This window comes from Lutra lutra, chromosome 17, assembly GCF_902655055.1.
Source record: "Lutra lutra chromosome 17, mLutLut1.2, whole genome shotgun sequence".
Taxonomy (NCBI): Eukaryota; Metazoa; Chordata; class Mammalia; order Carnivora; family Mustelidae; genus Lutra; species Lutra lutra.
The window spans coordinates 33,879,107-33,951,195 of NC_062294.1; positions in this window are offsets into that span (position 1 = coordinate 33,879,107).

Sequence of the window (72,089 nt, forward strand, 5' to 3'; positions counted from 1 at the left end):
TCTCATGGATTCTGGAAGAGGTAGTCACTGGGCAAGGAGGAGACAGCTGAATAGAAGGCCAGCAGTAAAAATGCAGGTTTTAATCCAGATGTTGGCCCTGATGTGTTACAAAATCTCATGCAAACTACTTCCCTTTTCTCCAGCCTCAACTTCTCCACATTCACAATGGAAAAAAAAATAAAAAAATCCTGTCTGGCTCAACTCTCCCAGGACACCAAGAATGAATGCCATAACAGACAGAAAAGTGTTTTAGATAGAAAATGCCATAAAAGTAATTCAAGGTGTTATTATTTTAAGGTGCAAAATCAGAACTTATAAAACCAGGCATAAAAATGTCCTGGTGAATATATTTTCATTCTAGAGAAAATTAATGGCTACATCTTGGGCTTGAATTTTCTACAGCGTCAGTCCCAGAATGTTGGAATTGAAAGTGCCCTCAGCGATATTTAGTTCCACCTCTTCAGATGAAGAGTCTAAGGCCCAGAGAGGGAAGGGACTTGTTCAGGGTCACACAGCAGGTTAGGGACTCATTTGGGCCTGGAAGCCTATAGTTGTTACACCTTTTCCTTGATTCCATTCTTACTTTTCATGGGATGCTGAGAGTGGCAGGGCTAAAACATATGAACCACCTCTAAATGGTACCTGAGACTTGTAAAGCCCATTTCAGCATCTGAGTGTATCAGGCTCTGATGGAGATCTCTGACTTGCAGGCCCAGTGGACTCTCAGATGAAATTCCTACCACAGTTGCTGACCTCAGCTCTTCAGCACTACAAGTCTGCTTGACCTGGAAGCTCTACTACAGGTCACGTCTCCTCCACTGGGCTGGATCTTGTACAGTGTGGCTTGGTCTGGTTTGAGTGCAGAGGTAATTGCAATATATTGAGGTTTGGTATTGTAATAAAAATAGGGGCCATTACAGCTAGCATTTATGTCATTAGTATTTAGTGGTGGTGTGTTGCAGCTTTTTTAGTGCTCGTAAAACTGTCGCTGCTTGCAGATATGTCACGGTGCTGATATAAATTTAAAGGGTTGGAAATCCATAAGTCATAAAAACTAGATAGTAAATAGCAACAGAACAGGGTGGACAAGAACGTTGCATTAGGCATGCAAATGCTTATGGATTTGCATGTCTAGTGCTTGCATTAGCATAATGAGAAGCACATTTACATTACAGATGGACTTGATTAACTAGGCCCTTGTAAATAAAGTCCACTCAGCCTAAATAGAGAGTGTTCAGGCCCCAGAGAAGGGATGGTTATAGGAGCTAAAGGGCAAGTAGAGTCATTTCTTGCATCTCTTCTGGCAATGACTATTAAGATATTCAGAATCACTGATAATGCCCAGATGGGAAAGCATTTGGACTCATTTGAGGTAATAATAACAGCCAACATGCACTGAGTACTTACTGTGTACTGACCACTATTTACATATTTTACATGTATTAGCTCACTTAATGCTCACAATAGCCTTATTATTATAATACCCATTTTGCAGATGGAGAAGATCTGGAGAGGATCAGGGAATTTATTGGAGTCCAACGATTAGTAATTGGCAGAATCAGGATACAAACCCAGGCAGTCTAGCTTAAAGCCTGTGCTCTTAACCACTACACTAGCTGTCTTGTATCCTCTCAATTTATACAGTCTTGCAGCTAATACTGTTGAAGCATCTGCTACATACCAGACACCGGGATACTGCTAAAGATAACAACAACAAGATAAAGGCTTGCTCTCTTCCTCAAAAGCCCCTGTAGTCTAGTTCTAGAAATTGAGAAGAAAGCAAAAATTCCTACATTGTGCTCAGGAGCTTGTAGAAGGACAGTTACCCTCCAGGAAAGCTGGGTCAAAAAAGGCTGCTCAGAGGAGATACCTTTTAGACTGAGACTCAAAGTATGTGTAGGAGTGAGGAATGGAGGATTAGAGGACTTGCTTAGGGAACTCTAAGCACAGGGTCTTGGAAATGGGGTGTATTCTCAGACCCTAAGTCATTTCACGCAAGAATGTAGGGAACATATTAATGCAAGGCAGAAGAAGCAGGGGCTGGTCATGAGAATTTGTGGGATTGGAGGGGCCAATCAGCCATCTGGGCTTACAACCCTCTCTGAATAGAAACCTCTCTCCAGATTTGGCACTAGGTCTTATATCTCAAATACCAACTCCCTATTTGATTCCTCAATTCATGATCTAAGTCTTATTCCAAAGTCTTATGCCTTTTCCATCATGTCATAGATTCATATACTCCCAGAGTGGTTAGGACATCTTGGCCATTAAGATCAGCCTTTTCATGATACATGAATCCCACCACAAGCTCCTCATAACTGGTGGGTTGTTTAGCTTCTGCCTGAAGATTTCCATCTGCAATTGGGCAGCAGGGGAATTTGAGCTGGTTCATTTTGGGAAGCCCACTTGAATGAGAGGTCCAAGGAAGTACCCAATATTTTACAGTGTTTTTATTAAAATTTATCTGATCTATGAGCTCTTCTTGCAGTGACAGCGTCTAAAACTAAATATACTACTCATTCCAGGTACATTTGAATGGAAGCCTCCATAAATGATTTTTATGAAGGCAGATAACTTGAGGAATTCCTGAGAGCTGAGAATGCTCTTTGAATCATTCTGGGGAATCAAGATAGGACACATTCTATTTTGTACCACCAGATAACATTCAAAATAGATTACTTTAGGCTGAGTCTTCCAGGGGGATCTGTGGTACCGGTCATTTTCTCCATGACTTGGAATCTTTTAATTATCTTGATGATGACTCTGGGGTCTTCAGAGAGTAGGCAGAATTTGTCGTCTTGAAGTAGGCAGGCAGAGAGAGAGGGAAGCAGGCTCCCCACTGAGCAGAGAGCCCAATGTGAGGCTTGATCCCAGGACCCTGGGATCATGACCTAAGCTGAAGGCAGAGGCTTAACCCTCTGAGCCACCCAGGCGCCCCAGGGCGGGCAAGTTTCTGATAGCTGGACTTACCCAGAGTTGGTGGGATACCGTCTCCTTTGACCTGCCTCTGTCCTCCATGGTGGGTCCTCAACACAGCTACAAACCTGGGTCTGTGTAGTGTTGAACCTGAAGTAGAACTAAGGGCTGAGGGTATGGTTTCCTAGGTTCCCTGTTTCTTCAAGTTGTTTGACATGTGGTCCAGTTCATGGATGTACAGTTTGTGACAGTTTAACCATGTGCCAAGTGACATTGTACCAGTGTATATATATATATATATATGTAAATGTCTTTTCCTGGGGGTATATACATTATTACATAGCTCTGTGTGTACATTCATGTCTTGTTCTGCGTGAGTGTATATGTGTGCATGTTTGTATGTCTATTTCTTTCTCTGCAGATTTGTTTTAGTGTGTATAGGTGCTTATGTCTATGAACATGTATATATGTGCATATATACAAACCTATGTGTATTGGTGCATCTACACATTTGAAAATGCTAGGACGTGTTAGGTAGGTGCTTGAGGCAAAGCTAAGAGCTCACATTGTAACTTCTTCTCTGGAATTTTAGAGCCTCTAGGGACAAAATCCCCCATAGGAGGCAGCAGCTTGAGTTGACAGCTGGGCTATAAATCCCTTTTATGTTGCCTAAGGCCACTGTCTGAGATACTGTCCCTGGCCTGGTAGTCTAAGAGATGTCAGGATCTGCAAGAAAGTGTGGTAAGACCTAAGGGGACTATACCCACAGGACAGGGGAATCAGGTTTCTTCTCCCTGCACCTCCCTTCCTTACTTACCATGAAATAGAAACACAGGGGCAGAGGAGAAATAATGGTGATAGCAAACCGTCATTGAGTTAAATTTTACATATATGAACTCACTTGACTCATGACGGCTCTATGAAGATTATTAGTCTCAATTTCCAGATGAAGACATAAAAGCGCAATGAGTTTAAACAACTTATCAGGATTGGGTGTCACGTAGCATGGCTCCAAATGCAGAGAATGGCTCTTAGGCATTAAGTGCTGGGATGAACTATGCAGGGCAGAGACTTCTTGTTTCCAGTGACCAGAGGCCATTCCTGGACAAAAGGCAAACAAACTGACATTTTTTCTTTGCAATACTTCCTTTCCTTCTTCATTCTTCTCTTTGCTCTGAAAATGTCCACACCTCATGCTTCAATGGCCAGAGCTTCCCACTGAAGTGCCATGCTAGAACTTGTCCTCCCAGAGCCACCTCACTACCCAGTTTCTTGACCTCATCAAGATTGCTTGTCTTGGCAGTCGTACTCTCACTGACCTGTTCTCTGCTTTTCAAGGCATTTCCATATTGAGCTAACCAATCGGTGCTAAGATAATTATGGCTACTAACGAAATTAAATGTCTCACTTCCCCCAGACAGAATGCACTGAAATGCGCTGAATGTGCACTTCAAGTTCACGAAATCCAGTGTCATCTCTTAAGCTCACAGATGAGAAGGGACATATCCAAGGAAACAACAACTAGTAAGATGGTGTCTTGGCCTTGAATTCAATTCTTGTGGCTTCAAACCCAACACTTTGTTCACTTTACCAAATTCTGGGATTACAGTTCATCCCAAGGAAAAGTGATGATGGTGGGAACTGCAGAATCGCAATTAGTCAAGGGTGGAGATACTCTGGTTATACCATAGTCTGGTTATACTATTAGTCAATAAGTAAAGCTGGCTTTCTCAAAGTGCTGGAATGGGAGCCCTCTTGAATGGATTCAACATGATAACTTGCCTACATTCTCCTGGATACTTGTCTAATATCATAAAAATCTCAACCTGAAACGTGACTTCTTGCACAAATTCAAGGTGACTACAAGTGTCAGTCACCCAAGTATCAGCATTCTTTAAAGAATAAGATACAGGAAAGGAGGATAAAGAATAATTTTTATTGCGATATTCAGGCTCGATATAGGTGCAGAAACCAATATCTAGAAAAGTCCAGCCAGAGGGCAAGCTTGGAAAAGTCCAGCCAGAGGGCAAGCTTGGAAAAGTCCAGCCAGAGGGCAAGCTTGGAAAAGTCCAGCCAGAGGGCAAGCTTGGAAAAGTCCAGCCAGAGGGCAAGCTTGGAAAAGTCTAGCCAGAGGGCAAGTCTGATAGAGAGAAAGTAAACAGCAGGTAGGATTTAACTATTGTATATAGGATATAACTATTATATATAACTATTGTGGCAGTTCCCACCTGCTACTCTGAAGCTCCTCAGTAACAATTCCTGTAATGTTTTAAATAAACATGGACATCCAAATTACCTGGTTACAAGATCCTTGATTCATTTTTCGAGTGGAGCCTCTTAGAATACAAGGCAGAAGTGTCAAGAATCTACAAATTTCAATCTTGGGAGAGGAAACTGAGGGCCTCTTCCAATGATGGGTTCTCTGCTTCTCCTGAACTAAGGTCTCATGGTCCCTACCAGGATTTAAGGGGGCTCAAGGACACCAGATGTCCTATTGTACAATTGGTCTCAACTGGAGAGGGTTTTCTCCTCTCCAAGAAACTCATGAGCTGCTTAAAATGAGTTTCCAAATATGTGTTCAGACTGGATTTACGTCTGGGTTTCTGCATATTAAATGCTGATTATTAAAAACATTTGCATGGTGCTTTAACAACGATAGATTATGTATCTGTTACCTAAGTCTCAGTGAAGGCTTTATTAATTCATTATTATTTTATCAACATACAATAAACTGTTCTATTAAATCTAAACTAGACAGATATTTGGGGAGGGATCATCTAAAAGGACCTCAGCCGAGACTATCCCCAGGGAAGGACTTAATGAAGTTTCAAACAGTTAATAACCCTCAGTTCATAAATAAACCATGGGTATTTAAAGACCTGCAAAATACTAAAATAAGATGTTGCAACTTAACAAGGGAAGTATGAGAGAATACCCTTGGAATTCCCCTCCTTGAAAGTCACAAATATAACCTCTACTTTTTGATAATATTTATTGGCTGCCTGGGAATATGTAGCTCTCCTGGGATGTAAAGATTTACTCTGTCCTTGGTCCCAAATTCACTAAGAAAATGGGTAGATGCAGCATTGAACAATATTCCCCTTCTCTCAAATAATCCACTTTTAGCTTTAAAAAATACTTTGGTCTGAGAGGTGAGAGAAGGAAAAGAGATTCTGTCCTAATACAAGAGATGATAATTCCTTGACAATCCTATATGGTAGATTGAAAGCCAGATTTCATGCCTGCATGCTTTGTAGAGAGGACCAGTTACACCATTTTCAAGGACCAGTGAAAAATGAAATTCAGGGCTCTATTTTCAAAAAAATAATTAAGAATTTAAAGATGAAAATAGCAGAACATTAACCCAAGCGTAGGGGTCCTTCTAAGTGTGGGGCCCAGTGTGACTACATAGGTTGAATGACATGAAGCTGGCCTTATGTGGATGGCTTCTTGAACAGGGTAGATGGAGGTATAAGAAGCAAAGACTCCAAGTTTTAGTGTTCCACTGGAACATGGGAAGTGAAGAATTTTAGAGGGACCACTGTAAGGAGGAGGAGGCTATAGGGATAAGTTAGAGGCGGGTCATAAGAGGTTTAAGTGTTGGGGTAAAGGAGGAAGGAAGCTATGGAAAGTTTTAGAGTAGAGAGGGATGACCTCAGAAGTTCAAGTTCACTGAGGGTCAAAGGCCAAGGGCTGACTCAGCTGGGAAGATTTCCTTGCATTGCAGAGCATTTCTTCCAAACTTATTTGTTTTGGAGGCACTGCTCAGAGCCAACACTTGGCATTTAATCTCCTTAACTTATGGTTCCTTGGGTGGTGAGCACTACAGTAGGACTTAACCCTTCTTAAAGTGAATTTCCCTGAAAGAAGAGTGTGAGACATAGAGTTGTGTGTAAGTTGTTTAATTGTGGGTTGATCCAAGTAAGTAGGGTGAGGAAGCAGGGAGACAGAGAAGAAAAGCCAGTAAAAGATGTATTAATGAGTGATTTACCCAGTGGACAACTGGGGTTCAATTTCACTGGGCACCCTCAGAGTAATGGCGCAGAATGCATCATGGAATTGTCACTCTGACAAACAGGAAAGTGAAACATTTGTTCACTGATTCTCACACCACATAGGTTGAGGATGCCCTTTGTAGTTATCTAGCATGCACTTTGGGGCTATGTGTGTTGGTGGCTGAGGACCTTCATGGCTTTAGATAACATTTGGGAATAGAAAGAAATAGAAAGATGCTGAAACACAGTTGAGGTAGGATGCTGGTTGTGTGCTCAGAGATGCCCGCACAGATTCATGGAACGCAGGTGGGTCTAGGGCGTGTGGCACAGAATACATTATACTTTTAACAGGTGCCTTAGGCCACTGAAAAGTGTCTGGAAGTCTTTATGGCCCCACCTACTCAAAAATCAGTCTCTGGGGGCCCATGGATGAGTTTTGGGGGCCAGTTGGTTGTCCTTTCCTATGCCCATTACACAGACAGAGTATGTATCCTAGATGGGCACAATTTAAAACATAGGTAGACCAGAAATCTTTCCTGGAGAATAAATGATTCTCTCTTGTCTTTGGATGCCTGGAATTCCACCTCTGATTTCTCTGTGAGAGGATTACTTCTTACCAAAACCTTCAGAGGGATTGCATCACAGGAATGCTGGACTTCTGGTATCATGGGGTGAAAGAGAGGCCCATGAGTTTTCCAGTTACTAGCTCTGAGGCCAAAAATTATAACTTTAAGAGAATGAGCTCTGGAGAGGGGCAGGCCTGGATTTCAATCCTGGTCCTGTTACTTGTCAGCTGTGGAATTTGGGGCAAGTCACTATTCATCTATGAAGCTATTAATTAACTTAGTAGTTACTGAGCATTTCTTCTTTTTCAGGCATGGAACAAGTCCACTTGGATTTTCCAGGCTAGAGGAGGAAATAGACAATAAAAGATAGGAAAATAATGGATAAAAATGAATTGTTGTAAGTCTGTAAAGATGAAACATGTGAAATGATAGAGCATGTTGGGAATGGGAAAGTTGAATAAACTATGAAGATAAGGTAATAAGGCAGAGTTTCTTAAAGGAATAAAAGGAGACATCCATGGAAAAAGCAGAGGTAAGAGCTTTCCAGGCAGATAGAACAACGTGTCATGACCCGAGGTCATGGGTTGCATATTTGCAGAACCAAGAGGAATCCAGGTTGACAAGGCCATAATAAATGAGGGTAAGATAGTTATGGGATAAAATTGCAGAGGGAGTGAGAGGTTGGTTCATGTTGGGCATTATAGCTCAAGGAAAAGACTTTAGGTTTTAAATTACAGATAAAGGGAAGCCATAGAAGTATTTTAAGCAGATGAGTGATGTGATCAAATTTTTGGTTTAGAAAAGATCTCTCTTGACATAGTGAAGTAACTAATTTGGTGGAAAGCCAAGGGTAGCCATGCAGAGACCAGTTAAGAGGATTTCATGGTATTTAAGAGATAGTAATCATAGTGTGGGTAGAAGGAAGTGGGTAGAGTTGAGGAATATTTGGGAAATAGAGTCAACTAGAGTTGGTGATGGGTTGGGTATCAGGAAAAGACAAGAAGTTTCAGTAATGATTCCTTGGAGAAACTATGGTGTCATTTATTGAGGTGGGTAAAACAGATAAGTAACTATCTGAATATGCCTGTGGGAGATCAAACAGTTGGAAAGGTTGAGTTTGGGATGTCTGTAAGGTTCACAGGTTGAGATGACAATTTGGTATTGGCTCTTTGGTTCTAGACTTTGGTGAAGGCACTTTGGAGACTAAACTTGAGAGTCATAGAGATGACTCTATGCATAGAGATGACAAGAAGCATAGAGATGCTTTTTGAATGCTTGGGGGAAAGATGTGATCTATAAACTGGGGAAAGAAGATCTATCTGCAGAGCTAGACATTGCTCAAGAGTCACAAATTCCGTCTCTCCTCTTCCATGCCTGCTTTCCTTCCATCATGGAAACTAGTGGGTTGCCCCCTGGGGGTTTTCACAAAGGCAGGAGTGAGAGACCCAGACTCAGAGTAATGGAACAGCACAATCTTGGCTCAGCCTTAATTAGAAGCTAGTCTCATGTAAGCCTCTTACATCTGAGCAACACGATGCACTGGGTTGTGTTGGAAGACTCATAAACAAGATGGAAATGGTCCTTTGACACTGAACTCATTCCCAAGGTAAAAGCCACATTGATTCATCTTTTTTTCAATGCTGTGAGGTGGAGAGGAGAGGCGGGCCCTGATGTCAGGAATCCAAGTCCTACACACAAAACGACTGCAAGCCCATTTGAAGTTGCAAATGACAAAAGACCTTGGTTGCTAGGAAGAAGGCAGTGGAGAGGCTCACATAGGCTGTTTGCCAGGGTGGATTAAACACACATTGAAATATGAATCATTGGAGGCCTTTTAAAGACTGTCGCTTGACATATAGAAATCACATTTCTCTTCCAGTGGAAAATGGCAGCAGGCATCAATTGTGAGGGGAGGCCACGTGAATGGCAGGCCTTGTGCAGTGCTTTGTTCTGTGTGGAACATTTCTATTGCACAATGACAGTTTCTGCACAATGTCGGCAAATGTACATGGGCAAAACCACACACACACACACACACACACAGTGGTTATTCAACTGTAGATATTTTAGAGTCTCCTTTGAATTCTTATTAAGAGAGAGTATTTACATGGCCTTAACTGCCTTTGTCTAGCTCTGCAAAGAGTTTCTAGAACTAAAGAGTTTCAAGCAATCATGTCATCAACCTCAATCATAATATTCCTTTATGTTGAGTTAAGAATTCCAGTTCTGGTTTCAAATAGACTGGACTCCAAATTTTGGACCTGCCACTGTGATTGTGAATGAGTTACTCCATCCTTCTAGGCATGGCATTGTACATTTTTAAAATATATACAATCAAAATGATAATATAGTATCAGAATGTACAGGGTTATTGGGAGTAGAAAAATGTTTAATACCCAGAGAGCACTTAGCACAGAGCCTGGGATATGATAGGTACTCTGTAAGTATTCTCTGTTACTTGTATACCAGACCCTGACTTGCAGATGAGATAATGGTGTTCACTAAGGTTAAGTGAATTACCAAAGGTCACACAGGTCTTTTGGTGTTAGAAACTGAATATTTGTGTTCCCCACAACTAAATTCATATGTTGAAGTCCTAACACCCCAAGGGTTAGTACTTGGAGATAGGGCCTTTGTGTGGTAAGATTAGATTAGAGCATGAGGGTGGGGTCCTCATGGTGGGATTGGTGGTTTTATAAGCAGAGGAAGGGAGCAAAGGCTCTCTTTCTCTCTCTCTCAACCTGAGCACAATATTGAAGAAAGTTCATGTGAGGACAGAGCAGGAAGGTGGCCATCTGTAAGCCAGGAAGAGAGTCTTCACCACAAACTGAATCAGCAGCACTTTGATCTTGGACTTTCCAGTATCTAGAACTGTGAGAAATAAATCTCTATTGTTTAAACCACTCTGTCTGTGGTATTTTGTTATGGTGGTCTAATCAGATGAAGATGCATGATAAATCCCAACTGGGACTCGTATTCTGGCCCCAAATCTAGGTAGGAATCTCAGACAAGGTCTAGAAATGGGCTCAAAGCACCCGTATGCAGAAATGCAATCAGGAAACAGGACTATGTTTTGCCTTATTCTGGTCTTTCTCCTTGGTTTCCATTGAGTTCTGCACAGTGAGACGTATGGTGTCCTGACCCAATGTCAAAGTGCCCAGATTATTAAGCTTGGGGCATTTTACTCACTCAGCATTCATTCATTTCACATTTATTTTTTCATTTGTTTATTCTTTTAGCCCATTTTAATAGATTTATTTATTTATTTTTGAGGGAGAGAGAGAAAGAGGAAAGGCAGAGGGAGAGGGAGAGAATCTCAAGCAGATTCTCTCCTGAGTGTGGAGCCTGACACAGAGCTCGAGCTTACAACCCTGAGATGACCGGAGCTGAAATCAAAAGTCAGTTGCTTAACTGACTGAGACATCCCCTTTTAGCACATTCTTAATTCAACCTTAAATCACTCAGGATTTATTGAGTACCAACTCTGTGCAGAAGCTTTGTAAAATAAGTGAAATGTAATCTCCTTGTAAACTCTGCGGTTCGGATGGCTTTGGAAATCCTGGATGTTCAGGGCATGAGGCATTTCCTCTCTATCTGTTCTCCTTCCAAATCTCCTTGCACCATAAACATACCAGATGGCATCATGGATGCAACTTGCTCCCTTCCCAGCATCTGGCTCCAGCCTGCAGCCTCTGGAGTGTGACTCTACCTGTGCCTGCCCTTCTTATTTATTTATTTATTTATATTTATTTATTTATTTATTTATGATTATTTATTTATTTATTTATCTGACAGACAGAGATCACAAGTAGGCAGAGAGGCAGGCAGAGAGAGAGGAGGAAGAAGCCTCCCTGCTGAGCAGAAAGGCCGATGTGGGGCTCAGTCCCAGGACCCTGGGATCACAACCTGAGCGGAAGGCAGAGGCTTTAACCCACTGAGACACCCAGATGCCCTGTGCCTGCCCTTCTTACCCAGCCTTGCTCAGAGCACTGTATTTGTTTCCTATTGCTGCTGTAACAAATTATCACAAACTCAGTGGCTTCAAACAACACAAATTTATTATTTTTCAGTTCTATGCTAAAGTATGACAAGGGTCTCACTGTGCTACATTCACAGGGAGATACTGTAAATTCGCAGTGAGATACTATAATACAATCTTGTATTCCTTCCTCGAGTCTCCAGTAAAGAATGTGCTTCCTTGCCTTTTCCAGTTCCTAGAGGCCACTCACATGCTTTAGCTCATAGCCCCCTCTGCCATCTCCAAAGCCAGCCACATTGCCTCTCTCTGACTCTTCCGGTGTCACATCATCAGGAAGGTTCTCTGCTTTTCAGAATTCATGTAACTGGATTGGTCCACTTTGATAAGGGGATAATCTCCTCTTTTCAAGGTCCTTAACCTTAACCCCATCTGCAAAGTCTGTCTTGCCATGTAAGGTAACATATTCACAGGTACCAGGGTTAGGGCAGGGGCATCTTTGGGGGCACATTATTCTGCCTACCACATGCCTCAGCAGATCTCTGTGTAGGGCAAGCACCACCTGATGGGTTCAGAGCATCTCCCAGGCTCTGGCAGGCCTGCAGGAGGGTTTTATGTCCCAAGCTAAGAAGAGCAATAAGGGGAAGTTCAGGTTCAGCGCAATGGATGGAGGCTCTCCAGTCAATCAAATTATAGTTCAATCAGTTCACTTTAATCACTCCTCTGGAGAGAAGTAAAACTCTGCATTAAGGAATACACAGCAATTTTATTGATGACAAGTTTAATTGTTTCATTTTTCCTTACTGTCTCCAACACAGCCGACTTTTAATCAGTGGGAGCTGAAGTTCTAATGAAGTAAAGTCCACTTCTCCGCAGTTCACAACTAGCTGGAAATAATTGGGCTGAGACTCCCATCCAGACACTGCAGAGCCGCTGGCATTTTCCTGAAAACTGGGCTTAATTGCTTTGCTGATGTTGTTAAGTAGTCCTGAGGGGCTGGAAGTAGTAATGCTGCCCACATATGCTGGGAAACAATACCCCAAAATGTCTTAAAAGGGTCCTCAAAGTCTGTCCAACTGGTAGCGAGGAAGAAAAAATGAACTGGAGTGTTTTTTCTGCAGGCAGGGACCTGGGGGAGTGTGTGGGAGCTGTAATGTAGACTGCTGCAATTTCATAAAGATCAACAGCGACTGCCTTTTTCCTTCCTCTGAAAGCTAAGCAGGATTCCGAGTGTGTGTGTGTGTGTGTGTGTGTGTGTGTGTGTGTGTGTGTATGCACATTCCTGCATCTGGGTTTGGGTGGTGTGGTTTCAAGGAGAGATGGACATTTTAGGAGCAGGCAGCTACCTCTGCCCTCTGAAGGTGAACTTGTAATGGCAGACCTGGAAGATTCTAGTGGATATTGTCTCAGCTCTGAGAAGCAGCAGGGAGATTGACTGGTCTGGAGAAATTTTAGGATCACAGAATCAAGGCTTGGAAGAGGCAGGGAGACTCCCTCCTTATCCTTGTCAAAGCCCCACTATTTTACTTTACTTGATGGGATGATGACATCCCATGACATCCTTGACAGCAGTAGCTGCTAGGTTTTCTTCACTTCCTATGTGGACAGAGATTTGGGCTATGCTCTCTTTTATTCCTCATAAAAACCAGTAAATCAGGTACTATTATTATCTCCTATGTACAAATAAAGAAATCAAAGCACAGAGAGGTCAGATGGTTTGCCCAATGCTGTAGAGTGGTAGGATTGGAACCCAGATCTGCAGGACACTAGAACCAATTCTCTTAGCCCTTATAGCACATTTTTAGCCATGACAACAACATTAAAATAGATAATTTTTATTGAACATTACATGTTCTTGACCTAGTACTAGGAACTTTCTGTATATTATCTCATTTAATCCCCAAAGCAACCCTAGAAGACATGTTCCCACTTGGAAAGTAAGAATAAGAGACTTGAGGTCTGGAGTGAAGTATACTATCAAAGGCCATTCAGATGGGATTCAGGTGTAGGTCTGTCTGCTTTAAGAAGTTGTGCTTTTATAGACAGCACTCTGCTCGAGAAAAGGATCTAAGTACTGAATGGAGATGATATTAGTGTTCTCTCAATCATTAATTCCATGGTTCTGGATCTGGATGAGATGGGTGAGGACAGGGCATCTCTTTAAACATCTGAGGAAAGAGAGGGGGGAGGGGTAGAAAGTCTCAGAGTCCTCACCTAACAACTGTGGTTTGAAAACTCAGGTTCAATTGCTACCTCTGATACTAGCTTTGGGAAAATAATTTAAGTTTGGTAAGCTTCCATCATATTATCTGAAATTGTCAAGATTGTGAAGTTTTTGTGAAGATTCAATGAGATCACATATTTATTCTTTTATTCCAGAAATTTCTATTGAGTTTTCTTTTTCTTTTTTTTTTTAAAGATTTTATTTATTTATTTATTTGACAGACAGAGATCACAAGCAGGCAGAAAGACAGGCAGAGAGAGAGGAGGAAGCAGGCTCCCTGCTGAGCAGAGAGCCCAATGCGGGGCTCCATCCCAGGACCCTGAGATCATGACCTGAGCCGAAGACAGCGGCTTAACCCACTGAGCCACCCAGGCGCCCCTCTATTGAGTTTTCTACTCCATGCCAGGAACAGTTGCAGTGTTAGGAATGCAACAAAGAACAAGGCTTGAAAAGTCCTCACTTTGGAGGAACTTAATTTCTCATTGAGAAGTCAGATAATGAATAAGTAAGCAAGTTAACAAACAAGAAAATTTTAGCTTGAGATAAATTCTACAAAGAAAAAAAAAATCTACAAAAAGTATATAGCAAAGGGAACTCCTAAGAGCAGTGGGGAGTATGGGTGGTCAAGAAAGGCCTCTGTAGGGAAGATACAAGACCTGAATGGTTTGCAAGCATCAACCATGAAGGTGTCTTGGAGAATAACATCTTAGGCAAAGGAGACAAAATATGCAAAGATCAGAGGCAGGAGTAAGCTTACTAGAAGAAGGAAAGAAGGCCAGCACGGCTGGATAGCAATAAATGAGAGGGAAAGAGGTAGAATATGACCTTGAGAAATAAGGAATGAGTAGAACATGCAGGACCTGAAGGAATAGGCATTGGAATTTGGATTTAGTTGTAATTTCAGGTGAAATACACTCTAGTGCTCCTAGCAGTAGAGAGACAACCCTAGGAGTCGAAAGACAACCTCTCATTTACTTTTGTAAAAGGCATCTCAGTTGACCTAAAGAGGCGAGAGGAGATCAGTTAGGAAGCTCCAACTGTAGAAAATCCTGTTGTAGGACAACAAACAAGAGGTTATTATAATAATTATCATTCCAGAAAGAAGTTAGCACTTGGGGAGATACATGGTTAAATGTATCAGTAGCAGGAGGAAAAAATGTCCGGTCACATAAAATGTAAGATGAACATTCTAAGAGACAGGTATTCATGAATCATTATGCTTCTTAATGAATTGAAAAGTGTGAAAAACAGAAAGAAAAGGAGCCCAGATGATAATGACAAAACACAAGTGATTGATCAGCCAGTTTGTTTATGGCAATTATGACTGTGTGATTGCAGAGTCATTTCAACAATAAATAACTGAAAGGGCCCTTGAACGGGTGGATCTAGGAGATGGCAAATATCATCAGAAACTTGTCCTTAAATTCCCACTACCCAGGCAGGATCTCTGCATATGCCGACACACTTTCCAAACAACAAGGCTGATGTCTCAGAGTCAGAAAGAGTAGATACGTAAACTTGTGAAGAAGGTTATGGGAGGTGTGTGTGTGTGTGTGTGTGTGTGTGTGTGTGTGAGAGAGAGAGAGAGAGAGAGAGAGAGAGAGAGAGACACCTCTTACCTGATCTCAAGTCATGCTGGTATTTTTATTTGAATTTTCTTTTTCTGCTGCTGTTAGATAACAAAGGGTAAATTAAAATACAATAAAAATTACAGAAGGAACAAGTGAAAAGAAGAACGATATTCTCCTGGCATTTATTTCAAGGCTGCAAAATGTAGAGTCTTGACAGCATCGAGAGAGATTTTTCTCCTTTAAACTAGGTGTTGGAAAATGTGCTTCATTTAAGCAAATCAATATCTTTAATTTCAGCCTGTTGCTCTGGATTTAGTGCCCGATTTCCAAGGAAACGTGGAAAAAGTCAAGCCTGGTAACTTTCTGTAGATTCCATGAAAAGTAGAAGACCAAGGGTGTCACAGTGGCTATTTTTAGAAACAATTTAACTTCTACTTCCTGGACTTCCTGTTAAGGCATAGTGCATTGAAGGAAAATAAGGTAAAGAAAGGGATAAGAAATTCTGAGAGTGGGAGGGGTAATGATAAATATGACTGGAAAAGGTCTCACCAAAAAGGTGATATTTGAATAAAGACATGCAGAGGAGGTGAGCCAGGTAGAAATCTGAGGGAAGAGGACCTCAGGCAAAGAGGGGAAAAGAAAAGACTATGTGATTGGAGCAGGCTTAAAGGTTCAGGGTCAGGAGCTAGGTGTGGCTGGAGTAGAGGAAGAGAGGTACAAGTGGCTGGATCATATGAGGCTTAATGATTCATTTGAAGAAATTTAGCCTTCATGCTGAGTGAAATGGGAAGTTCCCAGAGGGGTTGGAGCAGAAAAAGTGACATGACCTACCTCACATATTAACAAAATTTCTCTGATGCTCTGTTGAAAATTTCCCCAAGGGGAATGAGCTGGAATCAGGGAGAGCAGAGGGAACATGGTAGGATAGACCAGGATTTGAACCAGTATGAATGGCAAGAAGTATAAGATCTGCTTGTTTTGTTAAGTACAACCAACAAAATTTGCTGATGAGCTGGATATGGATGTGGGAGCATTAGGCATGAGAAACCAGAGATCAGAAATCTAGTTGGGACATGCAAGGGGAGATGTTGCAAAAGTAGTTTGATGGGTATGTCTAAAGCTCAGGACAGAGGTCCAGGCTGGAGACACAAATTTGGGGGTTGTCAACATTTAGATGAATGTTATGAGACAGCATGAACTCCGTAAAGGGATGAGGATATACATTAAAGAGAAGAACATTAAAACTGGGTCTAGGGGCCTCTACAGTTTGAATTTCTTTGCCTTAATTATGGGAGAATTAAGGCAATTGTAGGAGATGAAGGAGTGATCGAAGGAAGAAACTGCTAATCCAAGCTCCCATATTGGATTTTATTTCTGCAAATGTTTTCCTTTTATCATGCGGTAAGGCCAGGGATTAGTCCATCCATCCATCCATCCATCCATCCATCCATCCATCCATCATAATTTTCTCTTTCATGGTATATGTGAAAGAGCATTCAGCATTTTACAAAACTGGGATTCTCAAATGAGCTTTTTCTCTAGTTACTCACCTAGACACCCAAATTCCTTGGTTTTAGTCTCCCCATTAATCAACTGAGAGGATTGCTTAAAATTTCAAGTTTTAGACATTGTCTAAGAACATGCCTTCTCTAATGTTCTATGATTTTTAGGCTGATCAAAAAATTTGAGAGTCCTTTTATTAGTGATCTAATATGAATCCAACTGGATAAATATCTCAAGAAATGCTGTTTGCTTCTTATTACTTTATTTCTGGCTGTGCATGAAAGAGCACACATACAAAATAATATGAATCCTCTGAGTCCATTGTGTCGAGGTTCCCAAGTCCATTTTCATCCAGATTCCTTGAACTTCTTTCTAGCTCTGAGGATGACTTTGCTGTATTGAGGTGCTGACACGCAGATGTTGAAAGGTTTGCTGAACAGGCAGTTTGGGGAGCAGAGTGTCACATTGTCCAGGGGAAGAGCACAGGCAGTTCTCATTGGGACCACTTGCTGATGGACGTTCGCCAGTTGGCTCATCTGTTCTTGTGATATTGTTATTTTAGAGACAAGAAAAGGCCAACAGGTTTAAAAAATATGTATCTCAGAAGTTGTCTTTGTCATCAGTCAAGTTGCGACAGCCCTTATTCATATGCATGATAGAATACTAACTTGTTTCTAAGTTCAACTTCCTAGTGTCTCTTTTGGACAACACAAGCTGGTTCTTCCACAGATGTAGACCAAAGACCCTTATCCCTGCCCTGAACCAAATATCTGACCATGTTTAAGGCTTAGAACTCAGATTTGGGAGTTTTTCTTGGGATCTTCTTACCATTCTGGGTTTACTCAGTAATGAGAATTGTAAATCTTTACATGAACTGCTCTCTGTCCTTTAAGACATCTGCTCATTGCTAGTACAAATTGTTAACGTAGATGACCACACCCAACATCTGGATATATCAATCTTAACATGGGTCACCTTGGTGGCTCCAGTTATAGGTAATGTGTTTGAAGCTTTGGCATGGACCACAGAAGGCGTGCCTAAACATTGGCCATTGACTTCCAGGCAGATACTGGGCCTCTGGCCATGAACATCTTTATTTATGATCTTCCTTTCAACTCTCTCGGGCAAAGCAGTTGTCATAATAGAGTAGGTGCAATTTATTTTGGTCTTGGCAAAGCAATGCTCCTCCCTTCCCCGAGCTTTCATCTTCTTCCTCCCTCTTTCTTTGACATTATTTATCAAATGATCCAAAAGTAATTTTTAATACCTTTACATCACACTGGAACTAAGTTCTGCTGGATTATTAATGATTAAATATCTTCTAGTCATCCACCCGCACAGTCTGTAACAAATTATCCCAAAAAGGAGATTAATTCCATTACAATTTTGAATAAGAAAATGACAGGAGAATGCCTTGCAGTCTTCAGACTAGAACTATTGCTCCAAAAACCTCTCATATATCTGGAAAATTGTTGGTTTTATGAAAGAACTTGAATCTGTCCTTCAAAGGTCATTTAGCAGGTATTTATTGAGGACTTGTGGGTTATTAGGCCAGTGTGGGGTGCTTAAAAACCTAGTTAATCCTCAGAACCACATGAGGAACTTTGTAGAGATGTTTACCTCAGATTTACTGAATCAGTGTTTTCACAAGTGGAGCCCAGAAATAGGCATTTTTGGAAGGCTTTCCAGGTAATTCTGATGCAGCCAATCTACAGAACTATTTTGGAGTCTCAGCTATGGAGGATGTAAGAGGAAGTGGCAGACTTCTTGCCCAAAGAGGGTTTATAATCTCACAGGGTTCTGGGATTTGCCTAGGATACGTTATCAAATAATGAAAGCCATTTATGGTTTAGGATCAAAGAATTGGCTTCTCAGTGAGATAATGAAAGTGCTTTGTAAACTGTGAGTCAATATTAGAAACAGTTTAAAAGGGAAAAAAGACTTGGGATGGTTTCATTAGGACATAGGTGAAGAATGAAATTGCCCATTAAACAGAAGTGGGTGATAAGTAGATAAACTTTAGATTATCCAGGAACATGAGTCATGTAGATTCTGATTGATTGATCTATCATCTATCTATCTATATTTCTATCGATCTATCATCTATCTCTATCATTTTTCTATTGATCTTTATGTCAATCTAATCTAATGATTTTGGCTTTGGTTATTAAGTTGGGTTTAATTTTATTACTAATGGCCTTTTTTGCACACATGAGGTGAACAAGGCTCAGGCATCCTGGGTTTGAGTCCTAGCTCTGTTTTACCTGCTTTCTGGCTTTGAATAAGAATTCCCACACCTCTAGGTTTCAGTTTTCCCATCTGTGAAAGAGGAGATTCAATTTGATGACCTCTCAGGTCACTTCCTACTCTAACATTCCATGAAAACATGAGTCCACTTCCCTGCCTTAACAACAGTCTGGTGACCTTAGTGGAATCTTTCTTTCACACCAAAGGGTACAATAAGACCTTAATTCTCATCTTGAATATTAGCTCCCATTCATCAAGAATTGAGGTGGGAAGAATATGTGATAATTGACTGAATGTTAATTGAACACTGAACAAATTGTGTAAGCTTATTTATTCTAAAAAGACCAAAATGTTAGCTCTGAGCTGTGGTTTTTATCTGCATCTTTCTCTTAAGTGGATAGAGGAGCAAAAATACTAGTATCTTGAGTCATTATAGTGAATGGATGTTAGACTTAATTTGCAAGGTATTCCACTCATTATTTTTTTTAAAGATTTTATTTATTTACTTATTTGGAGGGAGGGACAAAGGGAGGGGGGAGGGAGTCTTAAGCAGTCTCTGTGCAAGCATGGAGCTGGCACAGAACTCAATTTCATGATTCTGAGATCACAACCTGAGCCAAAACCAAGAGTAGAACTCTTAAACTGACTGCACCACCAAGGCACCCCTATTCTATTCATTATTTTCCAGAGTAATGGAGAGAGCAGTGTCATTTACAAATATAGGCTTATTAAGTTCCTATGCTAATAGGCAGGTCCTATGCTAATTCAAATCCATTTGTGTACACCAAATTGGAATGCTTTGGAAATTTCATTTGCTGCAATCTTGCTTTTGTCATTATGTCAAGTAGACAAGTGGTAAGAACTCAGCTGGTTCCCTGAGCCACCTAGTCTAATGGCATTGGGTTAGTGGTATTCAGGAGGCTTCAGGATGGGTGTTGGCTCATTTTCTTTAGTGTCTTCTGTGTGGGCCAGGCCCCACAGCCCATTTATGCCTTTTGTCCAATTCTCCATACACTAGAATAGAAGGGATTCATTTTGCTTAGCAAAATCCAGCTACTCCTTATCACTTAAAATCTGTACCTTTTAAGAAAATTTCCATGGCTCATTTCATCCTCTTTGTCTCTGATCCAGCTGTGTCTTCTGCTATTTACTGAGCACTTGCTGGATACCCAGCACCGTGTGCTAAGCACTCATCTCTGTAATATCACCTTACCTCTGATGGAAACAATAGGATGTTATTCAGATTTTTCAGAAAAGGAGATTTAGAGACACTAGTCCACTTGCCCAGGATCCCATAGCTGTTAGGAGGTGGAAATGAGATAGAAACTCAGGTCATTGTGGGTTTTGGCCACTTTGCTCTCCTGCCATCTCTTAATGGGCCTCCACTTGCCCAATAACTTCATGCATCTTGAGCTTGTGTTGAGCCTGACCCACAGAAACTTGGGTTTCTGACCCACAGAAGTTTGGCATATGTGAAAGCCCCCACTCATATTTGTCTGTCCTACAGTTACGAGTCAGTGTTGGCCAGTCCCTTTCTTAGCAGACACTTGCAGAGTTAAATGAAAGTGGTACATTGCGTTGTTGCCCACTGCCTCCTGTCTTTGAGGGCTGGGAGGGGAATTATTAGAAGTCTACTGAGAGCCATGCCCTATCTCTCTCCTACCAGCATTACTGGGGAATTGGCCCCAAGCATCCATTGATAAGAAGCCTCAGAAACCAAGGCACCGTCTCCTGAACACAGAGAAATTAAAGATCTGCCCTTAATAGGAGGCAAATTATCGCTGTCTTTGTGTGCAATAAAGAGAGTGGGTGGAGAAAAGAGTGATCATTTCTTTGAGTATGAAATAAGACATCAGAGCTTCCTGAAAAATTATCTCCCCCCCTATAGAATTAATCTAATCATCTAAAGAAAATTTTACTTATTGGGGACCAATTATTCTAATGATTCAATAATGTCTCTTTTTCTCTTTTTCTTTTTCCAGATGAAAGAAAGACAACCCTATTATGGAAAGGAAATTAGCTGCAGATATTAGAAGGCTGAGTACAGGTTCTTTGAGCCATGAGCTTTCTAGGAGATATTTATGATTTGATCATATGCAAATGTGAGGCGTTAGTGAACAGGCCGCTTTAAAGATCACTGCTATCCCAGCAACTGCAAAAATGTTGAAGAAGAACACTTTAAACATTTTGCATTTCATATTAAGTTACTGCTAATTTTTTTGAAATCTGGAGAAGTTCATTTCCCAGAAATCAGACACAATATTGCAAGAACACAAGGGTATCATTTCCAGCACTATTTATATAAATTTAAGGATTCAATACAAAAGCAAATTAGAAATTACCTTCTTAGAGCTTGTTTGATTGTGTTCACAAAGGAGCAACCACCTCCAACCTGCTAGGTTTTTGCTTGTTTTGTGTTTGCCATAGAAACAAATGCTAGACCAAGTGTGCATCAGCATCTTGAAAAATGCACTGGGACTTTATTTTGCATTCAAGACAAATGATGTCTCTTTTGTTTTGCATTTAAAATAGGAACGTTGCATCAATAACCCCAGCCTAACCTCACCCAGTACCTGCACAGGGAGAGGGGAAGGCCAGCATAATTGAGTATGTGGCTTCACCTCTAAACAAGGCACAAGGGCAAATGTAGTTTTACCCTTGTGAGGAGTTTCTGGAAGGAGACAGTACTTTTTCCTTCCAGCATAACTGCATTCCTTGGTTGAATTCTGTGGCTTCATGATGCAGGCCAACAATTCAAAAAGTGGACTTAAATTCATGGTGACAGCAGAGAGGCTGTCAGTAACCACAGAGAATCTTGACCTGGTTCAGTGAGGCTGAGGACATTTTACCTGCATGGCATCTGGTCACACAGATCATCTCTTTGTACCTTGTGATAGCAGTGTCTGCTGAGAAGGGAAATAGCTTGGTATCCCCGCCAGCAAGCGAAGAACCTGGGACCCAGAGAAGGGAAGAGACTTGCCTGCAGTTAACACAGCCTGTGTTGAGTCATGTGTGTGTGTGTGTGTGTGCGGGGGGTGCTTTCTGAATTAGTGCCAGGCCATGTTGCTAGAGCCTCCACACTTTCACTCCAATTTGCCTGGTGGGTATGGTAATAGTTTACTTTTACCTTTCTTTGCTTGGAGTGTGGTTTTCATTCTTCCTACCAAACTCAATGACCCGAATCTCTAGAGTATTCTAGGTGGAACCTGATTTGGTGGGGTCAAGGGGTGTTGGTTGGGAGTTATGGTGGATAGTTATGGTGGATTATGGCTTTGTGATCAGCCAGAGCTAGCGTTGCCTCTTGTGTGACCTTAGGTAAGATATGTAACTTCTCAGATCTTGGTACTTTCGTCATTGAAATGGAAATGATAGCACATATCTCAGATGAAATAGAGAGATATACATTAAGTATATAGTAGTCAACTAGTTCCATACTGTGATTTTCTTCAATGGCTTAATCCTATGGGGCTTGGATGAAGACACAATTGTAAGTATGACAAAGGAAACTTTTGGGGTGCAGTTGGATACTCACATCCCCTCTCATGCATGTCTACTTCTTTCCATCTCACCTGAGGCATAGAAACAGAATTTCACAATGGGGGAGTTTGGTGGTGGTCTTTGTTTCACCCAGCTTCATTTTATGTAGGGGCTCCTTGAGGCTCAGAGACAGGAAGGGAAACACAGAACATAAGAGAAGGGAGAAAAGGGAAGGGGGCAGAGTAGAAATATGATGTATGCAATGAGGCCCAGAGCCAGAGGGCACAGAGTTGGTCCTGCACAGCGGCACTGGGATGAAGGGTGGGGAGTGCCTGTCTCTTCCAGGGCCATGAGTTCCTAGACAGTGAATGTCTTGTTAGTTGGCACAAAGGTGCCACATAAAGTGGCACAGCCCTGCAGAGTACTCTTCTCAGAGTCAGAAAATTTGGGTTGGGGTCTAGGCTTTGCTGAAGTGAGTAATATCCCTTCTTTGGTACTCAGTTTTCTTTTTTGCAGAGTCTGGTTTCCTCACAGTTCACAGGGCTGTTAGAGAATCAGATGGATTCTCTGGGCAGAATATGTACATGGCGTGCACCTGAATGTTTATAGCAGCCATGTCCACAATAGCCAAACTATGGAAAGAACCTAGATGTCCATCAACAGATGAATGGATAAAGAAGATGTGGTGTATATATACAGTGGAATACTATGCAGCCATCAAAATTGAAATCTTGCCATTTGCAACGATGTGGATGGAACTAGAGGGTATTATGCTGAGTGAAATAAGTCAATCAGAGAAAGACAACTATCATATGATCTCTCTGATATGAGGAATTTGAGAGGCAAGGCAGAGGGTCATGGGGGGCAGGGAGGGAAGAAATGAAACAAGATGGGACTGGGGAGGGAGACTCTTAATCTCAGGAAACAAACTTAGGGTTGCTGGAGGATAGGGGGATAGGTATAGGGTGGCTGGGTTATGCACAGTGAGGGGAGTATGCACTATGATGAGTGCTGTCAATTGTGTAAGACTGATGAATCATAGACCTGTGCCCCTGGGGCAAATAATACATTACATGTTAATAAAAAATAAATTAATAATAAAAAAGAGTATAGGTGCATAGTACAGGGATGCCTGGGTGGCTCAGTCGGTTAGGTATCTGCTTTTGGATTGGGTCATGATCTCAGTGTCCTGGGATTGAGTCCTGCATTGGGCTCCTTGTTTGGTGGAGAGCTTGCTTCTCTCTCCCTCTCCCTCTGCTGCTCCCCCCTGCTTGTTCTCTCTCTCTCTCTCTGACAAATAAATAAATAAAATCTTAAAAAAAAGAAAAAAGAAAAGATACATGGTACATTGTGAAATGCTCAGGCTGTCTACAGCCGGTCTTGGAGTTTCCTCTGCATCTGGACTTCATTCCATCTTGCTTGAAGCCTAACCAGGTAAGGCTGTTGTTCTGGCCTGCCTCAGTGATTCTGAGGTTGCGTTGCTTAGGTCTGTGCTATGCACATTTGGTGATTCCATTAGTGAGGACTCTTTGGTTGCAAGTGACAGAAAACCAACTCAAATGGACCTGAGTCGGGGGGGAGGGGGAAACAGCTATTTATTCACAAAACTGAGAAGTTTGAGGCTTAATCCTGGGTTAATCTCATCTCTCAGCTTTACTTTCACTTTTTTACTTCGTTCTCAAGCATGCTATTCCCCTGTGGTGGTGGAGACATGTGCCCGGTAGCCTCAGGCCTGCGTTCTACCGGCATGGCAACCTGTTTGAGAAGAAGAGAGCCTCTTTCCCAGTAGTTCAAACTAAAGTCCCAAGATTGAATCCTATTGGACCACTATAGGTACCCCCTGCCTTTTGAAAGTTTGCATTATGCGACTTTGCTTTTTACAAAACACCTACCACACACCAAAAGAAATCGAGAGGAGTTTTGCTTTTACAAGAAAAGGTGAAAAGTGAAACCAGTGTTCAATATTTGTTTTCCAGTAAGCCATTACAGAGACAGCACAAACCCCAAGCAGCAAAGAGCTACACCACCAAGCTCCTTCCCTGGGAACTATACTCAACGTCCAGCTGCCACAGCTTTGAGCTGTGTCTGTGAGCATCTGTGTTTTTGTTTTTTTTTAAAGATTTTATTTATTTATTTGACAGAGAGAGATCACAAGTAGGCAGAGAGGCAGGCAGAGAGAGAGGGAAGCAGGCTCCTCGCAGAGCAGAGAGCCCGATGTGGGGCTCGATCCCAGGACCCTGAGATCATAACCTGAGCCGAAGGCAGAGGCTTTAACCCACTGAGCCACCCAGGCGCCCCAAGCATCTGTGTTTTATCTTGGTTTATTTTGTGTAGCCATTACCAAGATGTGTCCTAAGGTTTCAGAAAAGCCTAAGAGATATTATTTGGGGGTCTGGGAAGGTTCAAAAAGTTTTCCATATAAATTTATGGTAATTTTGTTTGTTTTTGTTTGTTTGTTTGTTTGTTTTGCTTTATCTCGTTTTCGCTTACGAAATGTTTCATAGGAACACTCCACCTTTGGACCGTGGGGGAAACCTGTATTGGTCACCTGTCTTGTCTGAACCAATCACCGTGGCCTAGAAAATGGAATATGCTTTCTGACTAGAGATGAGTGATGGTTATTTCTCTGAAGCAGATTTTAGGGTCATCTGCCCCTATACCACATGTACTGGGTAATGTATGTGTGAAAGAGAAACACAGAGAGAACACACACAGACATACACAGAGACACACACAGACACACACACACACACACACACACACACACACACACACAGAGGAGAGAGAAATTCTTCTAAGAAATTTGCTTCAATTAAACATGTTTTGAAGTTATAATGACCTGTAAGTCTCCAGAGGAAAGTAAACTTATTGGCCAGGTAAACCAACCAGGAGACAGAGAGAAGTGTCAAGTGTCTAATAAAGTTGTCTCTCACAGGTGGCTTCAGTCCTGACAGACTTAAAGCTCCCTCTGGTACTTCTCTTCTTTCTCTTTTTAAATTGTTCTCTTCCTGGCTCTTTGATCTCTCTCTGCCTCTTTCCACCTCTCCCTCCTCTTCCTGTCAGGCTCCTGGGTAAAGACAGAAGAGAGACAGTCACGGCAGGTGTCCCTGCTTACTGGGCTGGTTTCTCCACAGGGCTTCTCCCTGTCCTTGGTGGACACCGAGACCTCCATGGAAATCTCTGGTATTAATCCATGGAACGGTTTCCTGGCTTTCACCCACCCTCTAAGTCTCTGACACCACCTTTCTATCTCAGGGTCTTGGGACTACTTACGGACCCCAGACTTAGAAACCTTTCCTTCACTCCTCACTTTCTCCCAGGTACTATCTGAATGCTCTGTTCCCCTTGCAGAAAAGGTTTTCAAAGCAGTTATTTAGGGACGTCTGGGTGGCTCAGTCGGTTAAGTGACTGCCTCCTGCTCAGGTCATGATCCCAGGGTCCTGGGGTGGAGACCCATATCGACTCTTTGCTCAGCAGGGAGCCTGCTTCTCCCTCTGCCTGCCACTCCCACTGCTTGTATTCTCTCTTGCTCTCTCTGACAAGTAAATAAACAAAATCTTTTTTAAAAAAGGCAGTTATTCATAAATGCTATCACTTCTTTCTTAGCTCCTATTCTCTCTTAAACCCTCGAGTGCTCAAAATTCCACCCCCACCACTCCACTGAAATGACTCTTGTCAAGGTTACCGATGAGCTGATGTTTCCTAAGCCAGTGTTTACCTCTTCATGCCACCTAACTCAGTCTCTCCTTAAAATACCATTGATGATCGGAGGGATACAGTGGACTGATCCATCCTTCTTAAAACACTTGGCTCCCTGGTGTGCCTTCGACCTTATTTGATATTTCCCCTTAGTCTGTTTGGCTGGTGGTTTGCACTGAAAGACTGCAGAGGTCAGTCCTTGACTGTCTTCTCTATGGAAGTGCATCTCCCTAGATGTCCTTATTACCAAGTGTGTGCTATGACTCCTGAATTTCGATCTTAAACCTAGAATTCTCCCATGTACTTCACATGTGTGTTTCTGAACGCTGTGCCTGTTTCTCCAGATGGATGTCTAACAGCCACACCCTGACTGACTTCTGAGTCTTCTTGCATTAGTAAAGGGCATGAATATTTACCAATTTATCCCACTTCCAAATGTGAATATAATTCAAGATTATTTTTCTTCTCCACCCTGTTTTTGATGCCTCCATACACCCACATGCTGTAGCAAATATCTAAAAATGAGTGGAAGTGGCTTTAGAATTAAGTACTGGACAGAACCTGGAGAAGTGTTGGATTTTTTTTTTTCTTAGTTTTTTTTATTGTGGTAAAATCTGCATAACATAAAATTTCCCATCTTAATGTTTTGTAAGTATACAGTCCCGTGTTATTAAATACATTCATGTTATGGGGCCATCACCAACATCCATCTTGATAACTTTTTTCATTTTGTAAAACAGAAACTGTATCCCCGTTAAACAATAACTTCCCATTCCTCTCCTCCATCCCCCGCCCCTGATAACCACCATTCTACCTTCTGTCTCAAGGATCTTGATTATTCTAAGTCACTCCAATAAATAGAATCATACAGTATTTGCACTGTTGTTTGTTTGTTTGTTTGTTTGTTTTTGTGACTGGCTTATTTCACTTAGCATAATGTCCTCAGGGTTCATCCATGTTACAACATGTGTCAGAATTTCCTTCCGTTTTAAGGTTGAATAATATTTCATTGTATGTATGCATCATGTTTTACTTCTCAGTTGGACACTTAGGTTGCTTCCACATTTTAGCTGTTGTGAAAAATGCTGCGATGAACATGGGTGTACAAATATCTCAGCTTTCAGTTCTTTTGGAAATCTACCTGGAAGTAGAATGGCTGGATCATATGATCATTCTATTTTTATTGTTTTGAGGAACTGCCAAACTTTTCCACAGCCACTGCAATATTTTACATTTCTATAGACGATACACAAGGGCTATGATTTCTCCACATCCTCACTGTTTTTTTCTGTTTGTCTTTTTTTTTTTTTTTTTACAATAACCACCCTGTTGAGTGTGAGATGGTATCTCACTGAACTTTTGATTTGTATTTCCCTAATGATTACTGAGGTTGAGCATATTTTTATGTGCTTAGGGGTCATTGGTGTAGGTTTCTTTTGGAGGAAGGTTTGTTTAAATCCTTTGCTCATTTTTGTATTGTTTTGTTGTTATTGTTGTTGTTTAGTTTTAGGGGTCATCTATATGTTTTGGGTATTAATCCCTAATCAGGTATGTGATTTACAAATATTTTCTCTCATTCTGTGGGTTGCCTTTTTCATCAGTTGACAGTGTCCTTTGAGGCACAATATTTTAAAATTTTCATAAAATCCAATTGTCTTTTTTTTTTTTTTTTGGTTTTCTGTGCCTTAGTATCATATCTGAATCTAATGTCATGAAGCTTTGGTTCCATGTTTTGTTTCTTCTGAGAGTTTTATTTTTTAGGTCTTATGTCCATTTTGATTTAATTTTTGTATATGGTGTTAGGTAAGGGCTCAACTTCATTATTTTGCATGTGGACATCTAGTTTTCTCAGAAGAGACCTTTTCCCCCTCCCCATTTAATATTCTTGGTGCCCTTGTCAAAAATAATTTGGCTGTATAAACAAGGGTCTCTTTCTGGGCTCTCTAGTCTCTTTTATTGGTCTGTATGTCCTTTTTTATGCTAGTACCACACTCTTTTTTTTTTTTTTTGAAGTTTTTTTTAAAATAAGAAATTCTTTATTTAAATTCAATTTAATTCAACACGTATTGTATTATTGGTAACCTGGGTAGAATTGAGTGATTCATCAGTTGCATATAACACCAATGCTCATTACATCAAGTGTCCTCCTTATTGCCCATCACCCAATTACCTCTTCCCGCCCCCAGCCTACCGACTCTCCAGCAGGGCAGTTTGTTCCCCAGAGCCCAGCATCTCTTATGGTTTGCCTCCCTCTCTATTTTCATCTTATTTTATTTATTTTTTTAAAAATTTTTCCTGATTATTGTAGTACTGAAGTAAGTTTTGAAATCCACATGCATGAGTCCTTCAAGTTTGTTCTCCTTTTTCAAGATTGTTTTGGGTATTTGGGGCTCCTTGACATTGCATATAAATTTTAGGGTGGGTTTATATATTTCTGCAAAAAAAAAGTCTTTGTGGTTTTAATAGTGATTACACTGTATCTATGGGCCACTTTGGGTACCATTAACAATTTAACAATATTAAATTGTCAATCCATGAACATAGGATGTGTTTCCACTTATTTATTTCTTCCTTTTTAAAAAATGAAGCATAATTTACATACAGTGTTATATTAGTTGGTGTACAACATAGTGATTCAACCTTTGTATATATTGCAAAAAGATCACCTCAATGGGCCTCAGTGGGCCTGGTTACAATCTAACACCATACATAGTTAATGCGATATTTTTGAGTATTCCTCATGCTGGATGTTGTATCCCTATGACTTATTTATTTTTATTCCTGGAAGTTTATAATTCTTGATCCCCTTCACCCATTTCACCCCCTTAACCCTCTTCCTTTCCGGTAACCACCAATATGTTCTATGTATCTATGAGACTGGATTTTTTTTTTTTGCTTCTGTTTGTTTGTTTGTTTTAGATTTCAAATATGATTGATATATGAAGTTTGTCTTCATTTAGCATAATGCCCTCAAGGTCCAACCATGTTGTTGCAAATAGTAAGATTTCATTCTTTTATATGGTTCATATAGTTCAGTAATATCCCATTGTGTGTGTGTGTGTGTGTGGGTGGGTGGGTGTGTGTATCACATCAGATCTTTCTTACCCATTTATCCATCAATGGACACTTGGGTTGTTTCCATTATCTTGGCTGTTGTACATAATGATGCAATGAACATAGGAATGCATGTATCTTTTCAAATCTGTGTTTTCATATTTTTCAAACAGATACCCAGAAATGGAATTGCTAGATCATATGCTAGTTCTATTTTTCATTTTTTGAGAAACCTCCATACTGCTTCCCATTGTGACTGTACCAATTTACATTCCCACTAACAATGCAAAGGGTTCTCTTTTCTCCACATCCTCGCCAACACTGGTTATTTCTTCTCTTGCTGCTAATAGCTATTTGGACAAATGTAAGATGATATCTCATTATGGTTTTGATTTGCATTTCCCTGATAATTAGTAATGTTGGGCAAATTTTCATGTGTCTGTTGGCTATCTCTATGTCTTCTGAGGAAAAACGTTTATTCAGAAACTTTGCCCATTTTTAAATTGGATTATTTCATTTTTTGTTTTGAGTTGTGTGAGTTCTTTATATATTTTAGATATAACCCCTTACTGGATATGTCATTTACAAATATCTTCTCCCATTTAGTGGGTTGCCACTTCATTTTGTTGACGGTTTCCCTCACTCTGCAGAAGATTCTTAGTTTGATGTAGTCCCATTTGTTTGTTTTTGTTTTTGTTGTCCTTTCTGTTGGAGTCAGATAAACAAACAAACACATTGCTAAGACCAACGTCAAAGACGTTAATGCTTATATTTTCTTTTATGAGTTTTCCGGTTTCAGGTGTTACATTCATGTCTTTAATACACTTTGAGTACATTTTTGTATGTGGTTTAAGATACCGGTCCAGTTTCATTCTTCTGTATGTAACTGTCCAGTTTTCCTAACATCATTTAAAGAGATTATCCTTTCTCCATTGTATATTCTTGCCTCCTTTGTCAAATTAATTGACCATATATGTGTGGGTTTATTCTGTGCTCTCTATCCTATTCCTTGGATCTATGTGTCTCTTATGTCAACACAATATTGTTTAGATTACTATAGCTTTGTAGTATAGTTTGAAATTGGGAAGCATGATACTTCTTTGTCCTTTTTCAAGATTGTTTTGGCTGATAGTCTTCCGTGGTTCCATATAAATTTTAGGATTGTTTGCTCTAGCTCTGTGGAAAATGTCATTGGTATTTTGAAAAGGATTGCATTGAATCTCTAAGTGGCTTTGGGTAGTTTGGACATTTTAATAGTATTAATTCTTCCAATCCATGAGCACAGAATATCTTTCCATTTACTTGTGTCTTCAGTTTCTTTCATCAATGTCTTACTTTTTTTAATGAACAAACTTTAACTTTCTTGGTTAAATTTACTTCTGGGTATTTTATTCCTTTTAATGAAAATAATACTTGATTATTTTCTTGATTTCTCTTTCAGATAATTTGTTGTTGGTGTACAGAAATACAACAGATTTTTTCATGTTAATTTTGTATCCTGCAACTTTACTGAATTCATTTATTAATTCTAACAGTTTTTTATTTGTGTGGAGTCTTCAAGGTTTTCTCTCTATATATCATGTCATCTTCAAATAGTGACAGTTTTACCTCTTTATTTCCAATTTGAATGCCTTTTATTTCTTTTTCTTGCCTAGTTATTCTGGATAGAGCTTCCAACACTAAGTTGAATAGAAGTGGTGAAAGAAGATGTGGTATATATACACAATGGATACTATGCAGCCATCAAAAATGAAATCTTGTCATTTGCAATGATGTGGATGGAACTAGAGGGTATTATGCTGAGTGAAATAAGTCAATCAGAGAAAGACAATTATCATATGATTTCCCTGATATAAGGAATTTGAGAGGTAGGGTGGGGGAGCTTGAGGGGTAGGGAAGGAAAAAATGTAACAAGATGGGATTGGGAGGGAGACAAACCATAAGGGACTCTTAATCTCATGAAACAAACTGAGGGTTGCTGGGCAGTGGGAGGTAGGGATAGGGTGGCTGGGTCATGGACATTGGGGAGAGTATGTGCTATGGTGAGTGCTGTGAAATGTGTAAGCCTTATGATTCACAAACCTGTACCCCTGGGGTAAATAATACATTATATGTTAATTTAAAAAAAGAATAAAAGTGGTGAGAGTGGGCATCCTTGTCTTGTTCCTGATTAAGATGAACTTTCAGGAAAAGCTTTCAGTCTTTCGCCATTGAGTATGATGTTCCCTGGGGGTTTCTCATAATGGCTTTTCTTGTATTGTTTTTTTCTTTTAAAAAAAATACCTTATTTATTTGAGAGAGAGAGAAAGAGCAGAGTGAACAAGAGAGAGCATGAGCAATGGGGAGGGGCAGAGGGAGAAGCAGGCTTTCTGCTCAGCAGGGAGCCTGATGTGGGGCTTGATACCAGGACACCAGGATCATGATGATCAGATGCTTAATCAACTGAGCCACCCAGATGCTTCTGTTTATTTATTTATTTTTCTATTCTTAGTTTTTTTAGTGCATTTGCCATGAGCAGGTGTTGGGTTTTGTCAAATGTTTTTTCTGCATTAATTATGATAATCATCTGTTCTTTTTATTTCATTCTGTTAATGTGGTGTATTACACTGGTTAATTTTTGTATGTTGAACTATCTTTGCACTCCAGGAGTAAATTCCACATGGTCATGGTGTATAGGCCTTTTAATATGTTGCTGAATTCAGTTTGCTAGTATTTTGTTTAGGATTATTAGATTAATGTTTGTAAGTCATACTGGGTCTGTAGTTTTCTTTTTTTCTAGTGCCTTTGTCTGGCTGTTGTATTAATTAATGCTGGCCTTATTGACCGAGTTAGGAAGTGTTCCCTCCTCCTCATTTTTTCAGAAAATTTTAGAGGAACTGGTATAAGTTCTTTAAATGTTTGACAGAATCTCTAGTGAAGCCATCAAATTCAGGGCTTTTCTTTGTCATGGGATTTTTGATTACTGATTCAACCTCTTTACTGGTTATAAGTCTACTCCAATTTTCTATTTCTTCATGATTTAGTCTTGGTGGATTTTGTGTTTCTAGGAATGTGTCCCTCTCATCAGGTTATCCAAATTGTTGACATAGTATTCCAAATTGTTCATAGTATTCTCATAATCCTTTCTATTTCTGTAGAATTGGTAGTAATGTTCCCACTTTTATTTCTGAGTGTAGTAATTTGGGTCCTCTCTTTTGTTTTTTAGTCCATCTACTTAAAGAGTTGTCAATTTTGTTGAACTTTTCAAAGAACCAACTTTGGATTTCATTGATTTTTCTGTATTGTTTTTCTACTTCTTAGTTCATTTATCTCTGCTCCAATCTACAATTTCCTTGCTTCTGGTAACTTTGAGTTTAGTTTGTTCTTCTTTTTCTAGTTCCCTACATTGTAAAGTTAGGCTGCTTATTTGAGATCTTTCCTATTTTTTCTTGTAAGCATTTTTAGCTGCACATCTCCTCCTTAGCAGCACTTTTACTGTGTCTCATAAGCTTCAGTATGTTGTTTTCATTTTCATTGCCTCTAAGTATTTTCTAATTTCCCTTGTGACTTAGCCTTTGATTTATTGCATTACTGTCTTTTTTTTGTGTTTAGTTGATTTTTTGATAGTGAAATGCTTAAATTCTTTTCTCATTTCCTTTGTGTATATTCTCTAGCTATTACTTTTGTGGTTATCATGGAGATTACATTTAATCTGCTACAGTTAAAACACTCTAATTTGAATTCATATCAGCTTAACTTCAATAAATTCTGCTCCTTTACAGCTTTATCCCCACCTCTTTCTGTTGTGAATGTCACAAAATTCCATCTTTATACATTGTGCGCCTTAAAAATTACTAATAATTCTTTTAAATGCATTAGTCAAGTCTCTTAAAATATGTAGAAACAAGATTTGTAGGTGGAAACCAAAGTTACAATAATACTAACTTTTAGATTAATAATTGTGTTTTTTTTCTTTAAATGTATTAATACCTTAAATCCTGCAGAAAACAAAAAGAGCAGTTACAGAGCATTCTTACAATAACACTAGCTTTTGTAAGCCAAAGTATTTACCTTTACTGGTATTTTTGTTTCTCTGTAAAGCTTCTAGTTACTGTCTAGTGTTCTTTCATTGCACCTTGCAAAACTTCCTTATTGTTTCCTACAGGGCAGGTCTTGTGGTGACAAACTCTCTCAGCTTTTGTTTTTCTGGGAATGACTTAATTTCCTCCTCACTTTTGAAGGACCATTTTGCTGGATATAAGATTCTTGTTTGACAGGTTTTTTTTTTTCTTTTAGTACTTTAAATATATCTGCTCACTGTCTTCTGGCCTCCAAAATTTCTGATGAGAAATCTGTTGACTTTCTTCTTGAATATCTCTTATATGTGATAAAAATCTTTTCTGCTACTTTCAAGATTCTCAGTTTGTCTTTGGCTGGAAAATTTGATGATAATATGTCTCAGTGTGGATTTCTTTGAGTCCGTCTTACTCAGAGTTTAGTGAACTCCTCAGATGTTTATGTTCATGGCTTTCCAAAATTTAGGAAGTTTTCAGCTATTATTTCTTCAAATATTCTCTCTGGCCCTTTTTCCTCCCCTCCTTCTGGGACTCTCACAGTGCATATGTTTGTCCCTTTGATGTGGTTTCATGGGTCCTTAGGTGTTGTTCACTTTTTTCAAACTTTTTTCTTTCTATTTCTGAGACTTGATATTTTCCATTATTCTATATTTCAGTTTGCTGATTCGTCTTCCTGCTGAAATCTGATTTTGAATCATGCTAGTAAATTTTTCATTTCAGTTATTGTACTTCTCAAGTCCAGAATTTCTTTTTTTGTTTCCTTTTAGATTTTGATTTCCATTTTGCTCATAGAACATTTTCTTGACTTTCTCCATATCTTCAATTAGTTCTTTGAACATCTTTATGACTGCTGCTTTAAAATCCTTGTCTAGGATACCTGCCATTAGACCTTTTTCAGGGCCCCTTTTGAATGGGTCATACTTTTCTGTTTCTTTGTAGGCCTTGTGATTTTTTATTGAAAACTGGGGATTTGAATCTAATAATATGGTATCTCTGAAAATCAGAATATTCCCTGTCCTCAGAGTTTGCTTTATTGGTTTTATTTTCCCCTGCTTCTTTTGATTATTATAGCTGTCAGTATGGGAAGGCTCAGCCTGGGGTGTAAACTGAAGGTCTTCTCAGGTCTTTTCTCAATCTTTCCTTAGGCATGTGCGATCACTTTCTAATTTTTCCGATAAATACAGTTATTTTTGAATGTCCTAGTCTTTGATGGCTGGCTCTTAAATGGAAGAAAGGGGAAAAATGAAAAGAGGATAAGGACATTAGCCTTTTAAGCCTTCTGGAATTCACTTCAACCAAATGGGAAGGGACTTGCCACAATGCAGGGAGGTGCAAAAAATGATGGCCACCCTCCTTTGTCTGTACCTCTGTGATAAGAAGCAGTAATCAGGATTTAGAGTATAGATCCCCAATTTTTGGAAGACAGGATTTTTTTTAACCTACCCTAGCTCCCACAGGTTGGTTGTGAGCTGCTTTAGGGACATGTACACAGCTACCTAGCATGGGCTTGAGGTGGGTGATGGGTAGAGGCTACTGAGCTAATTGCTGAAATTGTCTGAAATTAACAGCAATTAACCATCTAAATCTTCCCCTGGGCATTGCAAGCCTTCAGTAGACTCCAGAATTCCAACATAGTTACACGGGACAGATTCTGCCATTGCAATCGTCATCTAGGTGGGGAGACGTATTTACTATTTTCCCAGGATCCTCTGAGGTTGGAAGAGTTTTGAGGTTCATGATAGAAAAATCTAGATCGTCTTGAAGAGACTGTTGCTAGAAATGTAAATGATCAACTTGCTTCTGGTGAAGTCTCAGATGGAAATGAGAAACATGTTACTGGAAACTGGAGGAGAGGTGATCTTTGGTATAAAATATCAGAGAACTTGACTTGGCTGAATCATGTTCTGCTGCTTTGTGAAAATTAGAACTTGCAGGTGATGAACTTGGATATTAAGCTGAGGAGGTTTTTAAGCAAAGTGTTGAAAGTATGACCTCGTTTCTCCTTGCTGCTTATAGGAAAATGTGAGAGAAAAGGAATAAATTGCAGAAGGAATTGTTAGCCAAAAATGAATGAGAATTTGAAGATCTGGAAAATCATCAGCCTATCCTTATTATAAAAAATGAGAATGTGGGGCGCCTGGGTGGCTCAGTGGGTTAAGCCGCTGCCTTCAGCTCAGGTCATGATCCCAGGTCCTGGGTTCAAGCCCCGCATCGGGCTTTCTGCTCAGCGGGGAGCCTGCTTCCTCCTCTCTCTCTGCCTGCCTCTCTGCCTACTTGTGATTTCTCTCTGTCAAATAAATAAATAAAATCTTTAAAAAAAAATGAGAAAGCATGCTCTGGAGAGAACAGGCATGTGACTGAACAACCACTGGCTAAAGAGATTATATGTGTGACTTGTAGATTCAGTCAACCATCTCAGCAGAAATTAGGTTTCAGCTCAAATATCACCTCCTCAGAGAGGGCTTCCTGGACCACTTGGTATTTTTCACCTTATTTTACAGATGGGAAGAGAAAGATTCAGGAAATTAAACAATATGTCTAAGGCTGTGTTTCTGGAAAGTGCACTGCAACTCAGGATGAGAAGGCAGCGTTCTAGCCCCCTAGCTTCAGGCTTTCTCTACTTGAATACACTGAGTAGAAATAAAAGAATTAGTTTCACTCAATCTGAGAAAGGAAGGTTTACTTAAGCTTCTTCTCGTCTGTCTCTCTCACTAGGGAAGGCTGCCCGACTCTGAGCCAAGCCAGTGGGATGCTGTTTGCATTCCTCCTCCATCCATCTTGGTTTGATTATGATGTGACGAGCAGCTGGCTCTTGAAAGATTACAACTCAGCTTGGGCAAGTGAGATGGAGAGCACAGTGGAGCATTCTGAGTGTCAGCCAGACATTAAAAGAAGAAGAAAGAAAAAAACCAAAACAGCCTCTGAAATAGAGGTGGCCAGCACCATTCTCACTTTGTCATGAAGGCAGACACAACCCGAAACTCCAAAAATGGCTTAGACACAACCTGCTGGGCCACCTGAAAATCATCTTTCTCCCCAAGACACTGGCTGGTTTCCTTGTGCTTCTAACAGCGAAGAGAAGACTCTCTCAACAGCCCTCCAGTCACTCTGTCAAGCCTGGACCAATCACTACACCAGCACAGGCTTGAGACCACTCTTCTGTTCCTCCTCTTCCACCTTTTGATTCCCCCTCTTTTGTAAAATACCATCCAAATCCCACCTCCTCCAGAAAAATTTCCCAATGTTTTGGCCTGCTCTTTGTGTTCTGATGAGATCTGTTTTCACACCCCATTTCCTGGTGTCACTGACTTCACTATATGCCTGTGGGCTTCTGCATTGCCCAATGCTAGAAACTGGCAGATTATAGCAGGTCTTGGAGACACAGAGGGACAGAAGACAAATGGGCAAAGCTGTTGGGATTTTGTAGACAAGGATAAGAATGCACAAGTAAAATAGCATTCTTCACTGGAGGGAAGATCTCTGGCTCTGGATAAAGGGCTCAAACTGGGGAGCTTGCCTACTTTGATGTCCTAGATCCTATGTCAGTTCAGAGCTTGTCAGAAGTAGGATAGCCACTGGAAGGTTTTATCCAGCACTTTCTCCCATGAGTCACTGGTCTAGAATCAGCAGCCAGAAATGATGGAATTGTTCAATATCATGGATTCAGGGGCACTGATCTCTGCAATCACCTTTTGGCACAAGTTTTGGCTCATTTCTGGCCTTATTGGATGGAAAAAAAATGAAAGTCCTTTCCAAACACCGGTGAGACAAATTTAGTCCCACTGTGAAAGCATCTCCCAAGTTGCTCTGGCTCGGCTGCCCTGCCTGACTGCCCTGGGGGACCACAAAGAGACATGGCCCCAGTGCTAAGACTACTGAGCACATCCAAGACAGAGGTTGCCATGAAAGAATTCACTCATTCATTTACTCACTCACTCACTCATTCATTCATTTCTTTTCATTCTTTCTTTTTTTGAGCATCTTAATTTAATTTTATTTTTTTCAGTGTTCCAACATTCATTGCTTATGCATCACACCCAGTGTTCCATTCAATACATGCCCTCCTTAATACTCACCACCAGGCTCACCCATCCTCCCATCCCCATCCCTCTCAAACCCTCAGTTTGTTTCTCAGAGTCCACAGTCTCTCATCTTCATCTGCCCCTCCAATTTCCCCCAATTCACTTTTCCTTTCCTCTCTTAATGTCCTCCATGTTATTCCTTATGCTTCACAAGTAAGTGAAACCTTATGATAGTTGACTCTCACTGCTTGACTTATTTCACTCAGCATAATCTTCTCCAGTCCCATCCGTGTTGATACAAAAGTTGTATTGATCCTTTCTGATGGAGGCATAATACTCCACTGTGTATACAGACCATATCTTCTTTATCTATTTGTTTTTTGAAGGGCATCTTGGCTCTTTCACAGTTTGGTGACTGTGGCCATTGCTGCTATGAACATTGGAGTACATATGGCCCTTCTGTTCACTACATCTCTATCTTTGGGGTAAATACCCAGTAGTGCAATTGCAGGGTCATAGGGTCACTCTGTTTTGAATTTCTTAAGGAATCTTCACTCTGTTTTCCAAAGTGGCTGCACCAACTTGCATTCCCACCAACAGTGTAAGAGGGTTCCCCTTTCTCCACATCCTCTCCAATGCTTGTTGTTTTCTGTCTTGTTAATTTTGGCCATTCTCACTTGTGTAATGTGGTATCTTTTTTTTATTTTTTTATTTTTTATTTATCTATTTGACACAGAGAGAGAGATCACAAGTAGGCAGAGAGGCAGGCAGAGAGAGGAGGAAACAGGCTCACCGCTGAGCAGAGAGCCCGATGCGGGGCTCGATCCCAGGACCCTGAGATCATGACCTGAGCCGAAGGCAGAGGCTTAATCCACTGAGCCACCCAGGTGCCCCTGTAATGTGGTATCTTTTTTTTTTTTTAAAGATTTTATTTATTTATTTGACAGAGAGAGATCACAAGCAGGTAGAGAGGCAGACAGAGAGAGAGGAGGAAGCAGGCTCCCCGCTGAGCAGAGAGCCCGATGCGGGGCTCCATCCCAGGACCCTGAGATCATGACCTGAGCCGAAGGCAGCAGCTTAACTCACTGAGCCACCCAGGCGCCCCTGTAATGTGGTATCTTAATGTGGTTTTGATTTGAGTTTCCCTGATGGCTAATGATGATGAACAATTTTTCATGTGTCTGTTAGCCATTTGTATGTGTTCTTTGGAGAAGTATCTATTCATGTCTTCTGCTCATTTTTTGACATGATTATCTGTTGTTTGGGTGTTGAGTTTGAGTTCTTTATAGATGTTGGCTATCAGCTCTTGGTCTGTAGTGTAGCTTGTGAATATTTTCTCTCATTCCGTGGGTTGCCTCTTTGTTCTGTTGACTGTTTCCTTTGCTGTGCAGAAGCTTTTGATCTTGATGAAGTCCCAGAAGTTCGTTTTCGTTTTTATTTCCTTTGCCTTTGGAGACGTGTCTTGAAAGAAGTTGCTGTGGCCAATGTCAAAGAGGTTACTGCCATGTTCCTCTAGGATTTTGATAGATTCCTGTTTCTCGTTGAGGTCTTTCATCCATTTTGAGTTTATCTTTGTATATGGTGTGGGAGAATAGTCAAGTTTCATTCTTCTATACATAACTGCCCACTTTCCCCAGCATCATTTATTGAAGAGATTGTCATTTTTCCACTGGATGTTTTTTCCTGATTTGTTGAAGATTATTTGACCATAGAGTTGAGGGTCCATATCTGGACTCTCTACTCTGTTCCATTGGTCTATGTGTCTGTTTTTATGCCAGTACCATGCTGTTTTGGTGATCACAGCTTTGTATTAAAACTTGAAGTCAGGCAATGTGATGCTCCCAGCTTTCTTTTCTTTTTCAGCATTTCCTTAGCGATTTGGGGTCATTTCTGGTTCCAAACAAATTTTAGGATTGTTTGCTCCAGCGCTTTGAAAAATGTCAGTGGAATTTTGATTGGGATGGCTTAAAAGTGGAGGTTGTTCTGGGCAGTATAGACATTTTAACAATGTTTATTCTTCTGATCCATGAGCATGGAATCCTTTTCCATCTCATTCTTTTTTTAAGGGCCTGTTGGGCTTGACATTGATATGGGGATAACCAAAAAAGATTTTCTTTATGCTTTTATGGGACTTGCTGATGAGTGGAGGAGATAGACAGTGATGAAATATGCACACTTATCAATGCTTTATTGGGAACTGGAAAATTCTTGTGAAGAATAGGATAGAGTCCTCTAACTGCTCACTAGCAAAAGATCCTTTCTGGGAGGAAAGAGGATGTTTGGAGGCTTTCCTTAGACAGTGAGGTTCAGGCTGATCATTGAAGTTAAGAGGGGCTGAGTGGGATTAGAGATGAGGGAAAGTTTGGAGAAGAAGGATAAAGAATGTGCAAAGGCTCTGTGGCAGGAAAGAATTGGCACTTTCCAGAAACTGAAGGAAGACTAATGTGGCTGAAACAAAGAGAGAGAGAGGAGTGATGGTACAATGGGGTTTGACTCTATAAGATCTGTCAATGGTGATTTCCTGGACCGTGGAATTACATCCTGGGTAGGCAGACTGTGGGCCTCCCATGTAACCACAATCTCCATCATGGCAAATTAATACCCAATAGTGGTCATACTTGACTTACAACATTAACCTCAGTCCTGGTAAAACACAGGAATCATTACGAGATGGAAGTCAAGATTGATTACAAGATGGAACTACCTTAGTATGCACCTCACCCACTTTCTCATTGAGAGAATGAGCATAGAACAGATCATTTCTCAGCAGAGATGGATCTGGATGGGACTCCTTGTTTCATGTATTTTGCTTCTTCAAAAGGATTTTAAGTTGAGGTCTGGAATTTTTGCATCCTCTACCAAAGGCATAGGAGCATGCTGGGTATCAGTAAATACTTAGATGGTACCCTCATAGACTGAGAGTCTCCCACCCCTAGTTCTCATCACTTCCTGTATAGACCTTGGTAGTATCTTCAGGCTATGTGATAGGGGCCTGAATGCATCTAAGGATACAGAAGGCCCAGATCTAGAAGGTCATGAAGGCAGTTCCACTGCACCCACCCGGCATCTACCAGCTGCCTCCATGGACTTCTGCTGTTGCTCTCATTAAACTGCTCATGGTGTGTTCTCTCCAGTAGGCTCAGGCACCCTCAGCCACTCTGCACAGCATCTCAGCTGTTTTAGGAGCCCCAAAGCAGAGTGTTATTTTCACCCTCCATTAGTTTCTATCTGTTTTCTCTGTAATAGCTCTCATGTCAGTTACCTGGAAATCACCATGGATTCTTCTTTTTCCCCCACTCAACTCCGTAACCACTCCAGCAACAAGTTCTGCCATTTCTGCCGCCTAAATACATTGTGCATCTGACCCCTTCTCTCCATCCCCAAAGCCATAGGGTGGGCTGCAGCAAGCCTCCTCCCGGGTTCCAGGCTGTAACCCAAGCTTGAATCCGCTCTCAGCATGTAATATCACTCCCCTGCTTACAATTTCTATAGCTCCTTATTTCATTCGGGATAATCTCCAAATTACTGTGGCTGCCCCAATTCCTATCCTTGACTCACCCCATCCCCCTTCCAACCACAGTACACTTCAACCACACTGGCCATTGGAAAACTTTCCTTGCCTTACCTTTTTCCTCCCTCCTTCCCTCCCTCCCACTCTTTCTTTCTCTCACTTTTCACCGAGGTAACACTTACCATGAGATCTACCCTCTTCATAAACTTTTAAACACACCATATAGTATTGATATATAAGAACAAGGTTTTATGGCAGACTTTTAGAACTTACCCATCTTGCATAAACTGAAACTTTATACCCATTCTTGTCTCATGATTTTCATCCATGCAATTTCCTCTTTCTGCAATTGTTTTCCCTCCACTCTTAACCTGGTGATCCTTACACAGCCTTTACACCTTGGCTTACATGGCAATTCTTTAAGAAAACCTCTCACTGACCTCCACCCACCTGATCCCCTGACTTGTCCCCCACAGCCCTGACCACAAGATGTGAGATGCATTCATTTTCACTTTGTACTTGCTGCTTCCCCCACTAGACTATAAGCGGCTCCCTGAAAGTCTGCTTTGTTCACCTCTGTGTCTCCAGCACTGTGCTTTGCACCTGGCAAACACTTAATACCTATTTGTTGAATGAATGAATAATTCTTTCAATCGATAACTCATGAATCCCACGCCTGGATGTACTTACACCCTCTGCCTCTGGTGGGTTTTTCCTTTACAGTCTTTTGGGCAGATGCACAGCCTCCCCCATAATTCCCACACTTACCTGTGTTCTTTTCCATGTCCCTGATGACCCATCTCTCTCTAGAAACAAGACAATTTCTTTTCCTAATAAATGTTTCCCAAGAGGGTAGTGTGCAAAGTAAAACCGTGCTGAGGGGAAAGAACACAGGCTAGGAGGACGGAGCCCTCACTTAGCAGCTTGACAACTCATTTTATCTCTCAGAGCCTTATTTTCCCTACTTATCGATAAAAATATTTTCATTTTTAATCAATACATTCATTCTTCTATTCACTTTTGAAAAAGCTAATGCATGCACATGGTTTAAAAAGGCACAAAAGTGTATAGAGCATATAAAAGTAAATCTCTCAGAATAAGTAGTAGTAGCCTCATATCAAGAGTGGGAGGCTGGTGGGTAGGGGCTGAGCTAGATGGATGGGCATTAAGGAGGGCACTTGTTACGATGAGCACTGGATGTTGTATGTAAGTGATGAATCACTGAATTCTCCTGCTGAAACCAATACTGCACTATATGTTACCTAACTAGAATTTAGATTAAAATAAGAATAAAAAAAGACTTGATGGTCAGCAGAAAATTAAGGTCTTTAGAGTACTTTTATTTTTTTAACTTTTTAAAAAAATATTTATTTATTTATTTGACAGAGAGACAGCGAACAGAGGGAAGACAAGCAGGGGGAGTGGGAGAGGGAGAAGCAGGGTCCCTCTTGAGCAGGGAGCCCTGTCCTATGCAGCGCTCGATCCCAGGACTCTGGGGTCATGACCTGATCCGAAGGCAGATGCTTAACGACAGAGTCACCCGGGTGCCCCTTTCAAGTACTTTTAAAATCTTCACAAGTAATGTAAATTCCTTATAGGAAATATAGACGTGTAATAATAGATCAAAACCACCTAGAGAACGCCGCTGTTAAAATTTTCCTGCATATTTTCTAAGAATTTTTAGTATATTTTTATTTTTCAGAAACGGTTTCTAAAATATTTAATGAGCATATATAATATACCAAACCCCGCAGTAGCTGGTTTCATACACATGATCTCATTTAATCCTCATTAAATTCCGTGAACAGAGCTTGCGGCTGCCCCATCCTGTGTCATCAGTGGAGTGAACCCCAGCCTGGGGACATTCGGTCATCTAAGGACAACAAGGGGCTGTGCCAGAATCCACACAGCTGTGCTCCATTTCAGAACCACCAGGCCTCCCAGGCTGTCCTGAAGATTGTCCAGGGCCCCTTCTGGCCCCAGCTGAGGCCTTAAACTGCTCTTCCCTGAACTTGTGGCCAGGAGGTTGGAGGGAATCACCAGGGGAAATAACCCTCCCTTCCTTGTGTTCTCTGTGTGTGTTGGGTTGGGTTTGGGGAGCAAGGATCCCCCTCATTCAGGGGTTCTGGTAGAGGCTACACAGTGCTTTGGTGAGAGTTCTATTTTTAATCACTTTCCTGGGGGTCAGGACCTAGGCACTTAGCACAGGAGCCAAGCTCACACCCCAGGCTGTACATTAAGATTTAATGGGCCTTCCTTATTTACACCTAAATGAGGTTTTTAATGGTTTAATTAGCAAAATATATCAGTTTGCTTCTTTAAACCCTGCCTCTCTGAGGTATCACTTTGTAGCCAGTGTTTAATAAAAGATGAAAACCTTCATTTCTCCCAGCTAAAGAGGACTGTGACTGCCTCCGCCTTATTAGGTCAGACTTCGGGGTGCCTTGGAAAAGTCAAAATCAAAAAGTCAACCAATGACCGTGTTTCCAACCTGGCCAATGAGAACATGGTTATCCAGGAGTTTTTGTTATCAGTTTTTCCACGCTCGCTTGAATCCAGATCAAATGGCTAAAATGAAGGCCTTGTAGATGACACCACAGTTCATGAGGGGCTTTTTCTTTAATTTGGAAAATCCTGTAGAAATGCAGACAAAGGGTAAACACAGAGAGTATTAGCCTTGCCCTTCAGAACTGCCTGTGCTCACCCTGCTCGGATGTACTATACAACAATGCTCCGGGCAGTGTATAGGAAATATCTTCTTATTTTCTGGACATATCCAGAATATTGGGGAAATTTTACTTCTAGTGACTTTAGGCATTGCAATACCTAATTACAATACCTGTTACAATGTTGCAAAAAATTGCAACAACAGAAGTCTAAGACAAAAATTTTCCACAATTGTATTACCTAATCAAATCAGTTTTTTTCCTTGTTACATTATGACCCTTGTCCACATGGTTACTTGATTTGTAAATCTTTGCAGTGATATTGTAGATAATATTTTGTATCTTATATTTTTACTTATTATGATAAATTTTTCTAGTTTGTAATGAACATTTTCCCTTTCTTTCTTATACCTTCTCTTATCTCCTTACCCTCCTCTTCTTCCCCTCCAAAAGGGAGGTAATCATTGCTAACTGCCCAGTGTCTGTGCTTCCAGGTTTTTCTCCAAGCCTGGACAGATAATTACAGACATATATACTCTTACTTGGGCTTTTTCTTTTTTTGCATTTTTCCCCCAAGTGGGATTTTTACCATACAGATTTCTCTGCAGCTTGCTTTTCCCTCCACTTAATACATTTTGGACAATAGATATGGTTGTAACTTTAATGTTTAATTTTTTTGGTCTTTTTTACATTTAAATTGTCAATCCATCTGGAGTTTCTTGTGGTAAATAGTGTCAGACAGAGGTCTTACTTTGTTTTCTTCCAGGCGTATAGTCCATCATGCCAATCATGCCAGCAACCTTTATTAATCAGAACATTCCAATCATTCCCTCAGCTGTCTAATCCTGCTTGGGTATTTCTAAACAAAGTGCTTCGCTTAGACCAGAGTCAGAGGTGAGAGTGCTCCCTGGTTGCAGGCTCATCAGCCTCTGGAGTCCCAAACCCTGGGAGAGCATCTGGTCTGGTACTTTGATCTTGCAGATGACCACACTAAAGCAGAGAGGTCAAGGTGATATCGTAAGAAGAACCCAGGGCTTGGGGTCGGCCAGACCTGAGCATAAATTCCAGTTTTGAGGATTCTTAGCTCTGGCACTTTGGGTAAATTACTTAAGCTCCTGGAGACCCAATTTTCTCACCTGAGAAATGAATATTCTAATACCTCCTTGGCATGAGGACTAGAGGAGACATGTACACAATGCCTGACATACAGACAGCTCTTAATAAATGACCATAATTTTTAGAGCAGCCTCAGGACACATACCAGCTATTTTGATTTTTAGTCTAGTTGTCTTTCTTTTGGACCAATGTTCCCCAAAATGTCACACAAGTGATTTCAGGAGGCATAGAGATGAATATTTTTATTTTCATGCAATTTACTTAAAGCAGTTGTTTGGCAGTGACCTTCTATTAATGGTGAGTGATACTGTCTTTTCATTTACTGGAGTATTATAAAGTTCATCTTCAAAAATAAGCGCATTGAGGTCAAAAGGTTGTTGATTTACAAAAATTATTAAGTGCATAAAAACAGAAGTGGAACAGGAATATGGCAAATATTGTGCAGATGGCTTGTAAATGGCTGAGTATTTTGCATACAGCACTTCTCCATGCCAGCCTTTGTGATCAGGCAATGCCTTCTCCGGAGAGGGGGAATCCAGTCTCAGCTGTGTAGGTAAGCACATCAGCACCTCCTGTCTGGCTGCTTCTCCCCGGGGTCCGCCCTGCTCATCCTCACAAAATAGCAGACCTCCAGTGGCTTTTGTTCTCCTTGTTGAAAAGGAACAAAGAGCTCTCAGCTCCTCAGCCCTTGCTGTGCGTGTGTGTGTGTGTTCATGCGCACGCGCACGTGTGTGTGTGTGTGTGTGTGTGTGTGTCCTGAGTAAGCCAGAAATTCCTTGATAGACATCTTTGTAGTGAGCTGGGTGCACAGTTGATTCTCAGTTTATACTTAGGGACCTATTGAGGGCTTTTTCCCTTCAAGCATCCTTTGGCTATTTTGGGGAAAACTTAGTATTTTACAGACTTCTGTCACCATTTATAGAGTCTCTGCAATGGGAATGATAGAAATGTGGCATGCATGCCTTTGTCCTCCCTCCATCACTACCCCACAGCCATTGCAGACATTGCAAGTTGATGACAGAAGCTTTTCTGACTGGGTCAGCCTCAGAACCTTTCCTAAAGCTTCCTTGAATTAGTGGAGCTGACATGTGAGATGAAACCTTTTGGCCATCCCTGACCTACAGTGTGCTAGGGCAAGGATGTGGGGACCACAGCATAGGTTTTGACTTTGCTTACATGTCTAGGACTCATAAGGGCCTTGAAGGACACCCGCTTCTCTCATGACACTGTTTGAGGGACATATTCAGTACAGGACAGGAGGGGGTCTTAGAGAGGCAGCAGAGAGGCAAAGCTACGTGCCAGGCTGTTGGCTTTCTCCCCATTTCATCACTCTGTGGGAGTCCAAAAGTGCCTCTGTCTGAGTGTAGTCACAGCAGGGGAAGAGATGTGTCTGTCTGGCTGGCTGGGACACTGTCCCCACCCAGCACAGTGTAAGCACTGTGTCAGCAAAACCCGCCAGACTGTTAATCTTGAGATAACAAATGGCAAATGATGAGGTGGGAGTCCAAGAACCCTTGAAACACCTCCATGACAGTTGTGAGGTGGTTGACAATTTACTTACTCTGGGGAGGCGCTTAAGGCTGGTGTCTGGGGTGGCAGTGGGGTGGGGAGGAATCTGCATTCACGGGGAGAAGCCCCACCTCTTTTTAATTATGTTTAGTTTGAGAGCCATTTACTCAGCATGAACAGTACCAAGTCTTGTCCTGGGCATTGTTGGGGGGGACCCACATTCAGTCATTCTGCAAAATTCTACTAAGCACCTACTATGTACTAAATAGTGTGTTGGCCACTTATGATACAGAGAGGGACAAAGGAGCCAAGGACCTACTCTATGGGACTTACATTCCCTTGCTAGAGAAATGCAGATGCCTACTGCAGCCAGCCAGAACAATGAGGTTGTATTTCAACAATAAACCAAAGATCTCAGTGACTTAACACAACAGAAATTTATTTCTTGGTCACTCAAGGTTCCTGCAGGTCCAGGTGAGGTCTGGAGGACCGCTATCCCAGCTGTATTGGTTGCTCTGATACTGTGGCATCTCCATGTCAACACAAGCTCCCTGGTGGTCACAGCAGAGGAAGAGAAATCACAGAGAATTGGGCTTGACCTCCTAATTGCTGTCACCTGGAAGTGACATGTGTCACTGTCACTTGCATTTCCTTGGCAAAAGTGAGTCACATACACACTCCTAACGCCAGGAGCTGGGAAGTCTGATCCTTCCATGTTTCAGGATGATGGAGGACCAGAAACACTGGTGAGCAGCAGAGGTGAATACCACAAGTGAGTAGTTACAGGGTAAAGGAAAAGAATAGAATTCTGTAACAAAATACCACAAGCTGGGGTGACTCAGACAACACATATTCTTTTTCACAGTTCTCAAGGCTGGAAGTCCAAGATCAAGGTGTTAGAAAGTTTGATTTCATCCAGGGTTTCTCTCCTTGGTTAGCTTCTCACTGTGTCTTCACATGGTTTTGTTTTATTTTTTATTTTCATTTTTTTTTCTCTGCCCATGGTTCTCTGGTGTTTCTTTTCTTGTAAGGACACCAGTCAGGTTGGATCAGGGCCCACCCTAAAGGCCTCATTTGAACTTAACCAGTTCTTTGAAGGCTCTGTCTTCAAATACAGTGACAGTCACACTCAAATACAAAATTTGAGGAAACACAGTTCAGCACATAACATAGTCTAACCAAGGGACTAAATCTTTTATTTTTTAAAATTTTTTATTATTTTATTTTATTTTTTTCGAGGGACTGAAATCTTGATAAGAAGCTTAGGAACATGAGGTATGATGTAGAGCTGGAGGGTGAGAAGCAGTTGGCAAAATGAAGAGTTGGCAAAGAGTATTCAGGGAAAAGGAATAGCAAGTGCAAAGGCCCTGTGACCTGCAGCTGATGCAAGGAGACCTCACAGTTGAAAGGGGAAGATGATCCTAGCATAAAATTATTTAACTTCCTTGGTGCATGAGAATGGAGCAGAGAGTGTGGTGCTGAAGGTCAGGCAGTGAGGACGCTTGGTTGAGAAGGTGCTTAAGCTGGATCTCAAAGAAGGAAGCATCATCTGGCAAGTCAGTTGAGGTGGAATCTTCCCAGGCAGAAGGATCGTCAACAAGAGAGAAATGGTCTGAAAAGTTTGAGTCCCCACAGCAGGCAGGGGCTCCCTGGAGGGAAAATTACAAAGTGAGAGGAAGGCAGACCAGGCTGCAGGTGTGAGCAGCCCCTGAAGACTTGGTATGGATGGTGGGATGGCCACTGTTAGATACCACATGCTCTGACCTCCCTCCGGGAGCTGGGACACTTACCCAGCATACAGGGGCAATGGAATGAGAGCCACACCGGGGAGGAAAAGCTGAGGAGAAATTAATGGTAGTAGGCAGTGGGGGAAAGACAAGGAAGCCTCCTTTGACTTGTTGGTTTGGGCTGAGCAATGGGTACGAGTACAGGTCAACCAGTAGAGATGGGAGCTCCCTGTGGGTGTGCAGTGTGAGCACATGGATTCTTGGAACATGGCCCCCTTGAATGCAGTGCCTGTTAGAGAGAACTCTGCAAGGGGATCACGGTATTTGCCTGAGAGCCAGGCTCAGCGGAAAGCAAAATCAGACTTGGATCTGGGGTCCTGAGCCCCAAAGAGGAGTCAAAACAAAAGATTATCATACATTTCCTGCTTCTCTATTCTGCTCTGAGACAGGGCTAACTTTTAGCTAAATTCTGGTGTTTGTGAAATTTCCTTTTTCAAGGCTCCTTCCATCCAGTGTACCTTTCTCCTATTTTGAGGCCAGGACCAGTGCAAACATATATTGAGGATTTACTGTCATCCAGATATTATTTTAAATGTATTAAGGAGGGCACATATCGCATGGAACACTGGGTGTGGTGCATAAACAATGAATCTTGGAACACTGAAAAATTAAAATTAAGTTTAAAAATGTGTTGCACATATCAACCCTTTTGCTGCTTGTGGAAACCCTAAGAAGGTAGGGATTCTAATTCTCTTTATATATATATTTTCCATGTGATGAACCTGAGGCACAGAGAGGTTAAGTTACTTGCCCAAGAACACCCAGCTAGTGAATGGCAGGACCGAGATATGAGCCCATATGGTCCGGCTCTAGATTCTCTGGAGCTATGTTGGAGCTGTAGTCTTCTGCTGGGGTTAAGGAGGAGTCTGGCCTGGCAGTTCTTGGGGGTACAAAGAAGCCCACACAATGCATTGTTGTGTCTCCTGCTGCTTCAGAGTCAGCAAAGGACTAGTCTTAACTGCTGTGCTGTGATACGTTGAGCTCCCTTGCTGCAAATGGTGCATTGCTTCTTCGCTCAGGTGAAAATAAGATTCCGGTAGCAAGGCCAATGTGTGTGCGTGTGTGTTTCCCTATACCAGGAAATTCTCCAACACCAGCTGAGAGTCCTGTGATTCAATCCCATCCTACCTGGAGATGGCATCAGATCCTGCAGGCCGAGGGCCCAGTCCCACAAGACCTCCCTCCTCTCCAAATGCCAAGTCCAAGTCCAGGTTATCACCCGTGCTTCTGACCAACTGGCTCTAAGTCAGAGGTGCCACCACCCTCTCCTTGGGTTGGATTAATTTGCTCGGTGAGTGGCTCGCAGAACTCAGAGGAACATTTTACTTACTAGATTACCAATTTATTATAAAAGGATATAACTCAGGAGCAGCCAGATGGAAGCGACCCACAGGGTAAGGTTTGCGGGAAGCTCCCCACCCTCTCCAGGCACAACCACTCTCCCTGAACATCCACGTGTTCGCCAGCCTGGAAGCTCTCCAAACCCCGTCCATGTGGGGTTTTTATGGAGGCTGCATTACACAAGCACGGTTCATTAAATCATTGACCACTGCTGAATGAACTCCATCTCCAGCCCCTCTTCCCTCCCCTGAGCTCAGTGGTGCGGGACTGAAGGTTCCAACCTGCTAATCACGTGGTTGGTCCACTGGCAACAGGCCCCCAGCCTTTGGTGCTTCCAAAAGTCACCTCATTAACATAAGGAAAGACACCTTTACTGCTCTCCACGCCTAGGAAATTCCAAGGGTTTTAGGAGCTCTGTGCCAGAAACTGGGACAGAAATATTTCTTACTATATATATATATATATATATATATATATATATATATATACTGTATAAATCACAGTATACAAATGTGCTCCCTGGGAAAGGGCTTTCATTTTCCCTTCATTATGGGCAGTTAATATTTAAGACCAAGCTCTGCCCCCTGCTCTGGGGCTCCTGTTACACTGAGGCCAGCCCCCAGCAGCTTTCCCTGGGTCTGCACCTTGGCCTTGCTGGGGGGTGGAGGGTGCTCAGAGGCATGGTGCTGCAAAGGGCTTTGATGGGAAGGTAACAGGGCGCCTCTACAGCCTAGTGTCCACGGAGGAATAGCACCCTGAACCCAGACCCTGAAGAACTTATGGAGAAAAGAAAACTGCAAGTCAGCGTGAAAGCTGGGTTCAGTGCACATGACAGCTTTTAGTAGAGGGTATGAGGCATGCATTTGACGAATACGCCTTGGGCGTCTGCTGCCTCCTTGGGGCACTGTACTATGCCCTGGGGGACGCAGCAGTTTCCAAGACAGCGCTTGCGCTCCAGTATGGAAAACAGGGGGTTAATAATTGAATAAAAAGGTGAAAACAGATTATGAGAAAGGGTTCGAAGGGAATGAAGCAGATGGAAGCCATGACCCGCTGCGCGGAAGGAGATGCTTTAGAGATGGCGGTCAGAGGTGGCTTCTCTGGGGACAGATATGAGAAGACAGCTCTAGAATTTTCCAGGCAGAGCAAGGTCAATGTCCCTGAGGCCCGACCAGGCCAGGTGTGTGGCGTCAGGAGGCGTGGCAGGAGCAGTAGGGGCTGCGGATGGCAAGGGGAGATGGGGCCAGACCTCACGGGGCGTGGGGTGACAGGGCTGGGCGGGTTCACTGGGAGCCACTGCAGGTCAGAGGAGCATGGTTAGCTCTGCGTGGTGATTATAAGGGGAGAGTGGCAGAGGGTGGGGCAGTGAGGGTAATGCTGCAATCACCCAGGGAGGCTTGCTATGATAAATGTCTATTGGGAGCTGGACTTTCATTTGCAGTCCCCTGATCACGGGTGCGTTGCAGCACCCTATGCCTCGGCTGCCTCCTGGAAATCGTGAACCAGGGCACTAGGCAGCGGCAAGTGGTCAGTGTTATGGCAGGGGCCAGGGGCACTGGGCGGTTGTGGAGCCTCCCAGGGGAGCTCCCAGGACTGGATATTTCTACGAGGTCAGCAAGGGGGGGTCTGTTGGTATCTCTGTAGCTACAGGTGATATGCTGGGTTGAGATTAAGGAAAGGCATCTCTTCAGACAGGTTGCAGACCCCCACATGTGCTGCCATAGACACAGATTCCTGGATCCCTCTGCTGCACCTGGGGAGATGTTGGCATCAGCATGCCCAGCCAGTTGGCAAAGGGCCCCCTTCCGGTTCCTAACACTGGCCATTTCCCACCTGTGAGAAGTGGAAAAAACAGTTGGGTTGAGCAGCAGGAGACAGAGAGATGCTTGTTACCTGCTCTCTTGTAATACGGCTTTCAACCTTTTACTTAGTAAATTGAAGAGGGGGTGTACAGGGTGGAAATATTCTTAGTATTATTATTATATTCTTATTATTGCACAATTAATATTTTTAAACACTGTTTGCAAACATGCTAAGCCACTTTGCATAAACTATCTCCTAGTCTTACAACAACATATAAGGTACATACTATCATTACCCCTACCCCCATTTTAGCTGTGGAATCAGAGTCCAGGGTCATACCATTAGTCAGTATACAAACCAGTCTCTGACCTGAGGCAGACTGGCTGCAGGGTTCACAGGCTTAGCCACCCACGGGTTTTAACCCAAGCAGGAGAGGGGCCCTGCTGGGGGTGGGCTGGGGGCCCTTTGGGCATGCTATTTGGAGACATTGCTGCAGCTGAATTGACATGAGATTAGTGGAAAACAACAGAGGTTGAGATGATCCTGGAATATGGAGAGCCATGGAGGATTCTATCAGAGAACAGCACAAAACAGCCAGGAGCGCAGGACTGTCAAGCCACAGCAGGTGAGGTGGGGTGCTGCTGGAGACATCAGTTGTCTCTGCCTGCTCAGCATGAGTCCTCCTTCTTACTTTTCGTGTAGGTACCTGACTCCTTTCCACTCTTATCCATTATGACTCTGTCCCCAGCTCAAGGGTGGACACCATGAGGGTGACAGTCAGGACTTTTGTGGAACCACCAAGAAGGAAGTAGTTTTGTTTTCATTTTTGTTTTTTTTTCAGCTGGGGTTCTAAGCCGGTAAGCTGTGAGCCTGAAGCTGTTGTTGGCTGCGTTGTCTAAGAATCAAGCCAGTTCTCTTTTTCCAAGACAGGGAAAGGCACAGAAAAAAAAAAAAAAAAAAAAAAAAGCAAAGCTGAGAAATAGGGAGAGACAGATTCTGATAAGATTGAGCACTCCTGGGTGTTTAGGTTATGGTGAAATGGCACAAATGTTCCCTGTACTCCTTGAACCTGTTTGAGTTGGATTACTGACTTGTAGATAAGACATAGGTGCTTCTCTCCACGACCATCAGTTCCATTTCAGTGGGAACCCATAATGTGACCTCTCCGTCATGCCTACCCTTCCTCCTGGCCTCTCCAGTCAAGAGTTGTGTGTGTGTGTCTCTATATGTGTGTGTCTATGTGTGTGTCCACATGTATCTCTGTGTGTTTATGTCTATGTATGTGTCTGCGTGTGTGTCTGTGTCCATGGGTGTGTCTGTATGTGTGTGTGTGTCTGTTTCCATGTAGGCATTTCTGTGTGTGTGTGTGTGTGTGTGTGTGTGCATATGCAAAGAGTGATGCAGATGACGGTGGTGCTCAGATGGGCCTGTGTTGCACTGGGAGGCTCTGGGCTCCCGGTTCTAGAGCTGTGGGAAGGCTGGAGTTATGGCAAAAGTGACAATGTTGGGTTATGCTCCTTTTTTTTTTTTTTTGAACCCTTTTTCACAGTGGCTAAGTCCAAGGCTCAGGGCCACATCTGTAGTGTGGTCTCAATGAGCAGTAAAGGGATTCCTTACCTGGAACCATGTGACTGGTATAAACATCCCCGGGCCAACATCTCTACATACCCCTCAGTGTTTTTACTTCCTTTATGTCTTTTTAAGAAAAACAATTCTCAGCCTCCTTTAATCATCTAGATCAGTGGTTGCTAAGTGAGGGTCTCCTAGTGAAACTGAACCCAAAGGTATATCTTGTTTGGTCTGAAGAGTTATTAAAAATAAGTTTCCAACTTTGAAGAATCAGGGAATTCCATCTCCAAAAAATATTCCTATTTCTTGGATCTCTTGGAAAAAAAAAAAAAGAAAGAAAAGGTCTGAGAAGACCAGACTTGTATCACCAAACGACAATGGCTAGCTAGAGCTGAGGTGTGGGATGTGTGTTCTCTTGGTTTTACCATGGGCCCCTGTGTCATCACTGGCTTTGAGAACTCACACCTGGAACTGGCTTGCATCTCTCAGTGATCTTCCTTCTGGTCCCTGGAGGCCTCTGATTTGCGGCCCTGGCTCTAGAACCCCAAATATCAGAGCTGAAAAGGATCCCAGCTATAACCATATTCACGCAGAGAATTGAAAATAGTGGTGGGGGACCCTGGGTTCCCGAGTACCTTCCCAGGGAATGATCAAAATCACTGTCATCAGTTAAGTGACTGTTACGGGCTCGGCATACCATCTATGCCATGTCAGTGAATTATTATGTCTCACTCTCTGTGTGTGGCAGGTATCATAGAGGAGAAAACGGAGGTCAGGGAAGTTATACAACCTATACAAGGTCATGGAGAAGGCAGCAGAAATGGGATTTGGGTCTTGGTCTTTCTGATTCCATTTCTGTCCGATGGCAGGTTATTTGGGAGGCTTCTGCCTTAACACTTCTGTGGGTCTTGATTTATCTGAAGCGTTTCTCCACTTTTCCTCCTTCTCTTCCTTTGACTGGGACAGGACCACACTCCTTTGCTCTGGAAATGTCCCTGAGATGAGCCTAAATTCTTTTGCAACTCTTGGCAATTTTCAGGATTGTCCAGTCCAACTCCAGATTGAGGGTGGGCAAAGGAACGTAGCTATGGCAACCACTGCCAGCAAGGACAGGTGCAATTTAACCTCAATTAATGGTCTCTCTACACACAATTATAATTTAGTGTGAGAAGTCAAAGTAGCAAAGAAGCTGTATTAAGATTCCTAGTGGGTTGACAGTAATTACCAACTAATCATTATGGGAATGAATGGGGTTGGTCATTAGGGAAGGGTTTTATTAATTTTTTTAAAAATCTTTGGGAATTAAGATCAAGGTCTCATATCTATCAATAAAATCCCTGAGAACCATAGATCCACAAGACACTGGGCAGGACCCTGGAGATTAGCTGAGTCTAACCCCTGCCCAAAGGAGAGATCAATAAACCACCCCAGCAAGACTCAAAGATGGTCACTCATCTCTGCTCGCCTGCTCCCAGTGCTGGGAGGCACAGAACTTGAGTTGTAGATGAATCCATTATTTCTAGATGGCTCTTTGGTGTTAAGAGCATGGGCTCTGGAATCACACTCTCTGGATTCCAACCCTGGCTCCACCACAGGCTTGAGCTTGTTCCCAAATTTCTCAGTGCTTTGGTTTCTCATCTGTTGAGTAGGAGTATTATGGTACTTACATGTCATGTTGTTGTAAGGACTCCAAAGGTAATATATGCAAAGCGACCGGCCAGCGGGAGCGCCCAGTGAATGTTACATGTAAAATAATATTTTTATTACTATTGCTATCATTACTCTTAAGGTGAGCTCTGTCTCACTGTGTGATGCTTGGAATCACAGAGGCATTTCTGTGAAAGTTGGCAATGATTCCTGGGGCCCTCACCTCCACCCCATCTTCTACCAGAGCAGCCTCAGTTTTATTTGTGTTATATTTTTGGCTTCTAAGATTCTTCAATTTCGAAGGAAGTTTCTGTAGCTAAATCCCTAACCTTGTTTGACTCCGTTTTACAGATGAGGACTCTGAAGAGCAGAGAGGGAAAGGCAAGGTGGGTTTGGCAATAACCATATAGGATGCCCCATTAAATTTGAATGTCAGAGAAGCAAATAAATTTTTGTGTTAGTATGTCCCAGATATTGCATATGGGATATACTTATTTACCTGTAATTCCACTTTCATGGTTTATCTGGCAACCTTATGCCCAGGTCACATGACAAGGAGGTTCTAGAGATTGGGACCAGGACCCAGGTCTTTGGAGTCTCACTTTGCTGCTCTTCTCATTGGATTGGGGGTTTCAAACACATGGTCTGTGTGCTTCCAGTTCCTTCTTCCTGTGCCCAGGACAGCCTGAGTTTAGAAATCCTGGAGTTCCTTCTTCCTGAGCCTTATCTCAGTCTTAGGACTGTTTGCAGGTAGCCACAACTATTTGATCAAGCCTTCCAGGTGAGGTCCCTTTGCTGTCCTGGCACCTGATGATGCTGTTAAGCCCTCAGGCCTCCCATGGCATTCATCAGTCTGCACCTGTCCAGTCTTGTCCAGTGGTGGTACATATGTCTGACCCTTTCCCCAGTGAGCCCTATACCTGAGTCCCAGGACAGACATCCACAGAGCTTTGACAAATGAGCAAGACCAGGTCCCAGTGAACTTATGGACGAGAAAGCATTTCTGACAATTTTTTTCCCCAAATAAGAGCAAAGCACATGAAACTGGGAAGAACCAGGTTCAGACCTGGGCTGGTCAAGGGGAGACCTTTTCCTGTTTGAGGTCAATTTGGGGCTCCTTATTCCAAAGGTACAAACACATCTGCCTGTGGGTCCAGGCAGGTATGCAGGTAAAGTAGGCCAGATGGTGGCCAAAACAAATAGCCAGCATGTGCCCCCAATTTTTCAGCCCCCCTGGGCATGTGAGCCTGGGAATGTTAGATCTTTCCATTTGTCTAAAGAAGCGCAGATACAGATTAAAAAAAAAAAATCTCTTGTTTTGTAAATAATGATTTCATATTTTCCCAAGGAGCTCATACAGGCTAGCAAAACACTGCAGTGTTCAGCCATGGGGGGGGGGGGGGGGGGGAAGACAGGCTGTGACAATTTTTTAGCATTCCCATGGAGAATTCAGGGGCCATCCAGCTCTAAGTCATCCCAGGCTGGCCCACCTGGAGGCCTCACTCACTAATCCCTGTGCAGGGACAACGGGGTAAGGTGGCCCCCACTTCACTCAGAGAGACAAAACAGAGAGATTAATAAAGATTCCAGCCTTGCTGATCTATCATCTTCTGGCACCAAATTACACACGTATCCCATTATCATTACAGAGCTTTTGGGTTAATTGCAAATCAGGGAGTTAAGATTATTAATGTGAGAGGAAGCTTATGGGGGTGAGGGGAGGGCTCAGATCCAGCTGGCTTCTGTCCTGCCCTGGCTTCAGGGCCCTCTCGCCACCTGCTGACCTCCTACTCTCTCCCATATCGGTGATGTTCCTGAGCTCCCCCCTGTCGGCTTGTGCACGTGCCTCTGAACCATTTCCTGAGAACTCTTTGTAGCAGGAGCATTAAAACCAAATGTGCTCATTACACCTGATGGCGTACAATCCATGCAGAGGAAATTAGTAATGATTAGGGCGTCATTAGAGGGAGATGTCTCTCTTCACCCAAAATATTGACGGCAAAAAACCCAGCCGTGCAGATAACAAATGGGTGAGACTCAGACACACAAAGCACTGTTGTGATGATCAATGTTGTCCTGAATATACCCTAGACATCTCCAAAACAGAACAGTTAGCAGCTGTTCCAGATCTTTTCAGCTGTTGCAAAAAGGTATTTGGATGCTCCGATATATTCTTTCCATCCAGTGTTTAACCAAACTCCTTAGGACATGACCGTGGAGTGGAATATGGGAGTGAAGTGGGTTTTTATCTTGCAGAGGTCACAACTGCTGCCCTAAGATGCCTTCAGGTACAATGCATAATGCTTCTGGAAAAATAATCAGAATAGACTGCTTATGTATAAACATCCAGATTCCTAGCTTCTCTAGCAAAACTGGACTATGGAATAACACAGGGCCCATATCTCTGCATGGCAGTAGTTGGAGTTGAGTAATGACTGACCCACTGAATGTATGTACCACCAGTTTACCATAGTCTCCACCACTCCCTATTGCCCCAACGTTATGATGGAGCAGCTGTTCCCATTTGTCTTAACACTTACCATATCACCACCTAGCCCTCTTCTCCCACTGAATGACAAACTTTGGGCATTTGAGTTTATAATCATATTTGTGTTTATCCTTTATCTTAAGACAATCAGATTCATCTTTCTTGAAAACAGATTGGATGGTGTTGCCCATTTCCTTCCCTCCATCACCAAGTGCCTGTAGGATGAAGGCCACACACCCATTCAAAACCCTCTGTGACCTTCCCACTTCACCTCTTACAGGACTCCATGCACTTGGATCTCCACCTAGCCAGGACTGCCTCCCCCATGAAGCCACACATGATCCCTTACCTGTTAGAGCTTTGCTGCTATAACCCCTCCAGCCTGGAAAGCTTTCATCCACCATCACTTCCAGGGGACTGGTACTCCATCCTTCCAGACCACCTCCCACTTTCCTCTCTCGTCCTTAAATCAGAATGGTTATCCAGAGTAACCTGCATGTCCCTCCTCACTGCTTCTCAATTATCCACAGGCCTAGTTGCAGGCCTCCCTCTTCCACGGTATCATGAGTATCCAGAGGGCAGTTTCTTCCCTTCCCATTGCTGCTACCCCCACAGATCCAGCTGGCTTTGTTCTTAGCAAGTACTCGAGAGAGCTCTATTGAATCGATTCCCTGGGCACCAGATGAATTTATTTTCCTTCACGCAGGGTGTGATCTCTAATTGAGTTACCAGACTTTGCTAATGTTCTAGAAGAGCATTAATTTCCTCCAGGCTCTTTAATTAGGCCTAGTGGTCCTGTCCAGGGTCTGCCAGGCTTCAGAGGTTACGGTCTCTTCCTTCTTGTTCTAATCTGGCTGTTTTCTTTCAGATGGCTTCTTTCCAAGGTGCCCATCCTGCTGAGGTATCTTCTATTTTCTCAGAGCAATCGATTAATACAAGATGTGCTTACCAGCAATAGTTTATGAGAGGGGAACAGATTTCACCCAAATTGATCACTCAGAACGTACTGAGCAACAGCTACATTGGACAAGTGTTCAGGAAAGGACTCGTACACTGGTTTCTCCACACAGGAGAGTGAACATATGCTAAGTGTATAACACAGTAAAATTTCACAAATCACATACACCTGTGTAACAGTGCCCAATCGAGAATCAGAACATGACAGCACCCGGGCTCCTTCCTACTCTGTGAACCCTTCCCTAAGAGTAACCATAATACTGACTTTTAATAGGATAGAATAGTCTTCCCTGTTCTGGTAACTTTATATAAATGGAATCATAAGGTATGCCGTGTTTTGTTTCTTTTACTCAATACTCTGCTTGTAAGATTCATCTAGTTTCTTCTATGTAATCCTATCATCCATTCTCATTGCATTACACTACTGTTCAGCTATGTGACTATACCACCATTTATTTATTCCTTCTGCTGATAATGGACATTTGTTTTGTCCCCCCAGGTTTTTTTTTTAAATGGTAGGCATTTGAATGTTTATTGTTATTATTTTTTAAAATTTTTTATTTTTTATAAACATATGATATATTTTTATCCCCAGGAGTACAGGTCTGTGAATCGCCAGGTTTACACACTTCACAGCACATACCATCCCCAATGTCCATAACCCCACCCCCCTCTCCCAACCCCCTCCCCCCAGCAACCCTCAGTTTGTTTTGTGAGATTAAGAGTCACTTATGGTTTGTCTCCCTCCCAATCCCCTCATCCCCCCAGTTTTTGACTGTTAACGAACATTCGAGTCCATGTCCTATAGTAAACACACCTATGCATTTCTGCTGTGTGTATTCCTAGGAGTAGAATTGCTGGGTCATGAATTAGCATATATTCAGCTTTGGTACATACTGCCAAAAAGTTTTCCAAAGTGGTTGTTGCTCATTAATTTTTAAGATTTATTCCTTCTTTAATTAATTCACCCAATAATGACTTAACACCTGCTTTGTGCAAGCCATTGTGCTAATTGCTGGAGAAAATATAAAGATGGATAAGAACTAGTCATGACATTCACCTATTTTAAAAACTGTCAGAGGATATTCATTGCCCGTAGGAAAAAATCTAAATACATTAGCTTGGCACACAAAACACTCACTGATTCAGAGTCAAGTTATTTCATCAGGGTCGGTCAGGTCATGCAAATGAATGCAGAGAGCTGGGTGAGGAGTATGGAGGAATAAAGCTCACTTATCCCATCTCCATGGGGCAGTAATTGTGACTGTCACTTGATTACTGGCAAGAAGGAATTTGGACCTACGATGCCACATCTAATGTTTTAGGAGAAGCTGGATATCTGGGGTTGATGTATAATTGTTAATTTTTAAAAGTTGAAAACTAAAAATATTAAAATGCTATGCTGGTCAAACAAAATACAGGTATAAGCAGGGTTTGGGTACAGATTACCAGTTTGCAAACTATGCACCAAACTTTGTTCTGGAACTTTTCCTTTACTCCTGATGTGCCCTTGCTCATGCCCCCTCCAATCCCAGAACAAAAACTAGGCCTTCTTTTTTCACATCTCTGGGACTTGTATGTTTCATTCCGTGGCCCTAATAGGTCCTTTCCCTTCTCTGGCTGGTAATTGCCTCCTCTTTCTTGTGGCCCCATTCAAATGACAGCATCTGCCTGAAGCTCTCCTCTTTCATGTAAGCTTCCAAATGACCCTGTCACGTTCCCCTAGCCTAGCCATTTGTCTCACCACAATTCAGTGCTTGATCACCTGTCTGTTTTTCTCACTTACTCCTCAGGGCTGAGACCTGAGAGCTTACTTATCTCTGTATCTCCAACATCTGGTTCACAGGAGGGCCCCATAAATGTTTACTGAGTGAACCAAACATACATACTGTGCATCCATTCCCTTTTCCTCCAGCTCAGTCTCTGGTTTTGATGTGGGGATACACCCTACCCCATTGTGGATGAAGGAACCAGGTCAGAGATAGCAAGAGCTTTGGTGGTAGCTCGAAGGAGAGCAGGAGATTTGATGCCACCCAACTGGACGGGGATTCAGGAAATCTTCCAGTGTAGAGGATACGTGACTGGAGCATCTGGCTACCATCTTGCTATCAGGTAAAGCCTGCTTGCTATTGGAGCCAACTCAGAGGACAGGAGACCTAAAAATGGGAGGGATTGGGTCCTGATTATATCACTGGGGCACCTGAATCCATCCAGGCACTGCCCTGGCCTTTTCAGTTACATGAATCAATAAACGTCTTTTTTGCTTAAAACTTGAGATGAGTTTCTGCCACTGACAAATAAGGTAATGGGTATAGAAGTCACTGAAATACAAAGTAGGGTGTACAAACTTCATCAAGTGTTTACATGAAAATCAGTGTTTACAGGCTGAGGAGTTAGAAATCCCATTTACCAGGAAAATTACAATCATGTTGGATAGATGAAAAGTAGACAGGAAAGGAATAGAAATGGTAAAGTACAGAATTGTGGAAATTTATGTTGTGTATAGTGAGGACACATGAGAGGGAGGGAGAGAGGCATGTAGGTGGAGTAGACTGGGAAGACTTCATGGGGGAAGTGGGATTTTAGTCATTTATTCACACACACACGTATATACGTATATGCGTGTGTGGGTATGTGGTATATACATATGAGCATAGCATGTATCAAGCAATGTGTCACCATTGCACAATACAAAGTATTGCATCCAAGGACCTGACATTTTAATGAGAGAGGACAGATTAAAAAACAAATGCTCAGACACATAAAATAATTGACAAGTTGTACTAAGTGTTAGGAGAGACATTGGAAAGACTTTGTATAAAGAGCTCAGAAAGACCTCTTTGAGGAAGTGGCATTTAAACTGAAATGCGAATTGTGACAAGGGTCCAGCCACGTGAAGAGCTAGGCTAAGGGCATCCTTCTACGCAGGGGAAATAAGAATGTGCTAAGACCTTGGTGTGGAGATGAACTTGATGTCCTCAAGGAAACCAATGGCCAGTAGGACTGATGCATGGTCAGTGAGGGGAGAAAATCCTATGTGCTGTGGTTGGAGAGGTAGGCACAGGCTAGATCATGCATAGGCTTGTTGGCTGTGATACATAGTTTGGATTTTATTCCATGAGAAATAGGAAGGCACTGAAGGGTCTTGAGCAGAGAAATGGCATGAGCTGATTTGAGTTCTTAGATCACTCTGACTGTTGAGGGAAGAAGTCTGTATGGAGCAAGAGTAGGTGCCTGGAGTTCAGACAGGAAGCTCCTGGGTGCAACATGGCAGCCCCAAATCAAATGTTAGGAATGGAAAGAAGGGCACACATTTGAAATCTTTTTAGAAATAGAATAAAAATAACTTACTCATGGGTTAAGGATTGAAGAAAGGAGCAGACGTGAAGATGTCTCCCAGGTTATGGCTCCAGCATCTTGGTGGATAAAGGTACCATTTCCTGAGATGGGGAAGACATGCTGAGAGGGTGAGGCAAGTGTGCTTGGCAGCACGGCAACCATGAGTTCAGCTTGAAGATTTGGCATGGCCCTTGATAACAATAAAGGACTGAGGCAAGGAGAAAAATGAAGATGCATGTGTTTAGGAAGGATGATGAGGAAGTGGTTGGCACATGGTGCATAATTTGGAGACGACTGGGCTAGAGCTTCAAATGGTTTTGATTATCCACGGGATTTAGCCATGTGACCTTTGCTCAAATAAATGGCTTGATTTGTACCAGGGGAAGTGTATTTGGGGGAGATTTGATCAGTAATTCTTTCTATGCAGTTAAACATAGCAAGTCTAGAGTGAACGATGGCATAATTTAATAATGCACAACATGCCACGGAGATGCAGTCTGGCTAACAGGAGTGATTAATAACCACATACTGCATCTGCGTCTTGCTTTCAGTGATGGTATGGGGAAGGAGGAGACAGAAATTCCCATGATGCTATGACAACAAGGTCTAGACTCTTGTACTTGATTCCATGTCAGGCAAGATCCATGGTGTACATAGCAAGATCCCAAAGTTACCACACACAAACACATACATACACATAATCTTGCAAGATCAGGAAACCTAAGTAAGCCAATTGTTCTCTTAGTTGGATATGGTAGATGACCAAGGATGGACCCATGGAGTCAGAGAACATAAATTGTATTCCAGTTTCAGCCAGTAAGTCTCCTCCTCATGACCTTTGACAAGTTAATAGATCCTATAAGCCTCATGTGTCCACCCATTCTTTCAGAAAGTATTTATTGAGTGCCAACTACATTTTAGGAAATGCGACAGTAAAGGATTTTATGGTGATCATGACACTCTTGGTTTCTGCTCTCATGGAAGTTACAAGTCTAGTTGACTAGTCAAGTGCCAATATTCCTGTTTGTTGAATGAGCTCAATGGACTAGATGATCTTCCAAATCCTCCTTTATTTGTAAACCTTCTGAAGTTAAAAGCAGGCATTAAAAATTATAAACTATCCCTATTAATTAACTTTCTCAAAAGCATCTATTTAGAAAATTTTTTTCTGATCATGAAAGTAATGTTTTCTCCTTGTAAAACTTCAAACACGACCAGAAATGTGTCAGGTAGTAAATGAAATTCTCCACTGCGAATCCCTGTGGTGACATAGGGAAAAATTGAAATTGTTACTGTGTTCAAACTGTTCTAAGATCTACATTTTATTTACAGTTTAGCATTCTCCAAATCATAATGTGTCTGATATTGCTATTGGCAGACAGCAGTCATTATGTGGCTGTCAGTGTTTGTGCATGCCATCAAAGCTTGCAGCAGAGGTGACGGCAGCCTGGAATAAAATCCTCAAGATAATAATGGAGCATGGTTTTAATAAATTCTGTATCAACAATCCTCCTGATGGCACAGAAGACAACACTCTCTGGAAAAACAGAGGTAATGAATGGTTCAGAGATGAAAAATAATGCAATGATGGAGCACTGGGTGTGGTGCAAAAATTAATGAATACTGTTATGCTGAAAAAATAAAAAAATTAAAAAAAAATAATAATGCAATGAGATTTGGACTCTAAATATGAGAAAATTATAGTAATAATGCCCAATCAACTTGTGTCCCTTATATTTTCATTTTCTATGGATGTCCAAGAGTGATATTTGATTTTCACACCTAAATACCTAAATTTGTATAAAATGATGTTCTTATTAATTATAAAAGGGAAATTCTAGGTTATCAGAAAACTTTGTGGGGGTTTATCCCAGGAATGCAAGGCTGGTTTGATAGAATAAAAGGGAAAAAATATGATTATTTCAATAGATGCAGAATAAGCATTTGAGAATTCAAAACCCATATCTGATAAAAAAAAATTCCCAATCAAAAATAACTTTTGTAACCTGATAAAGGACAGCTACAGAAATCCTATAGTTATTGTAATGATGAAATTACTTAATAATGAAACATTTGATGCTTTTCCCCTAAGATTGTTAACAAGGTAAGACCTGCCTACAATTACCATTGCTGCTTAGTATAGCCATGGAGATGCTAGCTATTGAAACAGGCAAGAAAAATAAATAAAGGGTATAAAGATCAATATAGGTGATCCCAAGGAATCCATAAGAACTGCCAAACTAATAAATGAATTTAGGAAGTTTTCAGGGAACAAAGTTAACACACAAAAATCATCAAATGTGTATTTATATACTAGCAACAATTAGAAATGAAATTTTAAAAATAAATTCCACTTAAAGTAGGAATAAATTTAACAAAGATATGCAAGACCTCTTCACTGAAATCTAGAAAACATTGCCGAGAGATTAAAGGAGACCCAAAGAAATGATGAAATACACCATATTCAAGGATGAGGAGACTCAATACTCTTAAGATGTCAATTATCCTCAAATCATCCTGAAGATTCAATGCAATTGCAAACAAAATCCCAGCAGCCTTTTTAACTTTTTTTTGTTAGAAACTGACAAGCTGATATTGAAATTTATATGGAAAGGCAAAAACCTGTAATATCCAAAATAGTCTTGAAAAAGAACAGACCCAGAGGACTTCTACTCCCTGATTTTAAGACTTACTATGAAGTGGGGCACCTGGGTGGTTAGATCAGTTAAACATCTGATTCCTGATCTCAGTTCAGGTTTCAATCTCATGGTCATGAGTTCAAGCCCCTTGCTGGGCTCTATGCTGGGCTCCATGCCCACCTAGTTAGAAGAAAAACAAAACAAAACAAAACAACTTCTATAAAGCTAGGGTAGTAAAGACAGCATGATATTGGCATAGTGGTTGAAACACAGATCAATGAAATGGGATAGAGGACCCACACTTATGCAACCATTTCATTTTCAACAAAGGCAGGAAAGGAATGGAATGGAGAGATGAAAGTCGTTTCAATTAATTATACCGGAAGAACTCCATATTCATATTAAAACTGTAATTCTTACCTCATACCATGCACAACAATTAATCCAAGATGTGTCTTAGATGTAAAAGCAAGAGCCAAAACCATGAAGTGTTTGGAAAAGTAAGCACAGAGTTTATAAACAGATCACAAAAGCAATTTTGATAAAAGAAAAAAGATCTTTTGAGTTTATCAAAATCAAAACTAGTGCTCATCGAAAGGTAAACTGAAGCGTATGAATAGAAAATCCACAGACAAGAAAACGTGGCCATAACATATATCTGAGAAAGGACTGGTATTCAGGATGTATAAATAACTCCTTATTACTCAATAATAAAAAGACAAACAACCTAATTAAAAATGAACAAAAGATTGGAACAGACACTTCACAAAAGAAGATCTATGAATGGGCTAATAAACACATGAAAAATGGGCAACATCATTAGTCATCAGGGAAATGCAAATCAAAACCAAAATGAGGTAGCACTTCACATTGATCAGAATAACTAAAATTAAAAAGACCAACAATGTCAAATATTGGTAAGGTTGTGGGGCAACTTGACCCTTCGTATATTGTCAGTGGGAATATAAAATGATATAATTAGTTTTTGAAAAGTGTTGGCAGTTTCTCATATAACTAAACATGCACACTGTGACCTAGTGATCTCACTTCTAAGTGTTGTCCCACAATAAATAAAAATATGTGCCCACAAAAAGATTTGCACAGAAGTGTTCATGGTAGCTTTTTTTTTTATTATAGCCATAATTGGATACAGCCCAGGTGTCCATCAACAGGAGACTATAGAAACATACTAGAATATTCACTAAATGTTATATTGCTCAGCGAGGGACAGGAACACATTACCAACACATGCAGTGACATGAAAGAATCTTAAATACATTATTTTGAGTATAAGAATCCTTACATAAAAGTGTGTGCGCTAGGGTGCCCAGGTGGCTCAGTGGGCTAAGCCTCTGCCTTTGGCTCAGGTCATGATCTCAGGGTCCTGGCATAGAGCCCCGAATTGGGCTCTCTGCTCAGTGGGGAGCCTGCTCCCCCACCCCTCGCCTACTCGTGATCTGTTTGTTAAATAAATAAAATATTTTTTTAAAAGTGTGTGCACTATATAAATATTCAAAGGAAATTCTAGAGCAGACAAATCGAATCTACAGTGGGGGCAAAATCAGAACAGTGCCTGCCTCTTTGGGCAGGGGGTAAGAATTTACTGGGAAGAGTCAAAGGGGGTGGTTTCTGGTGGTGATGGCAAGGTTTTGGGGTACACAGATGAACGCATTTGTTAAAAGTCATGCAATGCACTTCAGACCTGTGCATTTCATTTGTACATAAATTTTATAATCAAAACAGAAATAGTAAACAAACATTGAATTCCAGTTAATGTAATCCATGCTGGACTATGTAGAGGGAAATATATGATGTCTTCGATTTACTTTGACATATCCCCCAGATAAGATAGATTAATGGACGGATAGATGGATAGATATGTGATAAAGCAAGCTTAGTAGAATGTTAATGATAGACTCTAGATACCTGGGTTCACTGTAAAATTCCTTTAACTTTACTGTATGTTTGACTATTTTTATAATAAAATGTCGGCAATGAAAGAACACTTTTGAAAAAGAAAAAATTTCAGAGCAGTCGTTCCCTTTCAGGTGACCTTGTTGTCTCTGCGGCTCCCAGGAGTGTTGGGAACATAACCTATATGTGAATGAGTGCTTTGCAGACCCTCCGGGTTTACCCAGGTTGGTCACTAAACTCTGCAGAACAGGCTGTAAACATCCTTGACCAATGCCTGCCCCACCCCTACCCTGCCCCTCATTCCTCTGTCTCATCCCTAGAAGAACAGCTTTGATGACCACATAAAAATAACCAAACAGCAGACACAGACGGCACTTTACAGAACTGGCTTAAAAACTCCCCTATTACATATTTACTCCAAACCCGTCAGAAAGGAGATGGCTGCGGGTCTGTAATGAGGGCTGTTTGAAAGTCAAGTGTTCAGCAAATTTGGCCGGTGGGCACTCAGGGAGTTCCAACCTCAGAATTACCAAGTATAGTAACACACGCACTTCTGCCTGCGGTACCCAACCCCAGCAAATCACCCTGGGCGCACCCACAGGCTGGGTAGCTGCAGTCTTCCTCTGGAGCCCACATATCCTGAATCATGGGGCTTGTTGGGTTGATCCCACCACGGATGAGTGGGTACAGGGATAAACAAATGCAAGGAGAAACAAAGCGGTTCTGAGGTGCTAGCTACTCCAGTGTGTTTCCATTGAGGGGAAATGGTACTGGCTCCAAGCCCATGAGAGCTACTGTCTGCTTCTGGCTGGAATCAGGGTGGTGGGACAGCTCTGAGAAGGAAGTGGGAGTGGTGGGTTGCATACAAGCTTCTCTCTCTCTTTAAGATTTTATTATTTGCTTGAGAAAGAGAGAGAAATTGAGCAGGGGTACGGGCAGAGGGGGAAGCAGACTCCAAGCTGAGCAGGGAGCCTGATGCTGGACTTGATCCCAGGACTCCGGGACCACGGCCAGAGCCAAAGGCAGACACTTAACTGACTGAGCCACCCAGTTGCCCCTGCATACACCGTCCTCCCTTTTGGGGCAATTTCCTGCCCCTCTCTTGACCCCAGACCTCCTTTCTGCAAAGTGAGGGTGTTTAGGTTCATTTGATGGTGTCCCGCTTTGGGACCCCTAAGGCTCTGGGGTCTAGTTAGAGTACTCCTTCAAACTTAAGAGACATCATGAGTTCGGGCAGCTCATGCAGCTTGTAAATGCACTTGTGTCTACTCAGTGTAGTCCCAGTGGTCCTTATCTGCATGTCCAAGGTTCTGACTGACAATTATAGATATCCTTCCTTTTTTAAAGAATTTCAAGATGTACTTCTTTCATTTAAAAAATACCATTAACGCCTTACAAAAATAGGACACAATATTGAACACCTGTAATGTGCCAGATTCTTTACTAAGCACTTTGAATATATTTTTTCATTTAATTAAACAACCTTCGTTTCCAGACATTACTCCCATTTCACAGATGTGCAAGTCGAGGTTTGCGGAGGTCAATGCTTTGCGCCAGGCCCTCCAGCTGGTAAGGAACTGAGCTGTACTTCCTTCCAGGGCCGCATTCTTTCTGTTCTGCTACATGGCCTCCGGCTCCACAAAATCAACCCACCACCATAACGCAGCTATTGTTAGCATCTTGATAAATATGTTATCACACATTTTTGGTTAAAGGCATACGTACCATGCACATCTTCCCTACATTCAAATGTGAGAGTGAGTCGCTATTTAGGACAAATGTCAGGTTAATGGGAAAAGAGTAAAGAAAGGCGTGGTGTGTTCTCCTGGTCGGAGAAACGGCTAGCTGAATCAGCTGAACCCCACAGCCTTTGTTGGCCCAGACTGGCTACCGTGTAGATCTACGCGTGCAGGCTGATAAGGTCTGTCTTTAAACAATAGTTGACCTTAATACTTCTCCAAGGACCACTATTTTATTTCTGGATTATGTTCAGTGGCTCTTTAAATTGCCAAACTGCTTCTCTCCACGTTGCGCCGAGTCGAAGTTAAAGAAGAAAAAACAAAACACCATTCCTCTCTGTATGTCCTTAAATGCCGCGGAGCTCTATGCAGGATTTTATGGCCGTTATAAACCCTCCACCTCAGGCTTGCAACAGCGGCAGAGCTTCCTCACGGTTACACAAACACAGCCGCCATAATAAAGCACGTCTTATTTGATATTATATTGTATCAGAAGCATTAAATACACATTAAAGGGGTGCTTTAAGGTCCTTTGCAGTAAGTGGCAGATGTTATGAATAATAACCCACAAAATCCTTCTGAATTCTAAAAAGGTGTGTTCCATAAAGCTTTCCTATAAATCTTTAATAGAGCTGAAACACATTGCAGTGATTAGAGGAAATCTCTAATCGTATTAAGCTATTAGAGAGAACGGGAGCAGGATTGGTAGCCTCAAAAATAAAATAAAGCAAGAAAATCACACAGCATGGATATGAAGGATTTCCTAGTTCTACCTTTTGACGGTGCTTTGCTCGAGTGAGCCAGGCAAGTCTGTGTAACACACACAAATACACACTCAGTGTGAAACCCAAACTGCCATAATTCACTGAAATTTATGTAAATGAATATGCATTCCTTTATATGAAAAATCGGCAACATCTGCACTCCATTTAAACAACCTGATTTAATGGAGTCACCAAGAGATAAAGAGCAGGGTGGGGGTTGGGGGCTGGGGAATGACCTCATCCACCCTCTCCTTGGAGTATCTCGAAAAACAAATAAAATAAAATATAGGTTACAGGCAAACTAAACAGCGTTGAAAATATTGTCCCAGAGGACTCTGGCTTCCCAGGAAGCAGAGGTGTTTAAGGAGAGAGACAAGAACCAGCTGCAATAAACTCCGGTTCAATAAAACTTAATTAACCCCTTGGGGCCTCTGCGAGGCGGCTTGTTGGCCAAGAGAGAGCATGGGATCCCATGGCCTGCCAGCAATGGGTTAGTCTGGCCTTGCCAGATGAGGGAATGCCAGACCTAAAGGCACAAGTGACCCTATGGAGATGCGCAGAGATGTGAACACACACACACACACACACACACACACACGCACACACACACACGCATGCGTGCACCAAACTTGGCCATGCATGGTTTTCACCTAACATTGGGAAGGTTAATTAGCTGGGAGCCCAGAGGCTGAGAGTCATGCCTGTTGAGGGCCAGAAGGCACTTCTGCATCTCATCCAGAACCTGATACACGGTAAGAGGTCTCACAGCTTCCACTTGAACACTCTCAGTGCCAGGGAGCTCACTGTCTCTCACGGTAACTGATCCCATCCCCAAGCAATCCAACTGAAAGAAGCAATTCTTCCTTAGACCTGTCTCCTGTGACTATCCACCGATAGATCTTTTTCTGCTGCAAATTCTTATGCTTTTTTTTTTAACTTCCCCTGGGGGAATTGAGGATGAACCAGACCAAATCCAAGAAAAATGCCAAATGCTTATTTTTTGCTTGATGTCTCTCTGGTTATTTAGACAAAAACGCCTGTTTCTAAGTAGATATTAGGGGTTGACTAGAAGTTAGGGAGTTTTCAATTTCATGAGAAAGAGAATATGCATATGCATAAACATGTGCAATATTAGGTGGAAAGTGCCGATGGAGTCAGGAGCTAGGGGCTGGGGGAAGCCAAAGAAGATCAACAATCAGGGGGGCTTCATGGCAGAGGTGGCATTTGATTTCAGTTCATTGTCTCCAAAGAGGTGGTCTATGTAACTCAGGTGAGACGGTTGCTGGTTTTAGGTGGTACATGGTTTCATAGTCTCCACAATTCTCTTTCAATTCCTCTTCTTATGCCAAGGAAAAAGTGCTAGCATATCTTACCATATCAGACTTCAGGAGCAAAGCCCTTGGCAGGAAACTTCTGGCTAAAATCTAGCAAGGACTTTTGTTTTTCTCATATTGATTTTTAAAATAAGTGGTACTAGTTTTCTACTTATGAAAGTGTTCTGTAACTTCTTTCAAAATAAATACTTAAGTTTTAAAATGGTGAATTAATTTGAAGAAAAATTAAAAAAAAATATTATAGGTATTACCCAGGAAATCATGAGTATGGCATGCACAGGACTGGGCCTCGGAGAAGGTGATGGTGAACCGGTGCCTCTCTGCTCTCCTAACATGACTGCTTCAAAGCAGTGCTGCCTTTGGACGTGGCTGCAGAGTCAGATTTCTGTCTCCAGGCCTCTCCTTTCTCAGCCTGCCCCATGGACTGTGTGGGAATCTGCAGCTCCCAGAGCCCAGCAGATCAAAGGTTTACAGTCAAGTTGCTGGAGGGTGTCCTGCCCCAGGCAATAAAAGTGAGCTAATATTATCCTGCAGCACGCAGGTTCTCCTGAGCACAGTGTATCTGCAGGCCACAGCTCACCTGGGCAGATCTGGAAGAGGGGGTGGGACAGGCCTGACTCTGTCACCCCTGCCTGGCTCAGGGCACCTCCCTGAGAACTAGCAGCTGCTCCAGCAGGGCTTGCTTCTTGGCCAGAGCAACAAAAGGAAAGGCTACGGGTTACTCAGCCTTATTTCTGTCCCTATCACTGACTCACTCTGCAATTTGAGACCAACCACTTGCCTTCTCTGTGCTCAATCTGCCATCTGTGGGAGGCTGGTTATTACGGCAGTAATTAGCTTGGACACAGTGATCAATTCATTGGAGAAAGAGCCCATTCAGCTTCTTGTGGAGCTTGGAAATGGGGAGACTCCCAGGATGGCCAGAAAGAAGCATTTTCAGACTGTGATTCTCCAGCGAAGTCTCCAGCCCAGTCTCTTCATTCTCTGTGGCCGCCCGACCTCCGCATGTTGAGTGGCAGCTTGACCGATCTTCTAGAGCCTGGGGGAACTTACTTCCTTTTGTTCTGTTTCTCAACTTTTTGGCACAGGGGTCTAAGCCTATTTTTCTTTGGCCTCATGCTTGGCCTCCTAAGTCTCTTTAAATCCCCACCCCACCCCTTTTTAGAAACTGTCAGAATCCTCCTGAGCCCAGGGACCACTGCCCTGAAGGCTCTACTTTCACCAAGAGAATGGGCTGTGGTGGGGAGGGTGGAAGGGGTCCACAAGTGGCCCACCGGCTACAAACTTTTACCACGGACCCTTATCTGGTCCAACAAATAGATGTGCTAGCAGACTCCTGCTCCCTCTTGGTGACTTCTTACAACCAGCGTCTCTCCTTGGGAACTCTGCAGCTCCATCTTCATAATAAAGAAAAGCTGTTTTGTAAGTGATGCTGTCCTACTGGCATTTCTCGTAATGAGCAGAAGAATGTAGGTTATCTGAGAGCGTTTTAATCCATCTGCCTTTTCCATCCACCTAATCCATCCACCTTTACAGGTGTAAAGGAGCTGTGTAAGAAGCTGCTTATCCTTTATGCCTACAGATGTTCCCTTTCCAGATAACCATCTCTAAGTAGATGGGTGATCTTGGACAAGTCACTTGTCGCATTGCAGCCTTAGGTTCCTCACCTGTAAATGAGGTGCTTAAATTAGCACAGCCCACTGGGTGTGTGTTAAAATAACCTTAGAGGTTTTGCATGTTCCTTCAGTTCGTTGTTGACTTATCCCATGGTTCTGAAACAGGAGTCATCATCACATGTTCCTAGGGAAGTAAATAAGGGCTTGTTTCCAGGGGTTCTTAATGATGAGAGACCAACTATCTCTGAAGGGGTTCGGTACCCCTCTACCCAATTTACCCAGACCAAAAGGAGGATCTCAGTCAGGTAAGGGGAGCTGGCAAATCATTTCCATGAAGTCATTCTCAAGAGTCAAAGCATCCCCAGAACTTCCTGTAACTGCCCCATCATGGATGGAGCTGTCATCTCTGAATTCCTCCAAAGAGCAACTCTATGGAGACAAGAAAGCTAATGGACTGACTCTTCTCTGACCCTCTTGAGACACCCTAGATGGCCGACACATGTCTGGTTAAACCACCATGACTGTGTGTACCCTGCAGTGCTTAGAAAATCACAATGGGCTCAATGGAGGATGTGTGGGTAAGTACAGTGGTGTTGAAGGAAGAGCAAAGAGCATTGGCCGGAGTGTAGGAAATCTTGGCTCTAATACCTTCTTGTTATTTGTTCTGGGTCAGTTGTTAATGTCTCCGGCTTTCACACTCTTGTTCTGTAAAATGGTAGCGTTAGTAATGCCAGCCTCAGTGGTTTCTCTTGGGGATAAATTGCAATGATATGCAAGTGCTTAGTAAATTGTAAGGTGGTATGCACATGTAAGGGATTTTGTTCTTTGTAAGAGTGGGAGGGACAATACCAGCTGGGGTCCCTCCAGCCCCTGAGCCTCCTGAATGGATCAGTCTCAGTCAGTAACATTCCAACACATGGAAAACAATGTGAGCTGGAGAGCTAATAACCAGATCAAAAACGACAGGCTTGAGGAGGGAGGCCAGCCTGGGAAATGTGTTATGAGCTGATCAGAAAGGAGAAAAGAAATAAAGTCATTAGCTTAA